The sequence below is a fragment of the Lactuca serriola genome, chromosome 7, assembly GCF_051521515.1.
Source record: "Lactuca serriola cultivar US96UC23 chromosome 7, Lser_US96UC23_V15, whole genome shotgun sequence".
In the NCBI taxonomy this organism is placed as follows: Eukaryota; Viridiplantae; Streptophyta; class Magnoliopsida; order Asterales; family Asteraceae; genus Lactuca; species Lactuca serriola.
Window position 1 is genome coordinate 73,157,638 of NC_136414.1, and position 72,089 is coordinate 73,229,726.

At 34.2% G+C, this 72,089-nt stretch overlaps 4 protein-coding genes and 1 long non-coding RNA gene across 5 annotated transcripts; 2 read left to right on the top strand and 3 right to left on the bottom strand.

Moving 5' to 3' along the window:
- Positions 1-26,236: 26,236 nt before the first annotated feature.
- Positions 26,237-27,027, bottom strand: LOC145062814 (uncharacterized). The gene is made up of 3 exons (XR_013687730.1): positions 26,937-27,027; positions 26,581-26,847; positions 26,237-26,506 (listed from the first exon to the last, which is right to left on the bottom strand). It is a non-coding gene; the product is annotated as an uncharacterized LOC145062814 (long non-coding RNA).
- A 324-nt stretch (positions 27,028-27,351) lies between these two features.
- Positions 27,352-27,910, bottom strand: LOC145064092 (uncharacterized). Its single transcript, XM_079011607.1, has 2 exons — positions 27,551-27,910; positions 27,352-27,468 (listed from the first exon to the last, which is right to left on the bottom strand). The coding sequence occupies exons 1-2, from the start codon at positions 27,893-27,895 to the stop codon at positions 27,352-27,354; spliced, it is 462 nt and encodes a 153-aa protein (XP_078867733.1). The 5' UTR covers positions 27,896-27,910.
- Positions 27,911-39,495: 11,585 nt separating this feature from the next.
- LOC145062567 (putative carboxylesterase 18) lies at positions 39,496-40,705 on the top strand. Its single transcript, XM_079010153.1, has 2 exons — positions 39,496-40,147; positions 40,236-40,705. Exons 1-2 carry the CDS (start codon positions 39,551-39,553, stop codon positions 40,665-40,667), a joined length of 1,029 nt encoding a protein of 342 aa, XP_078866279.1. The 5' UTR covers positions 39,496-39,550; the 3' UTR covers positions 40,668-40,705.
- An 11,181-nt stretch (positions 40,706-51,886) lies between these two features.
- On the bottom strand, positions 51,887-53,313 carry LOC145064849 (Ubiquitin-like superfamily protein). Its single transcript, XM_079012221.1, has 4 exons — positions 53,181-53,313; positions 52,404-52,589; positions 52,264-52,303; positions 51,887-52,096 (listed from the first exon to the last, which is right to left on the bottom strand). Exons 1-4 carry the CDS (start codon positions 53,181-53,183, stop codon positions 52,011-52,013), a joined length of 315 nt encoding a protein of 104 aa, XP_078868347.1. The 5' UTR covers positions 53,184-53,313; the 3' UTR covers positions 51,887-52,010.
- Positions 53,314-54,385: 1,072 nt separating this feature from the next.
- On the top strand, positions 54,386-56,540 carry LOC145064093 (uncharacterized). The gene is made up of 7 exons (XM_079011608.1): positions 54,386-54,796; positions 54,897-54,950; positions 55,017-55,149; positions 55,656-55,869; positions 55,947-56,013; positions 56,107-56,395; positions 56,461-56,540. Exons 1-7 carry the CDS (start codon positions 54,386-54,388, stop codon positions 56,538-56,540), a joined length of 1,248 nt encoding a protein of 415 aa, XP_078867734.1.
- The last annotated feature ends 15,549 nt before the right edge of the window (positions 56,541-72,089 follow it).

Genomic DNA, 72,089 nt, shown 5'->3' on the forward strand with positions numbered 1-72,089 from the left:
GGTCCAATGTGCTTTGCCAGGGTTCCCTTGATATCTGCTGACCATGCTCAAAGTGAAGGCCACATCAGGGCGAGTACAAGTCATAGCATACATGATCGAGCTAACAACGAAAGCGTAAGGTACTCGGCTCATCTCTGCTATCTCGACTTCGGTACTTGGGCTCTGAGTCTTACTCGACTTGTCATTACTTTGGATGGGTAACTCCCCTTTCTTGGAATTCTCCATACTAAAACGCTTTAGTACCTTGTCCAAGTAAGTATTTTTGACTAAGTCTTATTAGTCTTTTACTCCTGTTTCTCACTATCCTTATTCCTAGAATATAGGCAACTTCTCCGAGGTCCTTCATAGCGATGTCGTTTCCTATGAGTAGTATGTCATCGACATACAACACGAGGAAGCTAACTATACTCCCACTGGCTTTGACATATACACATGATTCATCCTCGCTCCGCATAAAACTAAACTCTTTGAATTTCTCATCGAAACAAAGATTCCATCTGCGAGATGCTTGTTTCAATCCATAAAATGGACTTCTCAAGCTTACACACTCTATTAGGGTGCTTCGCATCGACAAAACCCTCTGGCTGACTCATGTAAACATCCTCAGCCAACTTTCCATTAAGGAAAGCGGTTTTGACATCCATCTAGCATATTTCATAGTCATGAAATGCAGCAATGGATAGCATCACCCTAATAGACTTTATCTTCGCAACTGGTGAGAAGGTCTCATCATAGTCAACTCCGGGAGTTTGAGTAAAGCCCTTTGCAACCAATCACGCCTTGTAAGTGTGTACCTTCCCATCCATGTCAGTCTTCTTCTTGAAGATCCACTTGCACCCGACCATCTTACGACCTGGCACATTGTCAACCAAATTCCAAACTTGGTTGTCAAACATGGACTGAATCTCGCTGTCCATAGCCTCTTTCCATTTTGCAGGCTCCGGGCCTGCCATGGCTTCCTTGTAGCTATTAGGTTCATCCAAATTTATCAGTGTACTATCACTAATAAACGTATCACCTTTAATTTTTATATGAAAACCATACAACACAGGCGGAACGCTAACTCTACTAGGACGTCTAAGAGGCAGGGACTCGTCAATTGGTTCAACAGGAGTATCTTCCTCATGTTGAATGTCAGCGTTAGAGGTTCCTGCATCGCTCAATTCTTGAAGCTCTTCAAGATCGATTTGCCTCCCATTATCCCCTTGGCTTATGAGTTCTCTCTCTCTCTCTCTCTCTCTCTCTCTCTCTCTCTCTCTCGAAAAACTCCTCTCTTTGCAAGGAAGACAACATTGTCACTCGGTCTATAGAAGAGATATCCAAAGGACTTTTAAAGGACTTTTGCGGATAGCCGATGAAAATACACCGCTCACTATGAGGTTCGAGCTTTTCGTGGGTTTCTCGTCTTACGAAAGCCTCGCAACCCCAAACCTTGATATGTGCCAACGAGGGAGATTTCCCTGTCCACATCTCGTGAGGTGTTTTGGCAACCTTCTTTGTAGGGACTAAGTTAAGGATATGAGCGACAATCTCTAATACATACCCCTAGAATGAGATAGGTAGCGAAGCACGACTCATCATTGAACAAACCATGTCTAGCAAGGTTCGATTACGCCTCTCAGCCACACCATTCAACTGTGGTGTCCTAGGTGGCGTCAATTGCGAAACTATTCCGCATTCCTTGAGGTAGTCATGGAATTCAAGACTAAGGTACTCTCCTCCTCGATCGGATCGAAGCATCTTGATTTTCCTGCCCAACTGATTCTCCACTTCTTGTTTAAACTCTTTGAACTTTTCAATGTTTTTTGACTTGTGCTTAATTAAGTAAATATACCCATATCTGCTATAATCATCGGTGAAAGTCACATAGAAGCAGCTTGCATCCCTTGTGGTGGATCTAAAGGGCCCACACACATCGGTGTGTATAAGATCTGATAAACCCTCATCCCTTTCACAAGTGTTAGTGAAGGGTGACTTGGTCATCTTTCCAAGTAAACAAGATTCTCACGTGTCATCTTCCCTAAGGTCGAATGACTCCAACACTCCATCCTTTTGGAGTTGGGCTATGTTTTTCTTGTTGACATGTCCAAGAAGACAATGCCACAAGCATGCTTTGTCCAAACTATTGGAAGATTCGAAATGCAACACATCATTTCCTAAGTTGTCTACAACCATCACAGTTTCATATATTCCATTACAAGGCCATGCTTCAAAATAGAAAACACCATTAAGATAAGCATAAATAAAACCCTTTTCATTATCAAATGAATATCTAAATCCTTGTCTATACAAACCATGAAAAGAAATGATGTTTCTTGCCATTTCTGGCGAATAACAACAATTATTCAAATCTAGTCCTAATCCATTATTAAGCACTAAAGAGTAAACTCCAATCTTGGTGACAGGCGACGATCTTCTATTCCCCATGATCAAGTTTATCTTCCCCTGCTCCACATCCCTATTTCTTCTTAGGCCCTGCAAATAAGAACAAATGTGAAAACTACATCCTATATCAAGTATCCAAGAAATAGCATGTGATGAATCATTAGATTGAATAGTATAAATACCTGCGAAGGACAGCTTGATCTTTCCATCCTTGATGTCTTGCAGATATTTCGATCACCTTCGTTTCCAATGCCCCATGTCGTGGTAGTGATAGCACTCTGAATCCTTTGGGCTTGAGGTGGGTGCAGCGGGACCAGCCTTGGTTCCACTATAAGAGGTGCCATCACTGGACTTTCCCTTATGGTGGATATTAGAGGGAGCCTTCCTCTTCTTACCCTTTCCTAGCCCAATAGCCAAGATTGCGGCAACAGTAGGAGTAGGAGTTTGTACAATGGAGTTGTCCTTGAGGTTGCTCTCAGCAGTCCTCAACAGGCCTTGAAGCTTGCTCAACGTGACCTCCTCTTTGGTCATGTGGTAGGTCATGCGAAACTTGTTGAAGCAGGGTGGCAGTGAATGAAGAATGATGTCAATTGTCAACTCTTCATCGAAGTTAACATTTAACTTCAGCAGGCGGTCAACATACCTCTGCATCTTTTACAGATGAGCAGTGACAGACTCTCCGTCTCTCATCTTGGTCGTGTTCTTCGAAGTGATGATCTCGTACCACTCCTGCGTTGCACTTTGGTGGTACCTTTCAAGCAAGACCTTATGCATTTCGTATGGATAGAAGTCCTCGTAGGACTTTTGGAGTTCAGCGGTCATGGTCGCTAGCATGATGCAATGGGCTTTCGTGACATCACGCTCATGGGCCTCAAAGGTAGCGATCTCCTTGGGAGTGGCAGTGTTCACATCCACCTTTTTCAACTCTTTGTCGGGGACATACTCCTTGTCCTCGTAGCGGGTGACCATCCTTATGTTGCGGATCCAATCGTTAAAATTGTTTCAGTCGAAGATCACTCTCCTACACAAGTTCATGAGTGAGAATGAGCCAGAAGAGTTTGAGCTGGAAGCGTTGTTGTTCAAGTTCGACATCTAAAAAGGAAAAGAGACAAAGTTTGATTAGATAAGAATCCCTAATTAAACACCAAAATGAGAAATTAGGGCTAGGATCCAACAATATTATTTGCAATTTAGAAGAGGAATGTCATAATCTAAATAACAAATAATTTGAAGGTAAGTGAATGACGATTCACTAATTTCCACCATGAAAAACAAAAGGAAGTTAAGGTTTAAATGTATTGAAAACTTCTAGATCTTTTGAGATTCATTAAACTTTTCAATTGCATGTTTAAATCTCGATATGCCCCTCAAGTTTGTGATTGGGATGCCGAGGATCACAAACAGGGTATGAATAACCATGCAACTGTACATGGTGACCCCAATGTTACAGTCACCTAATCAATGTGCCGGTTAATCACACACGCTCCATTGATCTATGACAAACATCGAGTCACCCTTTGCCACCTTTTCTTAGAGCCAAATTAGTGTGCCAGTTAACCACACACGCTCCACTAACGTCTTAGCAAGAGTACAAAGTGAAATTTCATGGAATAACATCAAATTCACATTTTTCCTAAAGTAACTAAGATTGGGATTTTTTTTTATAAAAACATTTAGTTACTTTATAAATCATTATACTTTTAATGAGGAAAGAGTTGCCATATCCTACCCGTTCGGTTAATGACCCTCCACCAATCAAGGAAGGGGTGGGTGAGAGTAGACACCCATTAAACGACCTTTTTATAGGTCATAACCTTATACCCACCTTATAGATCGGCTTTGTGAATGAGGCCTACTAACGGTAAGACTAGCATTTGTCTTATACATATATAATAATTATTCTTATAATATTATAATAGTATAGGGTAAATTTGAAACTTGTAAAAGTCTAGGGTTTGGAATTTATTTATTTCAAAATTAAACTTTTAATCCGAAAAAATTAAATTCCAAAACTTGAGGGCAAGTTTTGAAACATTTCAAAACTACCTAGATCAAAATTCAAGTAATAATAATTAAACAATTAATTGGTGATTATCTAATTTTGACCTAATCCAATTTCATGCAAGATAATTGTTCAAATAATTCAAATAATTAAGGTTTATCAAATAAGGAAATAATTATCTAATTAAATGATAAAAAAAATCTTTTATTTTGACTAAGATAATTACATGGAATCAATAAAAATTGGATTTTATTAATTAAAAACAATCTTGGTAATTATCCCAAGTCAAAAATAAGCCAAAATTCCGAGATTTGCACTCTGACTCACCACCATGTCGTGGCAATCTATGCCACATTGTGGTCACCCGCCAGAAGCAAAAAACGAAAAAACCTTTTCTTTGAATGATTAATCTATGCATCAAATACAAAAGAAAACCAACCAAGGCTCTGATACCACTGATGGGCTTTGAGCAAAAGAACATCATATGTACACATGCAAAACCCTAAAGCTTTGGATCTAGGTTTCTCTATTGTACATGAAAATTTATCCAAAGCTTGAAACCCTATTCTAGCATACTATTAAAAATGAGATCTACAATAAAACTAGTTTAGATGATACCTTTCAATAGTTGCAAGAATCTTTGATCTTCAAGAAGCTTATTGTCACAACCTTTAATGGCTCACAAACACCACAAGCAAGAAGATTATCTATAAGAGAGATGGAGAAGCACAATTTCAACTATAGTAACTCTAGGGTTTCTTGGTGTAGCCGAAACTAAAGCCCTGGGGTCCCTTATATAGTTGAGCTGCTAGGGTTTCAGTAAAAACCAAATTGGATGACTTAGGCCCTAAGAGGCTAAAGAACCTTCTGGAATAAGGCCTCATTGGACGAAATTAGAGTGGGCTTCCACTCCTAATTTCGTCCCCCTTATGTCCATGAGGGTTCACAGCCCAAAATCAACTATCTTATAATTGACAGTTCCGGTCCCCCTTATTTAATTAATCTCTTTTAGCCACAGATTTAATTCTTAACTAATTCTTGACCAATATTAATTAAACTATATGATTTCTCTTTTAATATATTATTCATATAATATATTAATAAAGCATGATAACCTTTCTCTCTCTCTCTCTCTCTCTCTCTCTCTCTCCGTAAATCATCCTGTTAAGTTGCTTTGGTGAAGGCAACCCAAAAGGACCATGCACAATCGGGTCAAGTACATACCAAATATAGTTACGGGCTTAGACACTAATCCAACATATATGTCAAAGCCAGTGGGAGTATAGTTAGTTTTCTCATATTTTATGTGGACGACATACTGCTCATAGGAAACGATGTCCCAACCTTGCAGGAGGTTAAGTCCTTGCTTGGGAAGTGCTACGTTATGATGGACCTCAGTGAAGCTGCTTATATTCTTGGGATAAGGATTTTGAGAAATAGGAGTAAAATACTCATAGGACTTAGTCAAAGTACTTACTTGGATAAAGTGTTAAAACGTTTCAGCATGGAAAATTCCAAGAAGGGGGAGTTACCAATCCAAAGCAATACCAAGTTGAGTAAGACTCAAAGCCCAAGTACCGATGCCGAGATAGCAGAGATATGCAGAGTAACTTTTGCTTCCGCAGTTGGACCGCAGTAAAGAATATTCTTAAGTACCTTAAGATGACTAAGGAATGGTTTCTTATCCTCGGTGGGAATGATGACTTGAGAGTGCGAGGGTATAGTGAAGCTAGTTTTCAGACTGACCGGGATAATTTCCGCTCGCAGTCAGCCTGGGTCTTTACCCTAAACGGAGGAGTAGTGACTTGGAAAAGTTCCAAGCAGGAGACCGTAGCTAATTCAACGTGCGAATTAGAGTACATAGCAGCGAGCGAAGCGTCAAAGGAGACAATATGGCTAAAGAACTTCATCGAAGACCTTGGAGTTGTACCGGCCATAAAGGAGCCTATGGAGATTTTCTACGATAACGAAGGTGCGGTTGCCTTGACCAAGGAACGGAGGGATCATGGCAGATCTAGGCATATCGACAGAAAATATCGTTTTATTAGACATCAGGTTGAAGTGGGACTCCTCATAGTAAAGAGGGTATCGTCAAAAGAGAACCCAGCAGATCCCCTTACGAAGGGACTGAGTAGGGTTAAGCACTTGCAGCACGGTAGGAGCATTGGGCTGAAGGACGATATTAGTTTTAGTGATTAGATAGCCTTAGAAACTTGTAATAGATAAATTGTAATTGGCATTTTGATGATTAAATAAAGGTGTTTTATTTATAAGTAATGTTACTGTCTTATGTCAATTATTTACTATTGTTTCACTTTGCATGTTTTGACTTCCTAAATGATAAGATTATTTATACTATCCACAGTCGATCATACGTTGGAAGTAAGTATGAAAGAAGATTGTCATGAATTGGCTTGTAGATTGTCTAAGCGTTTAGACATATCAAAAGTTTGTTGCAACGTTCATGAGTACTTATGAAACATGATTTGAGTATTGGATTAAACCCACACTCACATGAATCACTTCATGGAATTCAATCACGAGTGATTGTGAGATGATAATATCATATAGTCTTTAAACCTAGATATATGAGTTGTTGTTTACGAGTTGGTTGTGCATTGATAATGCGTAAACACATCAGTAACTTGATGTTATAAAACGCATTGTTGTGTACGATTTGATGAGTAAATTTTACAAGAATATAAGTCGAAGTTTATCTGTTCCTTTTATCCTATGAGGCTAAAAGTGATATCTTGGGCCCCTCGATGATTTTGTTTTGACTTATGTGTCAGACCCAGTCATGACTGAATTGATGTGTTCAATTAAGTTCTATGTCAGACAAATCTGAGATCAAGAAACAAACAACTGGACAATATGTATGACTATGTTCCATGTAATCGTTCACATGATATCTTGAGAACGGAGGACTATACGATCCCTTATCCAAGGGACGTGTAAGAGTTCAACAACAGCTTTTGAGAGCTACGATTGCTAATCGGATTTTGAAGTCGTACTTGCATTTTAGTTATTAGACTTATCCAAGTTGGAGACTGTTGGATTAGGTGTCTAAGCCCATAACTATATTTGGTATGTACTTGACCCGGTTGTAGCATGGTCCTTTTGGGTTGGCTTCACCAGAGCAACTTGACTGGATAAATAATGGAAAAAGAGGTTATTATGGTTTATTAATATATTAGATGAATAATATACTAAAGGAGAAGTCATATTATTTAATTAACATTGGTCAAGAATTAATTTAGAATTAATTTTGTGGTCAAAAGAGGTTAATTGAATTAAGGGGACTGAAGTTGTAATTATAAGGTAATTGTATTTTGGGCTGAGGAACCCTATGGAAAGGGGTTGGATGAAATCTTATGGGAGCCCATAAGGATTTCGTCCAAGGGCTAGTTTATGGAAAATTCTTATGGGTTGCTTAGAGCCTAAGCAACCGGATGAGGTCTTTGACTGAAACCCTAATTCCTCACCTATATAAAGGGTCCCTAGGCTTCACAATTTCGGCTACCACTTGAACCGTAGAGATCATAGAGCCGATTTTAAGTTGTCCCCCTCTTTCTTTCCAAGATCATCCAATTTGCTTTGGTGTTTGTGATTCATTAGAGGCATCGCATTTGAGGTGCTAGGTTTACAAAAGCTCAAGATCATCAAGCTACAATCAAAGGTAACCTTCTTACTAGTTTATTTATGTTGATTTCGATTTTGATATGCTAGATCTAGGGTTTATGAGCTTTGGATAATTGTTGTATGTACAAATAGAAAAACCTAGATCCAAAGCTTTAGGGTTTGCATGTGTACCATAGAATTTATGTTTTGCTCATAACCCAACAATTTTTTCTATGTATCCTCCTACGAGTTTTAGATGATGACAAGTGGAATAAAATTTTATTAATTTTATTAAATATGACAAGTGTTATAATCTTAATTGTGTAGAAAAATAATAGAAAAAATAGGATGCTATTTGATTTCTATCCGTACATTTAGAATAACCAGTTTTGATATTTATAGATGTTGGAAATTTTATTTATCTTTTTGGCATTTATGATCGAGTATTTTATGAAAGTTCGAAAATAATTGGTATTCTTACTAAAATTTTGTCATAGAAATTGTAGAAAATTGAAATATGAAATGTTAAAAGATAGGGTAAGTGTCACTATAACCCAATCAACTATTGTCATTTATCCGATTTTGTCACTAAATGTTTTTTTTGTTGCGCAATAGGTCATTAAACTTACAACTTACTTGTCTATTAAATCACTTTTGTTAGTTTTTAACATATCCTCGGTTAATCGGTTATTACAAATTACACGAATGGTCCTTATGATTTCAATTTCTTTCGTGATTGGTCTCACACCAACACAGTTCATCACCAACATCACCACTGTTCAATTCCGGCAATCATCACCCCTTACCTCGGGCAACCCCTTTAACCATTATTCTAACATACGATCACTCGTAAAACAATCGATTTTAATTTTTATAAAAAAATAATTTCAGCAAGTTTCAATTTTAAAGAATGCATTATTTAAAAAAAAATGTTTAGAATCAACCTTGAATGAAAGTGTAACAATGTTTATTTGCTAAATAAGAAATTAATTACCAATAAGATATTTGTAATTTAACTTTTTCTTAAAGAGAATGCATTAATACTCCTTACCTTCACAAAGTATATATACATGACATGTTTATTTGAATTGGATTATCTGAAATTGTTACACCATGCAACACTAAATGCAGTTCACTAACTACCAACGTATACATTTTTATTTGCGATAAAAATCTCATATTAAAAACTAATCATTTTTTATGCAATTATTTCACTAAATAATATTAAATGCAGTTTGCAAACTTCTACGATTAGTGATCTAGCATATTTTTAGTCGATTTAAAGGGATTTAAGTGATTGAAATTTCTACCAAATGTATCATATTTTTACTTAAAATTGACTAGTAAACTAAACTCTAAATCAAAGATCATAGCGGTTACTCGAGATGAACGTTGGTGGGTGCCAAAAGTGAACGGTGGTGGTGTAGGTGATGAATGATGTTGGTAAAGGATCAACCACAAAAGAAATTGAAACCATAGGAACCATATATTCTTATTAATTTTAATAACCTGTTAACAAAGGATCTGTTAAAACCTAACGAAAGTGACTTAATAGACATGTAAATTATAAGTTTAATGACCTATTAAGCAAAAAAAATACTTTAATGACCAAATCGTATAAATAACAATAGTAGTTTGGACTATAGTGACATTTACTCTAAACAGATAAAAGATAATATAGGATAAAATACATTTGGAGGCTAAAATTTATAGAAAATGATTAATATTACAACTATTTTTATAAAAAATTTACAATTTATGAGATGTCAACTAAAAACAAAAAATAGTTGAGAGTTGTTTCATACTATTAAGTTATTCATAAAGTCTTCCACTACGAGAATTAAATGCATGAAGTCGTTATGGGTTCATCATAATTCGCCATAACCAATGCATGTTATGACCAAAGAAAAAAAATAATTTAAAAGCAATAGCAATAAATATGTTCAACCATCCTCCACCACCATAACCCCCACCGTCACCACCACTACCATCATCTCTGACACTATTCGACCCCATCACAGTCACCTCCGTTGCTTATACCACTGCCACCTCTTCTCCCACCAACTGTCATAATCATTTATGATTACTCAAACTATGAACAAACATATATGTATAATCATTTATGATTACGCATATATGTATAAATATGTATAATCCTATATGATTATATCTCTCTGCCTTATAATCATTTATGATTAGGTATACGTTGTTGCTGCCATTACACTGAAGCATTAGAGCGGCAAATGAGACATATGTGGTTGAGGTTGAATCTCAAGATCACTACTTTTTTTTAATCTCAAGTGAACCCCCTATATATATATATATATATATATATATATATATATATATATATATATAGGGTTAGGTTATTTTGTTTTCACTATTTATTGTGTGCATGTATGACTGATTCTGACCCAATCATTTTAGTTATTTTAAGAAAGTAATTAATGCATATTACATGTTGAAGATATAATGAATATTAATTACATCTTCAACATTTAATATGCATTAATTACTTTCTTAAAATAACTAAAATGATTGGTCCAGAATCAGTCATACATGCACACAATAGATAGTGAAAACATTTAAACCTAACTCTCTCTCTCTCTCTCTCTCTCTCTCTCTCTATATATATATATATATATATATATATATATATATATATATATATATATATATATATACACACACTAGGTGTGAGACTCATGTATTACATGAGTTTATTTAAAAAATAGAATATGAAATTTTAACAATTTGAAAATTTTGAATTTATAAGAAAAATGAGAAAATTTTTGAATTATTAAAATTAATGAGGGTTTAATGTATTGAATACATTATATATATAAACCCTTTCTAATAAATACCTTACATATATATTACCTTACATATTAAATGTGTAATTTTAATTTAATAAAATGAAAAATACAATAAAATAACAAGTGGAAAATATAAAATTCAAAAAAATCTAGAAATTGACATGTGTCCAAATGAAGGAGAAGATGACATATGACAAAAAGTTCTTTATTTATTAGAAGGAGATAGAGAGAGAGAGAGAGAGAGGTTCAAATGTTTCTATATCTATTGTATGTTAGAATGCACCAATAAGAATTTAATAAAAATTATATGTATATTAAATGATATCCATACTTATAATTCAATTTTTTGGAAATTAATTATATTCATCATTAATGTCAACAATAATATTCTTTCATAATGAATTTGTATCCACAAGAATGAGAGTGTATTCTAGCAGAATAAGAGAGTATTCTAGTTAAATACATTCTTGTTCTTCATATTCTATGCAACTTTATTGTATTTTAAGTGAGTGAGTAATTAAACAAAAAACAAAATCATACAAAAAAACATAGATGCGAATTCATTCTGAAAAATATTATTGCTAACATTAATGACGAATTTAATTAGTTTCCATAAAAAAAGAATTACAATTATAGATATCATTTAATATATATATATATATATATATATATATATATATATATATATATATATATATATATATTGTGACAACCCGAAGTTCATTCCGTTATCGTAACCCGGTTCCATTAATAAAGCCGTTACGTTCCAAAAATTTTCCGTTAACATTGTTTTAATTTAATTTATTTGCGACTTCTATTTAAATTTCATAAGTGTTGGGATACATTTTAATTCATTAAAATATTTTCTATTTTCATTTAGAAAATATTTAGTTTCATCTAAGTTGTAATTACGGTAAATTAATCGGGTGCGACCAAAAGCTTCTCTAGCGTCAGTATCGGGTAGAATTCCACCGTGTCCCAAACGTTGAACATATATAAAGTTGAGAGAGCCTCATTTGAAGCCTTTCCACTCTCTCTCTACTTTCTCTCTCTACTCTCTCTCTCTCTCTAAAACTCAAAATCAAGCCAAAATCATCCAAAACAAACTCCAAATCATCAAGGTAACTATCCTAGCTCCTAGTATAACACCTTTGGCCTTCAAATTCGTGAAAAATATGAGGAATAGGACCATCAACATGTGTTTACGGTCCTAGAACCTCCTTAGGCCGTGAACACATGTTATGGGGGGGGGGGGGGGGTTGAGCCTTAAAACCCTTCCAAACCTCATTTGGAGCCTAGATATGACCCAAGGACTTGTTTGCATGGACTTGGAACACCTTGAACTCATCATTTGGGACATAAGCATGAGTTTACGGCCCAAGCACATGCTTGGACCGTAAACACCTATTCTTGGGGAGTAAACTCAATTTAAGGTGTTAGTATGCCCCTAAAAACCTCCAACAAGCTTCCATGAGAGTATAGAACCCTATAATCCTTCAAGAAATGCACAAAAACTTACACAAATGGGACAATCTTGAGTTTACGGTCCAAGAACATTCTTAGATTGTAAACTCGTGTTTAAGGTAGTAAACTCGTGTTTAAGGTAGTAAACTTCCGAAGAACATCTTCATAGACCGTAAACTCTTATCCAAGGTCATTTAGAGTCCCAATCACTTCCTAAGCCATGGAATCAACCCTAGAACCTTCCTGTGTGCATTGTATGACCATTTGGCATCCAATAACCCACCACCCATGAGTTTACGGCCGTAAATTCATGGGGATATGGTCAATGGACCGTGAACTCCTCAAGGAATTTACTCTTGAAAAGTAAACTCCATATCTAGGTCCTACACATCCATAGATGCCACCCGGGTCACTCTGAACACTTGAATTGAAGTGTTTTTACGCCTCAAAGTGTATAATCATATCTAATTAGTGATTTAAAGTCTAATTAGATACATTTGTATCTCATTTCATATTTCATAGGAACCTCGCGCGTTATCAAGCCCCGATCTGACACTTAGCTTTCCAGACGACACGTTCCTCGACTGGTGAGTTCATACCCGTACGCTTTTTCTATGCTTTTCAATGTTTTCAGGGGGGGGGGGGGGGGGGGCGGGAATACAAGCAAACTATAAATGTTTTCAAAAACTAAAACTAATGTATTTCTATAAATATCTGGCTAACATTTAGATATTTTTACCTCTTATGTATTATGTTGAGCATAAGGGATGTTTTATCGATTATAACTACATGGATTTCAGTAAAGGAAATAATCAAATCAATCAAATTATTATGGGAATAATTTGGGATCTTTAGTTCTTGTTTAATGAGCTCATATTTATGTAAAGTTATTAGATAAACTATCTCTATTTTAGTTTATCTCTGTTTAATTTAGAGTATATTACCAGATAATTCTATTATACTTGACTGTTTTCACTGTATTATGTTTCAAAACGATTAGTATGTTTGATAACGTTTGAAAACACTGTGAATAATTCAATACTAGCTTGTGAGATTCGTCATTACCCTTTGGGTTATCAGTAAATCCTCCCCGGAAGTGTAACCACAGTCTCCTGGAGGGAGAGCGTGGAATTTGTGAATAGATCTATTCAGGACTGACAACCCCACACCTAAACTGCTAGCTACAGTTAGGCGGGCACGCCTGGGGTGACAAATTTTGGATATCGTCCGACATCTGAAGAACGTCAAAGAGGTCTCGGTGTCGCATCAGCATGGTTACCCGACTCACAATATGTATTAATATAAGTTTATTCACGGATTTGATTTTATATCTATCTTCTATCTATAGTTCTTGTATCTAGTACGGGATGATAGTCCCATGGTTTTGAATCTATATCTATTACGGGATTATAATCCCATGGTTTTCAATCTATATCTAGTACGGGATGATAGTCCCATGGTTTTTAATCTATATCTAGTACGGGATGGTAGTCCCATGGTTTTCAATCTATATCTATCTATAGTTTCGTGTATATCAAACTATCTTATATCTAGTACGGGATGGTAGTCCCATGGTTTTGATTTTATATCTAGTACGGGACGGTAATCCCATGACTTTTAACCTATAGTCTTTGTGTATCAAGGTTATCTTATATCTAGTACGGGATAGTAATCCCATGATTTACAATATATAGTTTTATGTATTAAACTATACACTGTGGTATTCAACTAAACTTTACTTTTAGGAAAATAAGGGTTTTTCTTGGGATAATTGAACTGTATTTAACTAGATCGTGTAACAAATGGATAACTAAACTATACTTATAAGAAAATATGGGATTTTCTTGGATATCAAACTTTTCGGAGAACCAAAGGAAACTTGTACATTTTTCAGAAAACAAACATCTTATGAACTCACCAGCTTTATGTTGATTTTCAAACTGCTTGTATTCTCAGGTCCACGTTAGACAGGTACCCAGCGATCCTTTTGGCGAAGACGGAGTACGTAGAAGACACGTCTGTACTTTTGTTCATATGATATATATGTATAACACTTGTAACACTTTGATTTCAAACAAATGTAATAATTCTATGTAATGTAATGCTTTGTGTTTACTATGCTTACTATGTACATTGGATTTGATACTCAACGTGGAGTCCGCCCCGGAAACGTTTCCGCCTTTGGTTTCGGGGTGTGACATATATATATATATATATATATATATATATATATATATATATATATATAATTATGAAAATCATTTAATATCTATCTTTATTTAATTAAATAATTATTTAATTTTACCAATCCCGTATCTGAATCTAATTTAAAAGGAAGCCAACCCCATATTTTCTTAATTTAATACTTAAGATTATTACTTTTTGGTATATTATTAAAATCAAGATTGATAGTTAACTAATCATTACTTATTTAATTTTAAATAATACTAATATTACTTTTACTTTCTATTAATGAGAGTAATTAACAAAAATCAACAACTTTCTTAATGATTTAGCCAAAAATTAGCGTTGTCATACACACACACACACAATAATTGGTCATCCACATTATAACCTAGCCCTATATATATATATATATATATATATATATATATATATATATATATATATATATATATATATATATATATATAAGGCTAGGTTATAATGTGGATGACCAATTATTGTGTGGACGTGTAGACAATGCTATTCTATGAGAATTACTAAAAGAATAAGTTGTTTACTAATGTAAATACGTTCAACCTCACTTAATTATTGTCATTTTCATGCATTCTCACTAATTGTTATTCGTTTTTGTTATCATGCATCGTTTTTCACTCATTTTCATTCTTAAAGAATACAAGTCAATAAAAATCCTGACAACATTATGACAAAATGAGAATAATAATAATAATAAATTATAATAACCTTATAGACGATTTAATTGGAGACAATGCGTGATAATGACAATAGTTATGTAAGATTGAACGTATTTACACTATCAAACAATATGTTTTCTTTGTCATTCTCACAGAATAACATTGTCCACACGTTCGCACAATAGATGTCAATCCACATTTGAACCTAGCTTTATATATATATATATATATATATATATATATATATATATATATATATATATATATATATCATAAATACTTATAAAGCTAGCATTTTTTCTTGAATCTCATGTATTTGATGCCCCCATTTTTTAACTTCCTCAAACCACATTCATTTGAAACCCTATTTTATAACTAATGCAACTCAAAAGTTTTCTTAATTATGATTTAACACTCAAAAGTTTTATAACCTATATTATGTTTAATTAACATTTAGTGAAAATTTTACTATAAAAAGATCAATCTTTTGGGAAGACATGTATACGAATCATATACAAATTTCAGAAAGAAAAAAACTTAAAGGTTTTTGTGTTGGGTTGAGATCTTATGACCACATTTGGAGATATGCTATTATATTATAGCTGTTAATTTGTAAGTTTGTTATACTAATTCGGTTTTATATTTTCTTCGTTTTTGGTTTATTGTAATACAGTCGTTGTATATTGTGGTTTAATCGTTAATATATTGATCATATGTTATATAGGGTGATGTCGAAAATATTTAATTAAATATTTTAAATATGTTCCATTCATGCACTATTTATCTGTATTGCCTTTACACCCACATTTTGTAAAAATGGTTGCCATGAAATTAAATTATATCATAATAACATTCTATGAGAACGCTTTTATATGACAAATGACAAATAATATTACAAATTTGGTAATTCTCACAAAATATAGGTTACATGTCAAAGAAAAGATCAAACAACAATATGAGGATCAAACAAACAATCAATTATAAACAAATAAAAACAACACATTTTTGTTCTTCATTTATTACATATCAAATGTAAATAGTTATTAATCAAATTAAACTTCATTTTTTTTCTTAAAAAATGTACTGTTACTTTAATTGTAAATGAAAATGTAAATAGTTATTAATCAAATTAAACTTCATTTTTTTTCTTAAAAAATGTACTGTTACTTTAATTGTAAATGAAGTGTTAACTTGTCAACCAAAAACAATGCCAAACAAACACAAATCACAATTGATAATTAACCTCTTAAGACTGATACATATATATTATATGTAATTAATATAATATGATAATAACTTAGTAGATACCAACAAAACAATACAACATAAAAAATTTGACGAACAATCAGAGACTACTTGAATCGCTCCACAAAGACCTTATCTCTAAATATTATTAATAGAGAACCCTTAATTCACCAATAAAGCAATTACGACTCTTGATTGTATTTCAATCATAGTTTTCCACCATTAGATCAAATTGATGACATCATCTTTCCCAAATAGAATTCAAACACAATTACATTTAATTATATAATCTTTAAATTTAACAATTATGTTATCAATTGAAACATATCATTCTATTTATATAGAATATATCAATTTCTATAATTAATATTGTTTCTAATTTAACTCCCTTATTTATAACTTTTGACTTCAAAATTTAAATCCGTTTTTTTAATAACTTTTTAAATAAACATATCATTAATTTGGTTATTAACCTATAAAATCTAATCTAATCACACTATATCTGCAAAATATTTGAGAGTCAAAATTAAAGTCACTATCATTCATAAATTATCTCACAGAATATCCCACATAAAATGAATCGATTTGAGATAATGATTTGAATTTTAAAACTCATAAAATAAACAAGTCAATTAATTTGTAAATTTGAATCAATATAACTAATTTCTTTCTTTTTTTTCTCTAGATTAATAGCCGGAAATCTCGAAGATGATATCTTATGATCCCATTTTTTATAGAAGATAATGATTTGATTATTCAAAAACACCTTATAAATACGATTACATTGAAGTTGTTATTCTTACGATTTTGGATTGAGTCATACAATTTACAGTGTTCTTCTTTAGCGATTTTCTTCTTCAAAACTTTTTTCTATGTTTTTTCTTTACTTTGTTCTCCTTCTCATTCTCTAATTTCTTGCATTTACTCTCTCTTCTTATTACATGTTATTACTGTATTCCTGTTGAGGGGCCATGAAAAAATTAATCAATCTACTTTAAACATATTAGTTTCATTTATATCTAAATATTATTACAAAAGAACCCTTAATTCGCCAATGAAGCAATCAGGACCCTTAATTGTATTTCAATCATATGTTTTCCACCCTTAGATCAAATTGTTGACATCATCTTCCCCAAATAAAAATCAAACACAATTACATTTAATTATAGAATCTTTAAATTTAGCAATTATGTTATCAATTGAAGCATATCATTTTATTTATATACGAGATATCAGATTTTATAATTAATATTGTTTCTAATTTAACTCCTTTATTTATAGTTTTGGCTTCAAAATTCAAACCAGTTTAGTTTTTTTTTTTTTTTTTTTTTTTGAAAAAACTCATTAAATAAGCATATCAATTCGGCTATTAACCCACAAAAGCTAATCTAATCCCATTAATCAGCAAAATATTTGTTAGTCAAAATTAAAGTCAGTATTATTCATAATTTACTTCCCAGTATATCCCACGTAAAATGAATCAATTTGAGATAACAGTTTGAATTTAAAAACTTATTAAATAAGCAAGTTAATTAATTTGAAATTTTGAATCAATATAACTGATATCTTTTTTTTAGATGAATAATCAAAATTTTCTAAATTGATATCTTAAGATCCCAATTTTTTGGAAGATAATGATTTTCTTATTCAAAAATACTATATATATATATATATATATATATATATATATATATATATATATATAGAGAGAGAGAGAGAGAGAGAGAGAGAGAGAAAGAGAGAGAATTATATTGAATTTTTTATTCTTAGGATTTTGGATTGAGTCGTACGATTTATAATGCTTTTTTTCAATGGTCTTCTTCTCCATTTCTTTTTTACAGGTTCTTTTTTTACTCTGTCTCCTTCTTCATCTCTAATTTCATGCATTTATTATGTTCTTATTACATGTTATTACTATATTCTTGTTGAGATGTCATAAAAGAATTAATCAATCTACTAGAGGAAAGATACATGTTAACATTTTGAATTTGTATTGTCCTCCAGAAACCAACCGTACGCGTAATCTCAAAGACCATTCCCACATATCTTAATTGGTCTTAGCATTCTCCTAAATTCAGCTACAAGAAGTCATGGTTACACTTATTGAATCAATCCTCTAAACTGAAATTCATTGTGACTAAAATGCAAGATTTGTGAAAGTTCATTATTATTTATTAGTATTAACTTTTGGCAAATTATGAAACTAATATTATATTTTTGTTAATAACAAGGCTTTTTTTTATAATAATTTTGTTGACCGGAAGATATGTATATCTGATTAGGTGTAGCCTGAAAAATCATATTTTAATTATTATAATGAAAAAATATTTTAGAAATTAACCAAATTACAATGTCTGAGTTTGATGTTTATGGCTATGGCAATGCACTTTAATTGTAATGTTTATCAAATTTCTTTACAAAATTTAACATTGCCGGTACATATAACAACTTATTGTTGTTTTTGATTTTACATGACCAATATGAAAAGTGTCATATGAGCCTTCATGCGGGTTTGTATACCGAACAAAGTAAATTCATAAAGCTACTACACAACTTGTTTTAATCAATGAGTCACATCATGTTGTGATAAAAAAATATTACGTAAATCATTTATGTTAAAAATTACTGTATTAAAACACCAAATTGCTCTAATATAAATATTAAATATTTTTATTTAATAAATTTGGTTCAAAAACTCTAAATGAATCTAACTAACATTTTTTTATTACAATTTCACCTAAAACAATACCATCTATCAATGTGATGTGTATTTAATTTATATTATCCGCGTTTAATGCGGGTCATAATCTAGTTTTATATTAAAGTGAAGGTTTATAAGATTAGCTTGACATTTAATACCATTATAATAAGAGAAAATGACAAAAATAGCCATTTACACTAATTGCATTACAAAAATAGCCAAAAAAAATCGAAATTACAAAAATAGCCACTAATTTCGCAGATGAGAAGGTCCCATCTGCGAAAGTACAAGCACCTATTGTGCTTTAGGTGCTTGTACTTTCGCAGATGAGAAGTTATTTTTTTTTTAATATTTTTGCTGTATATATAGGGGTAATTTCGCAGATGGAATAGATTCATCTGCGAAATACTCTCACTCTATTTGCGAAATGGTGTTTTTTTTTTTGTATTATTATTATTATTATTATTATTATTATTATTATTATTTAAGTTTGACTATGAAATGAATTGGTTTGACTACGAAATCATGTTGCTATATAAAAAGTTTTGTAGAAAAAATATCATTTTGGTTGTTATTTGTTTAGGAACTCTCTCTACAATTTGCTCAAAAAATGATTGAATATTTGGTTTGTCTTGTAACCGGTGGGAGATGGCAAGTTAATGGAACTAATCTGGAATACATATGTCCACAGGGAGGTATTTCTGCATTCGTTTTGATATTTTCTGAGTATATTAGTTATAGTGATTTTGTATCTTTGGTAAGAAGCAAAATTGGTTTGTTAGACAAATATAGAATTAGTCTTCGTTTCCACCATCCTGAATTAAATTATTATATAGCTATAGTTGAAGACATGGATGTTAGAATGTTGATAAACGTAATCAAATGTAGTGGAGGAAGGGCTGTGAAAGTGTTTGTGGTGGTTGATGAAGTTGAGGAGGTTAATGGGGGTGGTGAAATTGGAAACCAGCTTGTTGGTAATTTATGCAGTTATAAAGGGAGCAACGATCCGATAGGTACTTTCAATACTCCTAGTGTACCTCAGTTTCACAGTGTTGCTGAAAATGTTAATGTTAGTTATTCACCTATTCACTATGTGGATCCCGAGAATTACAAGTCTGTTGGTGATGATGATGTTGGTACATATCTTAATCATGTGGGTGGTCGTTATGATGATGTTGCCGAACAAGAAGTTAAACTTATGAATAGGCGTGTGGTAGATAAAACTAAAAAGAAAAAAAATTCAAGTCAAACAAATGAAAAAAATCATGTTTACGGGCATTATGTTGATGTTGGTGATGTATGTTTAGATATAACCGAGCTACAAAGCAATTACGATAGAGATGAGTTAGGTGATGAAGTTAAAGCTAAGTTTCCCGATAACCTTTTTCACGGTATGCCCCCTGTACCAGCATGGCCAGTTGATATTAATGAAGATATCCCAACACAGATGGTAGACATGAGTCTTCAAAAGATTCAATGTGAGAGTATATTTAAGAACAAAGAACTTTTAAAGCGGTGTATTGGTAAAAAATGTCTTCGAGAAGGTTTCCAGACGAGGACAAGTAGATCCACCAAATCAAGGTATGAAGTTGTGTGTGTTTCGAAAAATTGTTCTTGGTTACTAAGAGCAAAAGCAATTAAAAATTCTGATGGACTTTTCCAAGTGAATAAATTTGTTGATGTACACACATGTTCTTCAACATTGTTGCAACCTAATCATCGACAAGCAAACAAATATGTTTTGGGTGAATATGTTGTTGATGTTTTGGTTGAAGACTATAGTAGAGTTTATCGGGGAAAAGAAATTGTTAATGATATGGATGCTCAATTGAATATCAATATCTCATACCATCAGGCATGGCGTGCGAAGCAATATGCATTGTTGTCGTTAAGGGGTACGAAAGAGGATTCTTTTACCAAACTTCCGGCGTATTGTCACAACTTGGCCAAACATAATCCGGGTACTGTCACACATATTAAAACAGATGCTGATGATCGCTTTGAGTTTTTGTACGTCGCACTCGGTTGCTCGGTTAGTATTATCATATCCTAATTTAATTTTTTAATATTTATTTTGGTGTATTTGAATAGATATACAATGTATTGTAGGTACGAGCTTTTGTCAATTTTTGTAAGCCGACCCTAGTAGTAGATGGAGCTCACCTAAAGGGCGAATTCAAAGGTACCATGCTACTTGCAGTTACTAAGGACGGACAAAACCAAATATTACCGGTTGCATATGGTATATGCAAAAATGAGTGTACCGATTCTTGGACATGGTTTTTTCAAAAACTACATGATTGCATAGGAAATATGCAGGAGCTTACAATTATATCTGATAAGTCTCCATCTATAGCAACATCCGTTGCCAACATTTTTCCTCACGCTCATCATGGAATATGTGGTGTCCATTTGTATTTCAACATAGTATCTAGATTCGGCAAGAGTAAGATGGTTAAAGGAATTTTTTGGGAGGCGTGTAGGGCGTACATAGTTGATGCTTTTGATGCTATCATGGATGTTATGAAAAAGACAAAAGAACCAGTATGGGAGTACTTAAAAAGTATAAATCCAGAAACCTGGTCAAGGGCACATTTTAAAGGGAACCGATACAATCTTATGTCGTCCAACAGTGCGGAGTCTATAAATGCATTATCTAGACACGCACGTAAGGTGCCAATACTTATGTTGATTGATTTTTTTCGTGCTACTATGCAACAATGGTGGTTTCAAAGACGTAACTTTGCAGGTATTAAGTAAATTTGTAATATTAATGTTTTATTAGTTTTGATGTTATTGATCTTAACTTCTTCATTTTGGCTGTTTTTTTAGCGGAAGCAACAACAACACTTACCCCTTGGGCGGATGAAGTTGTAAAAGAAAACAAGAAAACTTTTACCAAATGGGATGTTCGCATGATCTCAAATACGAAATGCGAGGTCAAAAAGGGGGCACAAAATGTGATTGTTGATTTTCAACATATGACATGTACATGTAGGCATTGGCAACTTGATGGGATACCTTGTGGTCATGTCATAAGATGTTTAACAGTGAACAATTACCAAGACTGCTCGAGGTTTGCATTAAATGCTTACCTTACCGAAACACTGAGGAAAACATATGAGGAATCAATAAACCCTCTGCCGAAGCCATCCGAATGGGAGATCCCCGATGATTTGATGATTGTTAAGCCACCTATAATGGATAAACGTCAGCCAGGCAGGCCAAGAAACACAGACCGCATTCCATCCCAAGGCGAGGGTCCAATTATAAAAGAGTGTTCTACATGTGGTCAACTAGGACACACGAGAAATAATTGTACTGGAAGGGCGTCCGGTAGCAGAGCAGGTCACATAATTTCTACTGCAGAAATGGCATATAATATTGGTGGTTCAGCGGGTTGCTCACAAACCTATAACGCTGATTTTGATATAAAACAACCTTGAAATTAAGAGTAATGACGAGTTGTTAGCTTATTATGTATTGTAATATTTTTATTAACTCTTACAAGACATTGCTATGCTTTCATATTTTAGTTAAGTTTGTTGATTATAACAATGAATGAAGCCTTTATATTATAAAATATAGTTTGCTGATTTATTTTAACAGTTACAACATGTTATTTAAAAAAAACAACAAACGATCCTTTGGCAACCTAATCTGTTTCATGATAATATTACAACAACTTTGTAACTAATTTTTAAACTTAGGGAACTGCAACGGGTACTTCTCTTTCTCCATTGTTATATAGTCATCCCTAATTCTCATTTTGTCTTCGAAACGATCCTTTTTTACCATAATGTGTATCAACTGCTCATCCTTCTCAGCAAGCCGTTTATCAGTCCTTTTGATTGCCTTCTTACTCTTTTTTATCCAATCTTTATGCTCTTTGATTTTGTTTTTATTGAGGTCAATCCATTCTTGAGCTTGTTTGCATTCAGAATCTATATCATTAGCAAGTTGAGTGAGAAGTCGGGATGACTCTTTGTCCTCTTCTTGTTGTGCTTCAGCCTTCTTTAATTCTTCAAAATTTTCATGTGACATATATGGCCCGGCTGAAGAGGGTGTAAAAAAAGAGTCTACCGAATCACAGTAGTAACAATCTACTTCGTTGCATGAGAAAATTTCGAATTTGTGTGAGGAACTCATAATAAAGTCGATATTGTATTAAACTGGAGCAATAAGTGGTATTTATACATACTAGACAGTAATGAGAAGTCCAACTTTGAAATGACTAGACAATAATGACAAGTCACTGCAGTAACCTGCACATCCCAGTGGGACCCTTAAGTGACAAGAGATAAATGACAGTTTGACATGACAAAACACTGCATAAAGCTGAAAATCGTAGTCCAAATATAACCATTTCGTAGTCAAAGTATTAATTCATAGTCTATTTATTTATATAAATAGATGTTTAAGATCTATAAACCAAACACCCAAATCACCTAAACGAAACGAATTTCCATTATTAGAAATGTCGTCGAATGCAACAAGTTCTTCGAATGAAGTACATGGTTCCAATTCTGAAAGGCCATGGACGACAAACGAGGTGTTAGTTCTAACACGATGCTGGCTAAGTGTTAAGGATGGTGAATCGGTATATCGTCAAGCCAATAAATTGGACTCATAAGCAAGGTGCAGAAAGGTGGTTTCCTACATGTACTTTGCAACCTTTCCAAACACAAGTAAAAATCATCAACGCTATATGCATTGCATGACTTCCAAAACAACGATTCGACTTCCATATTGTTATGTCCGACAGACTCACGTATCTTTCGAGCTATATCTTTAGGACAATATCCATGATAGGAATCCGGGTAGGCACTCTGAACACCAAAGTCTATGTTATCACACAGGTTGCTTATGAAACCAATCTCTATGTCCTCACCTAAAAAATCTCTTAACCTCATCATGAACCATCTCCATGATTCTTCATACTGTAAGGTTCCCAAACCAATTGCTAAGAGTAGTGGTTCATGATTTCCATCTAAAGCCACTGTGAAGTACATTGTTGTCAGAAAGCTCCCAAGAAGGGGTAAATAACCCACATATATCAGCGGTATCATGCACCTAAGGAAGGTACGAATCTACATAAAAACGAACACATATTAGTGATAAGTAAAAACTAATCGAGATACATTACCATGAAATATTATATAACTCAATAAAAGAAGTTTGTTATACCACGCAACCTAAAGCCATAAAACAGAATTGAAAGTGGTTGGTATCGGTTTTCTTAATGGCTGTGAAGGTATTAGGATTTGTTCTTTGAAGGTTATGCAAGAAAATTGGTAGTTGAGAAAAGGTTCTTTCGCTGTAACTACTCATTTTCAATACCGATGATAGTGCTCTACAATCATCACACAAATGCAATATGAAACAAATGCAATTATAAATAGAAAATATTGTATCTCTACTGATCAAAATTCATAGTTTAACCTTTTAAATTCATAGTTCAACTTTTTGAATTCATAGTCAAACCAGTTCATTTCATAGTCAAATTTCACTGACCGACATGACAATACTACAGAATGTACTTGTCTGCATTTCATAGTTCAACTTTTTGAGTTCATAGTCAAACCAGTTCATTTCATAGTTAAATTTCACTGACCGACATGACAATACTACAGAATGTACTTGTCTGCATTTCATAGTTCAACTTTTTGAATTCATAGTCAAACCAGTTCATTTCATAGTCAAATTTCACTGACCGACATGACAATACTACAGAATGTACTTGTCTGCATTTCATAGTTCAACTTTTTGAATTCATAGTCAAACCAGTTCATTTCATAGTCAAATTTCACTGACCGACATGACAATACTACAGAATGTACTTGTCTGCATTTCATAGTTCAACTTTTTGAATTCATAGTCAAACCAGTTCATTTCATAGTCAAATTTCACTGACCGACATGACAATACTACAGAATGTACTTGTCTGCATTTCATAGTTCAACTTTTTGAATTCATAGTCAAACCAGTTCATTTCATAGTAAAAAAGAATTGTCTGTAATATGATTTCTTCTATAACTGGGTGTCACTCATTATGAAAAATTTAACTGAGAAAGTAACTCCGATTTAAAAGAAAAAGAAGGCTAATGGCATACTGCAATTGCGGAGGAGAACGTATCGTTAGGATTTCGGGTACAGCTAAAAACCCAGGAAGATTGTTTTACGCTTGCCCATATTTGGTATCATGTTGTAAACGTCATTCAAATTTAAACCCTCGTGTTTACATCACAAAAATTTATTTTCTTACTGTGAATATTAAATTTAACAGGGACCAAAATGCGGGTTTATCAGTTGGGTTGATGAAGAGAAGGACCAATCTTCTATGGTAATAGCTAAAGTAGCTAACTCTAATAAGCTCTTTCAATCAGAAAATAAGAAGTTAAAGATAGCGTTGGTTTGTAGTTGGGTGTTGTTCTTGGCAGTTCTTGTTTACAAGTTGTAAGCTTTTCAATATTGTTTTTATGGTTTTGAAGTTGTTAGGTCAATAAATTGTTGTATTTGTAACGTTAAAACAAATGTTGTAGTCGTTCTTATGTTGTATGTATTGATAAGTAATTAGTAGGTCATTAATTTGTTGTAATTGTCGTAACGTTATATTTTTTGCCATCTGTAGAGTAAACTGTAAAAATAAACTAATAATGAAATCCAACATTAATTTATATATACATTTATATAATCCAACTACATAGGACCAAGACTAGACCCCCAAATAATTTTTGCCATCTGTAGACGGAACTCTAAAGCTGCGTTCTTTGGGTCAATAAGAACACGTATTGGTTGACCTGAAACCAATTGCTCCATAAACATACAAACAAAACCACCGCAATCTCCCAAATGAGTACTTTGTTGGGGAACATTTTCTTCATAAATGAATTGCATATTCAATGGAATCCTTGGGATGTTCCTCTGGGCCCAATACTTAATCTTGTCCAAATAATTTGCCACCCGACGTTCAAATTTGGAAAAGATTCCTTCAGATTTGAATTTTTCATAAGCCCCTCTACCAAGACTGTCATAAATATGCACTTCCATTGACGCTAATCGTAGTTCCCCAAATAGTCAATGATTAGGGGATGAATGAATCAGTAATAAGACCTGTATAAGGATCAGAAAATAAAATTATGTTTATTTACATCACAATACAAAAACATAACAAAAAAACGATATTATTTTCAATATAAACTATTAAGTTTACCGTATCAACATTCCACCAAGCAACCATGAAGTTGGGGTACGTAGCAATACCAGCCATAAATGCCCTCCAGTCCTGTCCTTCTTCCAAAGCATGAGAAACAAAAAAATTTGGAGGCATTATTGTATGTCGGTCGCTCTCAAACCGTCTCTCCATCAATAGTCGGTACCAAATGGTTATATGCTGCACACATGATAGTTTTGTTATTGACTAAAAAACAATTAACTTTTAAAATAATTAATTAACAATTAATTTACCGCTGACTCCAACCATCCGTTGTGTGTATGCCCAAACAATGAGCTCCAAAAATCTCTATCTAACACGAAATTAAACAAACGATGCTGGACATCATATGAATGCAATACATAATTTTGGATGACAACCTCACCGCCTGCTACGTAAGGTTGCAGGCGCAACATGGAGAAGTCATGAGCAACACCAAAAACTGGAGGAGGAACGGGGCTTGTTGATTTGATATCAACCTTCTTTTTTGTTCTTCTTTTTTGCTTCGGTGTCGTGTGCAACTAAAAACAATATTCAAATGTTTAAATCTATATCTTTCAGATAATTCACATAAACATAAAATCATCAGTTTCTAAAAAAAAACGAATACCTCGGTGTAAGGAGGGCACAAATATTGTGATGGTTTTCGACTCCTCGGTTTATCGGGTGTAACTTCTTTGTCGTCATCGTCATCAAAATAATCTGCAATTCCCGTTATTATTAGTTCGTCTTCGTCCGGCACATCATCATCAAATTTGTTTCCCGCATTGTCATTCCTTTCCTCCCACTCCTACATTAAAAATAATACTTTATACTTAATAACGAAATACACATAATTTAATAAGCAATAATATCTAAATAAACAAAATATTTATATTAATGTAACTATAAGAACCTCTTTAACTTCACTATAATCATTTACATCAAACACATCATCATCAAATTTGTTCCCCGCATATTCATTCCTCTCCTCCAACACCTACATTAAAAATATAACTTTTTACTTAATAACGAAAGACACTTTATTAAAAAGTAATTATTAAAATCGTAAAGGTAACATCTATAACAACCTTGTCGTCTTGAATATCACCAAAAACATTTTCAGTTGTATTGTTTTTATTCATCACTTCATCTTGCACAACCTATATTTTCAAATATAAAATATGAACACAAGTATTCATATATGTTAATAAAATTTAATAAATAATGTAACGTGTAACTAACCTGTTCATCATAATTTCTTTGTGACACTGTCGGATCATCAAAAATAATGTCGTTCCAAAATTGATCATTATTCACTTCTTCAACAAAAACCTCTGTAGGTTGTCGGTTCATAAACACATGCTGCTCCAGTGCATGTAGCCGTTTCAACACCTCGTCTAGCTTGTGTTTCCCACTGCCCCGACCTCTAACATGAGAGCGACCACTGGACGACATACTAGACGAAGATTCGTCTTGTCTCCTAAAATGGTCTCGTACTGGGGATGGAACTGCTTTCCCTTCACCATATACATACTCTTGAAATGACATATAATAAGAAGATGTCATCTCACCATCACCCGGTAACATGTTTTGTCTTGGTGGTAGCCCTTCCTAAAAAATTAAACATATTAAAAATGCATATAAAAGTATAATAATCAAGTTTATTAATAATAAACGAAATATTTTTAAACCTGCATCTTCGACCAAATCTTGTTCACGTCAACCCATTTCAATTTTTTTGTTCCACTCCATCGTTTCATCCGAGGCAAGTCTTTATTTTTTCTCGATGCAAATCCACATGCACGAACAGTCGGAATCATCTCATATATCCATATCTACAATTTTTTACAATTACAGTAATAAAAGTTAAAATTAAAATAAAAAACATAACAATAAAACAATTTAAATATAAGAAAATTTTTATACCCTTATTGGAGCCGTAAATCCTGAGACGGAGTACTTTAAAGTTTGACCACGCTCAGAAAGTGATAAATAATTATGTATTTTGTTCCATGTATCCTCAAGGTCAACATAAGTAAAATCCCAGAGATAGCTACCCCAAGCGAAGCTAACAAAACAAAAAAAAAACAAAATTGATTATTATATAAATTATAACTTTAATAAAATAGAACTTTTAACGTAAACAAAATATACCTGTTCCAAAGATCCAAATTCTCAGCCAAAAAAAACCAATCTTGTGGCACCCGATCATTAACTTCTTTACCCAAAAAACTTTCACACAAAACGTATATCAAACATACTCTAACTGCATCAACGTCGTCAAGTGCTAGGAATGTTCGATTTAAAATTAAACGTTTCAAGTCGCCGATTTTCACCGAACTATTAGTATGGTCCGGAAATAGCCGTTCACGCAATAAACATCTTTTTTTACTGCTTATTAATTTTTCCGACCCTTTTCTCCCAATGTTTTTTGGATACTCCCCAAAATTGAAGCCGGTAATCAAACAAAACTCTTCCGGCCCATAAACCATTTTCGTATTGCCTACTCGAAATTATAAACGTTTTATTCCATCTGGAGATAAAACAGGGTCCGGCCGGATCTGATGAAGGAACATTTTATGAAACAATAATGCGTCCCCTTGTAAACGAGGGACATCAATAAAATAACCAAAGACGGTATCTCTGAAAATAGCACGTCGGACATCATCTAAAACTTCAAATATTTCCCATATGTTACCGCCAGAGCCTTTTAAGTTCGCAAAGGCTTTCGTATTCATTAAACTAAAATCATGCTGTAAAAAAAACACAAAAACAAATTAGATAACTAAAAAATATATTTTTTTAAAATATATGATTACGAACTGCAAATACAATTTCTTAATTACTAATATATATATTTCCGATAAAAAACAATAACATACACGTATATAAACAATTTTCCAAGTTATACAACAAATATATTTACGACAGAAAACAATATCATACATAATTATATAAACATTTTATTAAACAAATTTTCAACTTAAACGACAAATATATTAACGACAAATTTTCAACTTAAACGACAAATATATAAACAATTTTTATCTTTCTAATTAAAACTAACATTTTATAACCATATAAACAAAAAAATTTAAAAATAAAACGACAACCAAATTAACAATTTTGCAAGTTATACGACAACTTTATACAAATTTTCAACTTACACGACAAATACAAACAATTTCTAACAATATATATACGACAAATTTTCAACTTATACAAATGTTATACTTATACGACAAACACAAACAATTTCTAACAATATATATACGACAAATTTTCAACTTATACAAATGTTATACTTATACGACAAATATATATACAAACGACTATTTTGCACTTTATAAAAACAATTATACGATAAGAATATACAAGATTTCAGGTTATACAACAACTAAAAAAACAACAAAAATAACAAATTGTAAACATTATCTACGCAGTCTCTACTTGTCTCTACTTGCATTTAAACTTCAAGTATACTAAAAAAATATTAAAACTATCAAACACAACAAAATTACCCTTTTTTAACACTAAATAATACAACAAATGATAAAATAAAGAGATTGTTGACATTAAAAGAGTTAAAATCTAACCATATTTGCGAGATTGTTGACATAATCCTCCATTTTCTTCAAAAACTAGCCAAAATTCCGAGAGAAGCCCAAAGTTAGAGAGAGTTTTTGTGTAGAGAAGGGTGAAAAATGGAGAAAAAAAACGTTTTTATACTCAAAATCGAGGGCATTTCACAGATGGGAGCCATTTCGCAGATGAGAAGGTCATTTCGCAGATAGGACCTTCTCATCTGCGAAATTGATGGCTATTTTTGTAATTTCGATTTTTTTGGCTATTTTTGTAATGCAATTAGTGTAAATGGCTATTTTTGTCATTTTCTCTTATAATAATGCAAAATAAGGAACATTATCACCGTAACCAAAAATCCGACGAATACTTAATTTAAACTTCAAAATAGAGACTACACATATTAATGAAAACAAACATTTGAAGGATTTTGTTTACACTTAGAGAAATCGATGTGCATTAGGATTGGACACCATTAGAGTTAATGTATGTATTTTACGTATCTAAATTCCAGGTTCAATTGCTTATCTAGATTAAACAATTGCCCTCAAATTGGGGCAGAGATGTGGTTAAATGGAAAATGTAGTGAAAGGGGGGGGGGGGGGACTGAAATGGGTGGTGCTTGTTGTTATAAGGAGATCTTGATTGCCACACATTGTAGGTGTTCGATGTAGGGATGAAGATGATGCCAGAAGATTGATGATGGTCAACATGATCACGATGATTATCGTTGGCCTCGACTTTAGAGTTTTAATAGGTAAATAGAAAACGAATCCTAAAATATAGGGATATCAATGGGTAATTTTTTATATTAATTAATATATGTAATATTACTAATTTACCCTTATTAATTTAATTAATTGTAACACCTGTTTTCCAAAATAGATCAGTTGAGGACTCAAAGGGATCAAATGTAAGGTTTTTGGGAAAAAAATCTTGAGCCACAACGTGGAGAATGGAGTGCCACGACGTGGCATACCAATTTCAAGACCATGTGTTTTGGATGACCGTCACAATGTGGGAAGGGGAAGGCCACGACGTGGAAGCTGTTGCAGCGTAAACCCATTATCTTTTAGGGTTTCTTCCATATTTAAGCACTTAAACTCAAGGTTTAGGGTATTCTATTCAGCCACTAACCACTCTATACGAAACCCTACCCTCCATTCATGATTGAAGGCTTGATTTCTTGATTTAGAGCTTATTCGTTGGATTTTAGTGAATCTTTGGGAAATGAGAGGTTCATCTTGGTGCAAGGGAACAAGGAGTAAGCTTGGATCTAACATACTCTTCAGATTTTTGAGTTGTTGGAGGTATAAATCCATGATTTGGAACTTCTTCTTCTAGATTCAAGTTTGAGGTCATGTTTAGGTGGTTTTGGTCCCTTCCATGGATGCTCTTGGAGTTTGAGGAACTCTAGAGCTTGGTAGGGCTTCTTTATGTGTAACACCCATTTTTCCAGGATGGGTCAGATACGGGCTTTGAGGGATCAAAGGAAAGATTTTTTGGGAAAATCGATTTCCACGACGTGGTGAATGGAGCACCACGACATGGCGTGCCTAATGTAAGCATACGAGATTAAATTTTCACCATAACATGGCAAGAGGAAGGCTACAGGGTGGCAACTGATGCAGCCCAAGCCCATGATTTTTAGGATCTTCTCCATATTTAAACACCTAATCTAAAGGATTAGGGCATCCTCTTCAACCTCTAACCCCTCTTCCATGAAACCCTAGCCTCCATTCCTGATTGAAGGATTGAATTCTTGATTTAGAGCTTTTTCTTTGGACTTTATATGAAGCTTAAGGAAAGGAGAAGTTCATCTTGGTGTAAGGGGTCAAGGCATGAACTTGGATCCAATATCTTATTTAAATTTTTGAGTGATTGTAGGTATAAAGCTCTCATCTTGGCTTATGCTTTCTTGATGCAAGTTTGAGTCCATTTGTAAGATTTTTGGTCCCTTCCTTGGATGCTCTTGGAGTTTGAAGAACTCCAAAGCTTATGATAGCTTTTCTAGGTTATTAGACTTCTGTTGAATAAGAAAAAGGACCATGTTTGATGTATCTTTGGTTCATGCTCAAGTTTTGGCCCCATTAAGGACTTGATGGAGTTAGGTTTGTAGATCTTGCATTAGAATGGATTCCTAATGGATAAAGTCAGAAACTCAATCCATTAAGTCATTGAAAAGAAGTAGATCTGAATTTTTGGGCTTAAAACTGTAAGGATTAAGCACTTAATGAAGAATTTGGCATTCTACCAAATCCCATGACATGGCCAAGGGATTGCCACATCGTGGTGGTGCTCAGATGCTCGATTGTATTGTCCATAGCTGACCATGATGTGGCCAAGAGATGCCATGACGTGAAGGTTCTCTGCTTTGTGACTATTTTGTCCTGGTATTTCTATGACATGGTCAAGAGGTCCCCACATCATGGTGAGCATTGACTTTTTTACCGTCTACTTTTGTTGATCGTTGACCGTGACTTTTTACTATTTTGACTTTGGGATCAAACTTGGAGGATTTGGGTTTGTTGATTTAGTATTTATCTCTTTTGGTATTAGTCAATTCATGGGATCAAGCAATTCATGGTGCGAGGGTGTTGTTGTGTTTCTTTAGTTCTTTAGTTTAGGTGAGTTTCCCATTATATTATGTTTTACATTTTATATCCTTGTATGTTAGGATATAGGAGTAGTGATATGTTGGTTAGAGTACCAATAGGATGGTGATCGTCTAATGGAGTGCCCTAGGGGCTATATGTAGTCACGTAGGATAGCCTGAGAACTCTTGATCTAGGCTTTATTGCCTGATCCTTGTTTGGTTATGGCTCTAGAGTGGGATCACCTATTCGAATATCTATCTCGCCTCTTGTTACATATAGTTATGTATTCCTTGGAGACCTTCCGGTAGCAGCATTGTGTGTTGTATGAGGTCTGGTATGCGGTAGTGAGCCATTAGACAGGTAGGCTAGTGTAGATAGTTTCATGTGTTTATGTGTTTACTTGATTGCTTGTTTGTTACATATTTCAACATATTGCAGTGGGGTGGGTTGAGGTGGTCATGCTTTTGTTGTAGGCCAACATACTGAGGCGGGTCAACGTTGTGTTGTAGGACAGTGATGGGTCAGCTGTATGTTGAGAGAGTGAGAGAGAGAAAGAAAGAAAGAAATAGAGAGGGGTCCAAGTGAACGATAGGCCTTACAAGGTAGGCTAATCAGATTGAAGGCTCGTGTGTGTGCATGCATTATATGTATATTGTGGCATGTGGTATTTTGGGGGAACTTACTAAGCTTTGGCTTACAATTGCATATTAAATGTTTTTCAGGTACTAGTGGTGATCATGGGAAGGTGAAGGCGTGATTATACACATTCATCAGCAACCATGGGGATTCCGCATTGACTACATTTCTCTGATTTTCAAGAAAATGTATCTTGGACCAAATGGATTTCTTAACTTGGATTTTATAAACATGATGTTTTACCTTAATTAAAATGAAATTTTTTGTTGTGAAAATGGGACATTACAAGTTGGTATAACAACCCTGGTTTGAGGAATTTGGAGGAACACTGGTGTGATTCCAAACTCAAAATATGATCTGAGAATCTTTAAAAAACATTTTTGAAAAAAAGAAATTTTAATAAATAGGTTGGGTTAGAGATATGGGCTTGGTCTCTTGTCATGTTCTTCTTTGATTGTTGGCTTGGGATCATAAACATGGACCTCTGGCAAGGCCTCGGTTTTACAAGGAGATGTGATGTGTATTGTAACACTTGATTCCAAGTATGAAATTATTTCCGATTTGTGTATGAGTTCTTTTTGGGCACGGCGTGGTGAAGCCTCACCACGGCGTGACAATAAGCTTTTGGGCCGCATATTTTTATGGTCCACCACGACATGGTGGCGACTGATGGAGAAAACCCTAAAGTTTTAGGGTTGAGCCCTATTTAAAGATCATTAACCCCTCATAGCCTCCCTCACATCAGCCTCCATTCACCCAAATCGTTCCTTGCAAACCCTAATCACCTTCCACCATTTTTGAGCTAGTTTGGTACTCTTTTAAGCTAGAGAAGGAAGAAGGAAGAAGAAGGGAGCAAAGATCAAGAAAGCAAGTCCCCATTATTCATCTTGGCACTCTTCTGGACCTTTGTAAGTGTCCAAGACTCGATTTTTATCATTCCAGGTTGTTAGATCTTGAGTTTTTTCCATTTAGTTTCTTGTTCTTGAATGTTGGAATGGTTAGACCACATAAAGTTTTCAAATTTATGAATCTCCAGGTCAAGATGAGCTAGTAGTGTCTTAGATATGGATTATAATCAAGTTTTGATGTCATGATAGAGATTAGGTCATAAATCCTCATTTTGACCTAATATAGGTTCAAGACATTCATTGGACATGTATGTCTATAAGCACCAACCTTTGGGATGGTTTTGGTGTTAGAATCACTTCTGGAAAGGTTGGACTTCGAACTTTCAGGATTAGGTGCTTATTGGTTAAGCCCTTGCATTATTAAGCTTTATGGATTGGGTTTTGGACCTTTATGGGTAGTCTCAATGGATAAAGTTGGAAAATTTATCCTTCTAGATCATATTTTGGGCTAGATCTGATCTTTGGAGCTCTTGGAGTCGAAGAAAATAACTGAATGTATTAAGCTGTTGAAACTCAGGCAACCATGACGTGGTTGCAAGTCAACACGGCGTGTTGGCCGGGGTTTTCCCGACTGTTTGGATGATGGAGGAACACGTCGTGCCTAAGGGCAACATGGCATGTTGGGTCAACACGGACTATTGACTTTGACTTTTGACTTTGACTAAGTGTGAACTAAGGGGGTTATTCAAGGTATTTTGAGCTCTATCTAAGGATCTAGTTACTATTTGATGAATAGGTGACGGGTAGAGCTGATATTCGGAGTCGGGACCTATTTAGCTACTGTTCAGATTCAGAGGTAAGTTTCCTCATTGTGATTAGCGGGTCGAAGGCACCAATGTCGGCCCATGGTTTGATATTTTTGAGTATGCTAAGCTGGTTGTGTGACTCTTGCATGTGTTATATGTGTATGTTTACCGAGTGAGGCTCGATGTCGGGCTGGGCCTGATGACTATACTGTATGCTATTATCTTTATGATTATCGCATGTGTTTGTATGTTTATATGATTATATGTTTGTATGTATACCGGGTGGGACCTAATAACTGACCGATCTGTATATTGAGCGGGGCTCAATGTTAGGCGGGGTCCGATGCCGGGCGGGGTCCATTATGCGTTTATTTATGTATGTATGGTATGTGATATTTTGGGGAACTCACTAAGCTTTGTACTTACAGTTTTCAGTTTATGTTTTAGGTACTTCTGATTTTCAAGGGAAGAGCCCGAGATGATTGCAGAACACACATCACTCAATTCTGCATTTTGTGATTTACTATGATAACGATGATGTATTGATAAAATTTGATTACCTTGGTTTTATAACAATGAGATGCTTTATTGTTTTTATGAATGTAAAAATAAAAGATTTTCGGGTCTTATTTTGGGACGTTACATGTACAATCAGCCAGAGCCCGAACAGGAAAGTGATTTGTATGTTTGTTGTGTAAAGAATAGCTCTTGTACACACATGTTTCTATAATATTGTTCTAGTAACATTTACAGGTTTATATTAAGACAAACTTGGCACGATTTAAAGTTGTTTTAGCTTCCCATTTGTTAGATTCAAAATCTACACCATATGCAAGAGTTTTCCCATTTACTCATTCTTTTGGTTTTCAACAAAGTCAAAGATCATGTGGTCTTGGATCTAGTCAATGGTCAATTCAGTATCATGTTTACTTTTTCCCAACAATGAGTTACATGTGTTGACAGTTGAGCTGTTCAACATTGAAATCAGATAGTGAATGAGAGTGTGTGTATAATAGATGTGTGTGGTCAGTATATTATGCTTTGGGTGAGATTCCATCATCTTGTATAAAAGATGCAAGCAGTTTCTCCGATGGTCTAGAAAGAGAAAACAGAAGAAATAGTTGTGATTATGCTATATATTGAGATTATTAAGAGAGGAGAGCAAGGAAGACAGTGGAGGGTGGGTAGTGGGGTCTATCTAATTTATTTTTTAATTAAATTTTGACAAAAAAAATATATAAAATAACATCTAAAATAAATTAAAAAGAGCACAAATGTCATTTTATATGGGTCAAAGTTAGAATACCTTTTTTCTCACTCACATCTCCATCTCTATCATTTTTTCCTAAATCTTCATTTTCTAATAAAGAAAAATGTTTTTTTTTCTTCCCTTTCATCTCTATTATATCATTTCTATATGGATCTAACATGAATAACTTGTTTAAAAGTCATGAACAAGTTCATAACTCAACTCGAAAATATGAAGAACAAGTTCGAAATTTATGAAGAAATATTTTCGAACTATATCTAGATTTTTGGTCATCAGGGTTGATACTTCATAAATTATTATATTAATTTTGATTTTTTAAGAGTATTTTCCATTGTAAATGATTAAGATGTGTTTTAAAACAATAAAATTGATATTGATATGTCAATGGAGATCATCTTTGAAAAAATGTTGGTAATACACTAGAACATGAGTAATTACAAATGCTCACACGGCATAATTCAATAATTAGTAGTATTACATTGATTTTAATTACTTTACACCATCCACATAAAAAAAAAGTGGTTTTGTGGAGTGTATTTTTTTTTTAAATAAACTTAAAATAAAGGAAACTAATCTTCCTATTCTAATAAAAGAATAGTTTTATTCTCCTTTTGACATGTGTCATCTTATTAAACCTCTTAATTAATGCATGTTTTATTCTTCTTTTGCCATGTGTCACCATATTATGTCTACTAATTAATATTTGCCACATGTCAACCTATTGATTATTATTTTAAATTTTAAATTTTCCACTCTATCTACATTAAATTAATAGCATTAAAATAAAATTAGTACAAATTATAAAGTGATATAATTTCACATATTTATTTAAAATCAATAATTATAGTTTTATATAACTAAAAAATCTCCTAATTAATAATTTATTTAAAATAATTGATTAATAACTTTGAATTTTCACTAAAAAAGCTTAATTAATTTTGTAACCGTGGTTCCCACGGGTTATAAACTAGTTGTATATCAAGAACCGAAGAACTTTTTCAATTTGATTATTTATGGACTATAATAGTTTTGTTTTTACTGTATTATTAATTAGGTTAGAGACTAGTTTAATATATGGTTGAAGTTACACTTACAAGTAGAAAGGCAAACAGAAATCAAGTACCTAAACCTAAACACACCCGAAATGATGTTGAAATTTGAATGTTGTTAAAAAAAACCTAAATTTACTAGCAACACACATTCATTTCACCAAGTACAGTAAATATGAAAAGAAACATCATAACGACCTAAAACATTCCGTTTTCAACATCAATAGCACCGCACATGATAATTGATAAATCTAACGATCACCACTAGATTAGAGGGTTTGTGAACTTGTTTATGTAGCCCGAAGAGATCAACACCAAATTTAATTTATATTTCCCTTTTTTCCTTATGTCTTGCAGAGTACCCATGTACTCCTTACGAAAACCAATATTTAAGGGGTGTTTGGATAAATGATTTTTACCTTATTAGTTTATTCCTTATTTGATTATTGCGGTGGTAATAAACACTTTTTTAAAATGTGTTTGGATTAGCTTATTGCGGTGAGAATAAGCAATAAACAATAAGCATTTTAAGTGTTTGGCAACAAAACAGCTTATATGAGTAAAATGACCAATAAGCAATAAGAAATAAGCAATAAGCATTCCCCTCTTTCTTATTAAAATCAGCTTATTTAGCTTATTCCTACCGCAATAAGCTGATTTTTAAAGACTCCTATCCAAACACTTAAATTTACTTATAACGGTGGAATTAAGCAATAAGCAATAAATAACCTATTTTTTCTTATCCAAACAACCCGATAAACTTTTTTTGCCTTAACTCCAAGATCTATGCCTCAGATCCATTGAACTCTACTTCTACCAACATTTGGTCTTGTAATTTACCTATCGTCCCAAAATGCCAATATTATCACCATTATAATCTTCAAAAATTATATCTTAATATTTTGTAATTGCACGTGTTATCCCAAATGTCAATATTTTTATCTATTTATAATCTTAGAGCATTTTTAATGGATACTTATTTTTGAATTTTAATCTATTGATTCGTCATTTATTTTTATTTAATTCCATTATAATGGATTGTTTTAAACATTCAATCATTTCTACTTTTAACATATTTTATTTTTATCCCCTCAATTATATTTTAGTTTTAAATATTTTTCATTTATTTAACTACTTAATTAATTCTATCATGATTTTTCATTTATGAAATGTTTATATACTAATGTCTAATGTTAACTTTAATTTAATATATTTCGTATTTAAGTATGATATGTCTAAAGATGACTAATAAAATGTGGAGGTTTTATGAACATTTAGATAGACGTGGTTCAATAAATTAAATTCATTAAAAATATTGAAAAAACTTAACCATTGGATGACTCATTTAATTAGAGGTTAAAAATATTAAAATAATAAAATGACAAAAATATTAAATAATATAATAAGTTTAGGAGATCTTCTTAAAATAATTCTTTCTCCTCTTTTGTGTGTTTGTGGAGACAATGATCTAATACTCTTACAAAACGTTTAAGACAACTTACATCTTCTTTCTAAGAAATATAATAGGTTGAAATGATTATCTTATTAATAGTAACTATGAAATAATAATTGTTAAATTAAGTATTCAATAATCTCTATCCATCCACTGCATGTTAATAAAATTAAATAGAAATATTGAGTCTGTGTTACTTTTAACTATTAATTAATTTAAAATTTACTTATTTATTATTTTGTTAAAAAAAAATTGATCATTATAATTATTTGAAATATTAACATTAGTTTGTAAAGTTATGAAATTTCAAATAACTATCGATTCTGATTTATATTTAAATATTTAGCCCCTTTTTAGCTATTTTAAATATTTTTTGATAATTTTTAAATTCTATTTGGTATTTTGATTTAGGTTTTTGATTTACCATTATATTTTAATTAACAAATTAAATATATTATATTGATAATTCAAAAGGTTTATAATTAATATGATAATATTTTATTATCAATAACATATTTAAATTAATAACTTTTGATATATAATATAGAAAATTGAATGGGTAGAGGTTTCAATTGAATGTATTGAAATGCAAAAATATTTCCTTAATAATATAATATAAATAAATAAATAAATTTGTATAAATTGTTTATTTATAAGTGCTTACAAATATGCAAGTTTGTACAAATAAAACTTTGGTTTCAATACTCTCATCAAATAATTTTCTAGTTTGCAAGAGTTTTTTATTCTAAAAAATCTTACCCTGATATTGCAAAGTAAATTACTAATTTATTCTATATGAAATATCATAAATTATAAATTTTGAATTTACAGTAAGATCAACTTGTGAAACAGAAACACCCATAGGTACATAGATAGAGTCGACTGTGAACCTGGTCCCACGAATTTATAATAGATATTTATAATTCTTATAAATTTACACATTTGATCAAATACACTCATCACATACTATCCATTTCCATTTCCTTTCGATTCTACTGTAAATGGAGGCCACCGATAAATCTCCACAGCCGTCACTCTCCTTACCATTGCGAACACGCATTGCCCTTTCCGCCATCTCCACTTTCACCGACGCAGCTTGCCGGAAAAACGGCACCGTAAACCGTCGTATCATTACCTTAGTTGACTTCAAGAGCCAGGCGACATCAAAATCAACCAACGGCGTATCATCACACGATGTCGTTGTAGATGAGACTCGTAACCTCTGGTTCCGAGTCTACGTACCTACAGAACACGCCGGTGAAGATCTCCCGGTGATGGTGTTCATGCACGGCGGCGGATTTGTCTTCCTCTCCCCCGATGCTCTTCCTTACGATGCCGTGTGCCGGCGCTTCGCAAGAAAAGTCCCGGTCGTTGTTGTTTCTGTGAACTATCGCCTTGCGCCTGAGCATCGGTATCCGGCGCAACATGATGATTGCTTCGATGTGCTGAAGTTTATTGATGATGAAGAGAACAGGTCTAAATGTTTGCCGGAAAATGCGAATCTGTTGCGTTGCTTTCTCGCTGGAGATAGCGCCGGTGGAAACTTAGCTCATCATGTTGCTCAACGAGCATGTGAATACAACTTCCGACGACTCAAGGTATATATATTAATCTTGTTTTTCCCTACTCATATATTTCGATGAACCACATTTCAATTCTTCAGCTTAATCTTTATCATGTTTGCAGGTCATCGGAGTTGTAGCAATTCAACCATTCTTTGGCGGCGAGGAGCGAACGGGATCCGAGACCCGGCTCGCCGGAACACCATTAGTTTCAGTTAAACGAACAGATTGGATGTGGAATGCATTTTTGCCAGAAGGGGAAGGGTTCAATCGGGACCACCCAATCATCAACGTTAGCGGCCCACAGGCGGTGGACATATCGGAAATAAATTTGCCGCCGGTCATGGTGGTGGTGGCGGGGTTCGACGTCCTACGTGACTGGCAAAAAAGGTACTATGAGTGGCTGAAAAAGTCCGGGAAAGAAGTGTATTTGTTTGAGCACCCAAACATGTGCCATGCTTTCTATATCTTCCCGGAATTGCCTGAATCTGGACAACTTATTGACCAAGTGAAAGACTTCATTCATAAAGTATCGAGTAATGTTGCCACTTTGTAACAAATTAAAACCTTGGTTAATAATTCGTTTTATTACAATTTACATATGCATAAATAGTTGTATCAAAATCATTTTATATTGTATGATTTGAGGGGTCTGATTTTGGGTTCTAAGTAGTTTTAGACCATTCGAAGCTATTTTTCTTGTGGCACATATTTGGTCAAAAAAGACGGTTTATGCTGTTTTTGTGAAATGATGTTTTTTGAAGTTATTTTAAAAAAGATTTTTTTTTTCTCATAAAACATGATGTAAAAATGAAGATAAACAACAAAAGTGGATGCCTTACGTATGGGAAACTACTTGGGACCTGTTAGCATAATTTTTGCAGCCTTTTATAAATTTCGCATACCATTAACCAATTGGCAACTATTTGCAATTTTTCATCCACTAACTTTCATATAAACTAGTGAAGCACCCAAGGGTCACAAGAAACATTTTATCCACTCGGTTTTAACCAAATTATTGTTGTTTGGTCATTGTATATAGACAACTATTACTTTCTTGCCATACATTATCTCAAGATTTCATAACTAAACGTTAACACAAGTTCTTTTTTTTTTTTTTTTAAATTAATTAATTCCATTAAACTTTGGTAAAGTCAACTGCTATATGGAAATGGAATGGTTAAGCTATAAAAGTTGTAAAAATATAATTTTTTTGTTATTTTGCTCTATGTTATAATGTTATGTCTTTTTAGAAGATATAATAATAAATATTACTGAGTATAATGAATTTACACTACTAATTGTTATTAAAATAACTTGAATATATTGATCCTATAATATCCCATAAATAACATATTTATTTTTACATATTAAAATATAAAACTGCCTTACAAAAGTTTTTAAATACCATGTCTTTAATCCAACAAAATTCAAAGCCGAACGAAAATAACCTTTAAAGTTTTTATACAACATATTTTCATTCCTCCTATTCTCGAAACTTTATGCATGCTTGAATAAGCCGATAATCGCAATCGACAATAATCAAGAAAAGACAATATTGCCACTTGTTCTTATTTGTGCACCACACCAATTTTCCCCTACCTACCAAAGTAATGACAATTTATGTCACAGACAATAACCAAAAAAGACCATAATGCCCTTTATATCTAAATTTTTGCCAAAACTTCAAATTATTACATTAGTTCTTTCTTTTCCCTGCATGCTAAAATCACAAAAATTCAATCAAGCTTTATAACACTCAATCTCATTTGACAATGATTAGAGAAAGACCGTGTTGCCCTTTCATCTTGTTTTTTGCAAATACCATCAAAATCCATAAAAGGACCATAATACCCTTTTATAATCTTATCAAACCATTTCTTTATTTTGTAGTACCAACCATGTGGATGAAAGTGGAAAACCATATACGGTAACAAAATAAGAAAATGAAAATAAATTCACTTGGGCTCTTCACTTCCCGACTCTTCAAAACTATCTGAATTCTGCAATAACTTGGGATTGTAAGAGTTGATGATCTGAAGGAATTTCTAACCATTAAACCGCAATCATCATAAAGATCATAATAAGGACCAAGTTACAAAAAACATTTCAAGTAACAAACATGATAAGCACCAACTAAATCAGAATTCACAACTCCTAAACATATTACACAAAATAAAATGCCTTTTTGACATATGGAGGCTTTCTTAAGATAAATTAAACCAAATTAACACAAGTTGAATATGTTATGATAAATAATGTCAAAGTAATTTTAGAAACCTCACTTAAAGCATATCAGAAATTTTATTTCACTATAAAAAAATTAATCATATTGTTTATGTTTTGTGACTTTGTTTTGAGCAAATTCAAACAAAAAACAATAATTAAAGAAATTCTAACAGTAATAAAGTTCTTACATCAAATTTCTGATGGATTCAAAGTAGCTTCAAAAGTATTAATTGTTGGATTAGTGTTCAAGTCCGTAACTATTTTGGTATGTACTGGACCCGATTATGAGCATGGTCCTTTTGGGTTGCCTTCACCATAGCAATATGTAGGATGAATTAAGAAGAGAAAGGTTTAAATATGATTTATTAATATATTATGAGAATAATATATTAAAGGAGAAATCATATTGTTTAATTAATATTAGTTAAGAATTAATTGATAATTAATTTTGTGGCTAAAAGAGATTAATTAAACTTAGGGGACTGGAATTGTAATTATAAGATAATTGCAAGAGTGGGCTAATGGATTCCATAGAGTGGAGTGGACGAAATTTATGGGGAAGCCCATAAGATTTCGTCCATGACTCTAAAGAAAGGGATCCATGGGCTGCTTAGGGCCTAAGCAGTCGGATTAGGGTTTCCCAGTTGAAAACCCTAATAGCCTACATGTATATAAAGGACCCTTAAGCCCCAAAAACGTGGACAAGTCTTCCTCTAGGGTTTCTAGACGTTTTTGGGCAGCCTCTTCTCTTCTTCATCCAACTTGCTTAGTGGTGTTTGTGACTCAATTAGAGGTGCAACACTTGAGGCACTAAGCTTTCTAAAGCTAATGATTGATTGTTATTGATATATAACAATCTAAGGTCAGATCTAAACTTTATTTTATGTTAATATGATTAATTGTATGCTAGATATATGGTTTCTAGCTTTCGATATTCAATTGCATGTTCATTAGACAAACTAGATCCAAAAGCTATTAGGGTTTGCATTTACACCATAGGAATGATGTTTTGCTTAAAACCCATCAGTGGTATCAGAGCCTAGGGTTGTTTGCTAGTGAATTTGATGCTTAGTTGATCGAAATTTGACTGAAAATCGAAAATTTTTGGCTTCTGCATGCTTGACTTGCCGAGTCGGCTGTACTCGATGAATCCAAGACCAGACTCGACGAGTCAAAGGTTCTGGCAGCGTTTTTTGGCGATTTTCTTGCTGTTTTGGCTTGGGATACTTACCATAAACGTTTTTAATTAATAAAATCCGAATTTTTTTTTATTGATTTTGGGTGAATATCCTTACCAAAATAGTAAATAATTACCATTTAATCAAATATTTGTTACCATATAAGATAATGTTTAATTATTTGAGTTATTTGATGAATTATCCTGCAAGATTTACAATAATTGCCTTGTTTGAATAGTTTCAAATTGCACCATTTGGGTTTTATAGTTTAAATTTGAACTTAAAAGTTTTGTTTTTGAAATTTAAATAAGTTAAACCCTAATGTTTTGAAAAGTTTCAAAACTTGCCCACAAGTTTTGGAATGTAAAGGTTGATTAAAAGTTTGATTTTGAAATGTTAAATTCTAAATCCCTAGTAATTTGAAAAGTTCAAATCACACCCTTATGGTTTTATTAATTAATTAAAGTGTATAATTAAAGGTGATTTAATAGACCCATAAAGTTTTGGTTTACATTTAATTAAATTAGAAGTATAATTTACTAAATTGAATCACCTAGTATTTTTTTAAAGTGTAAAATACACCCTATATTATATATAATATTAAAAGTCTAATATTATATATATATATATATATATATATATATATATATATATATATATATGTATGAGTAAACACTCATTCACGAAGCTAGTCTATAAGGGGTGTTTAATCAAAAACTAGTTTCGAAAACATAATATTTAATATAACTACCAGGGGCTAGATCCTAGTCTTTCATATAACTACCAGGGGACAGATCCTGGTCTTTCATACAAATGTCAGGGGTCAGATCTTGGTCTTTCATATAATTTGTTGGGGTTTTAATCAAAAACTAGTTTCGAAAACATAATATTTAGGAACGGAAGACTTGATCATTTTTGAATAACATAAACAAGTTTAAACCCATAAAGGATCTTATTACAAAGTTTGGAAAGAAAACAAGCACCAAAGAAGAAGATGAAGAAAACTATAACCTTTGTAGTTATTTGGATCCTCTTGGGAGGCTTGGAAATTGATGAAGAATGCAAAACTTTAGAGACTCCAACAATGAATCAACTTGATGTAGAATGGTAGTTCCTTTGTATAAAATTCTTAAGCTTTATGTTCTTATCAAAATAAGAACATAAAAAGAGAATCAAGAAGCAAGTAATCTTCATGTGTGTTAACAAAACTAGAGAGTGTAACGTCCCGAAAACCACAAGGTAAAAATTTCATTTTTGACATAATCAAAACACCAATTCTCTTTTACTATCTAGAAGTATATCATAATAAAACAGTTATCAGAGTACAATCCCAAAAACACTAAGTTGCGGAAAACATGGGTGTATGTGTTGCGATCAAGCCGGGCCCTTCCCTTTTGAACTGGAAGTACCTAAAACCATAAGCAACAACTGTAAGCACAAAGCTTAGTGAGTTTCCCAAGATACCACATACCATACATATCTTACATATCATACATATAATAGAGTGTGCTATGTGCTAACCATAGTCTTGCCATTGTGCCAAGAGTCGTATCATGGTCTTTCCTTTCCAAGCCGGGGGCCAGTACCCTGGGTCTTATAGAAAAGTGCCAAGAGCCACCTCTTGGTCTTCCTTGCAAGCATCATAAAGACAACAAGCATACAATCTACAACTAAAAATCTACTTAACTGTAGGGTCAGAACCCTGGTCTTGCATATAGATTTTCCAGGAGCCACCTCTGGGTCATTCATTCAATGCCAAGGGCCACCCCTTGGTTTTTCAACAATACATAAGCCAATGGGTCGACATTGGTGCCTTTGACCCATAGATATAGTGAGGAGACTCACCACGAACCAAGATAATCGAACACTCGAATTGCTGCTACCAGAGACCTTGCACTGATATCATCAAATAACATTCCATCAATAATTGCGTACACCCGATACATGTATCATAAACCTTTTACCCCTTTCCTTATTTTTCCAAAAATCCAAGGACCAATCCACTAGCATCACAAGCCCAAATCCCTTAAATGGCACTGCAAGGCCCAATAAGGCCAAATATCCAAATCAGGCCCAAACCCATCATGGGCCTAACCTAAGAAGGCCCAATATCCTAATAGGCCCAAAATATCCAATGGTGAACCCTGGTCAAACTTCTGGTTAATGGTTCGAGGTCAAAAAGTCAACGAATCAAGAAAACCCAACAGACTGAGTACGCATCGCGTACTTAGTTGGTACACTCAACGTACTACAACTTGGCTCAATACGTGCCACGTACTAGGAGGTATGCCCCGCGTACCCACTCTGCCTACAACCAACTTTAAAAATGTCTTAATCCCTTAATCCAAAACGTCCAATGCCCAGATCTAGTTCCAAAACACGCATTAATCCATAAAGTTGTTAACTTTGAGCTTTTGCATGGCTCAATGGGTCCCAAATACAAGTTATTACTTTACCACTTCAACAAATAGGCTAATACACATGCATGGTTTGATATCAACTCTCAAGATCGCATTTTTATGCATTAAGGACACCTAAAACGTCCAGATCTAGTGTCCAAACTCTTGGGGAAAGCTCAATCTCATAAATACAAACCAAAAGGGACCAAAATGTGCCATAAACCACCCCAAACAAGATCTAACCAAAGAGATGCCAAGATGAGAGCTTTTTACCTTTAATAGGTTCAAAAAGATGAGAAAATTTTGGATCTACAAGCCCCAGTCCAAGTGATGATCCTTCAAACAACCTTCAATCTCTTCAAAATGTTAAGAAGACTCCAAAATCACTCACAAGAGCTTAAGAACTCCAAGATGGTGGCTAAGGGTCGAATATTAAGGTTGAGAAGGCATGTAGGATGATAAGGAACACGGCTCAAAAATAAATGAGGCTTAAATAGGGGTAAAACCCTATAATTAGGGTTTCTTGCTGATAAGAGTACGCCCGCATACCCCTTAGTACTCTCGACGTACTATAAAAGAACCCGCGATCTGGCCATGCACTACGCCCTGCGTACTCGATGAACCTTCACAAAACTTTAACTTACTTTGACCATAATTCCTTCATTCTAAGTCCGTTTTCGACGAACTTTATATCCACGGAAAGGAGACGAGAAGTCCTACACTTCTATAAACTCACCCTTGCATTAAAACTTCCCAAACAAAAACCCACAATTCATAAAGGCCCGAACTACCAAATTATGGTTATACCCTTGGGCTCTGGAACACAACTAAACTCTCGGATCACCTAATCTATAATACCCACATCCAAAAAGGGCTAATTTTCTTCTTCCCGAAGGCCCTATAAAAGAACCCGCGATCTGACCCTGAATAATGAAGCGATTCGAAAACAAGTGTTATAGAGAGAGTAAGATGAAGAGAACAAATTTTGAATTTTTTACATAGGTTAAGACAAGAGAATGAAAGTCTCACTTTATATAGAAAATCTTTGGTCCATAAGTTCTTAACACTTTAAGAACCCATTTCTCGAAAGCCTATGTGTTCCCATGCTTTAAGCCATGCTTTTCTTTTGAATAAATTAATCAAAAGACCATCACTCCTTATTTTTATCATATTGTTCATGCTTGTCTTTTTAGAGGAGTGTTCTTTTCATTAAACAAATGAAGAGTCCGTACTCTCTTTTGTCTAGCCATATTTTAAAATTATAAAGGAAAATGAAGACAAAATTCTTTTATATTTTATAAACCAAGTTTATAAAATATAGACTTTAACTTTTTGGTAAAAGACAAAAGAATTTATCTCGTCCAAAATTTCATGCATCACTTATTAATTCATACCATATGAATTATATAAAATGTTACTTGCTAATGAAAATTATAACTTCCTAGAAATAAATAAATTCCAAAATAATTATAAGAGTTCATTGAATATTTATTAAAATCAATTTCTAATAAATAATCAATTATATCAAGTTGTTGTTAGTGTGACCCTTTAGTATCATATGTTAATTAGAAATATCACTTTAATATGATTCTTGGGCATACTAGATCTTTCATAATTATCACAAGGCATCTAGCATTCTACACAACAAGCAATAGGCCGACATTGGTGCCTTCGACCCATGGATCTAGAGAGTAAACTCACCTCAAACCGCTAAAAATCAGATAAACGCTCGGACTGCTAATCCAGATAATCCCCGCACTAACCAATCAAATAAAACCCCAATTAATAATTGGGCCATAAATCATAACTAGGAACCTAATTCATTTGTACAACTCCCAAGGTAAAAGACCATTTTACCCTTTCCTCACTTGGCCTGATAACCAAGGCCTAACCTCATGGCACCAAAAGCCCAATATGACCTAAATTCCTTAAATGATACCCAAATCCCATCATGGGCCCAAATACAAGAAGGCTCAAATCCTAACAATTAAGCCCAAAGTCAGAAGGACTAGTGGCCCAACAAGGCCCAAAACCCTAGTAGTCCAAATATGGCCTAAAACCCAAAAGTCAATTAAAAATCCAATGGTTGCTGAGTTCGCCCGACGTACTCAGACTTACGCCCAACATACGCCTTCTTTGGCCAGTACGCGCAATGTACAAGTTGGGTACGCCTAGTATACTCCATAGCCAACCCAAATCACCATTAAGGGCTTAATCGGTTAAGCCACTATGTCCAATTCTCAAATGTGATCCTAAATGATGTTTTAAAACGCAAAGTTGGCAACTTTACTCCTTTGCATGTCTTATTGGGACGCAATACTCAATAAAATCCATAATAAGCACCCAAACTCATGCATTTTCCAATATAACTCATCAAGATTGCGTTTTTATGAACAAGGGACCTCAAAAATGCTAAGATCTATCATCCATATCTTCTGGAGTAGCTCATACTCCCATGCATGACTTCAAGGACCATAAGAAGCACAAAAATAAGCCCTAACTAGATCTAAGAAAATGAACCATCAAGTTAAGAGCTTTATACCTCAGAAAGCTTTCCAAATTGATGATGATTCTGGATCCACAAGCTCTAGCCAGGCCAATGCAACTTCCAAGAGTTCCTCTTCCTTCAAAATCACCAAAAACACCCTTAAAGCTCACTTCTAAGCTCAAAACATTAAAAGGGCAATTAGGGCTTCATTCTTAGGGTTTGGAGAGGTGGAGGTTGGTCATAGGAATGTCCAAGAGTGAATTAAGGTGTTTAAATAAGACACAAACCCTAAAAATTAGGGTTTGCCTCTGGTGACTGTACACCCTACATACTTCCATGTATGCCCAGCGTACGTGGGTTTCCTCCGCGACCAACTTCGACCCAGTACGCCCAACGTACTCGGCTAAGGACTAAAACCACCAATCTTTCGAAAGCCATAACTTCTTCGTTCTAAGACCGATTTCGACGTTCTTTATATCCACAGAAAGGTAATGAGAAGTTCTACAATTCTATCAACTCTACTTTGCCTTAAAACTTCCTGAGCTTAAATCCAAAATTCATAAAAGCCCAAACTATCACTTTATGGTTATACCCTTGGGCTCCAAAACACAAATCGAACTCTCGGATCACCTAATCTACATTACCCACATCCAAGGCGTCTAAATCTCTCCTTCCCTAAGGCTCATAGCTTTATGATAACTGATCTTCAGGTCACGACCCCGAATTAGGAAACGATTCGAAACATGGTGTTACAATTTCAAAGTATAATGCTTTATTACGAAAAAGATTAACATCTAAAATGTTATGTTGTTTAAATTCCCTCATTCCCTTATTTTTTATTTCTTAATTTTTTTTTCTTATTTAAGCATCGAACTTTGAATGGTTTTATAATATCTTAATCTTTAGTAATAACTATTTACTGTTTCCTTTATTCAACCCGTGTAATACATACATTTTTTAAATAATCGTATTTTTTAATAGAAGTAGAGATTATATATAGAAGTAATATTGAAAACCCATGTTTATTTAAAGAATAAATTTGATACCTTCAGACAAAAAGATTACCTTCACTTTCAAAGACAATTTCCATTATGTATGTTTTGTTATAATTAACTATGTATTTTTTATATTATCTTAGTTATTTTAATTTATTAACCATATAGGTTTTTAGCATAGTTTATGCTTTACAAAATTTCAACAAAAAACTAAAAGCAGGACAAATTTGTTTTGTAGATATTAAGTTATATCGGACTTAACCCTCAATTTCAAAGAAAGAGGACAACACTGATAGTGTTATATACAAACCCTTTAGGAGATATTTAGTTATTCATAACTAGACTTCCACTGTGAGAATTAAATTCATGAATGCGTATGGGCTCCTCATAAATCCCGTAACCAATGCACAGAGGGAGCCGACCAAATGAAAAATAAATAAATTAAAAGCAATACCAATAAATTTGTTACTATCTAAAAAAAGTTTGAAATTATGTATCTGCCCTTCACTATAAATACATGTTATAATATTGTTCAAGTCAAAGACGTAATGCGTGTATAGTCTACAATATTAAATACGGACTTTATGAAACTTTGGTCATATAGCTATAATTTCAGAGATGATATCTGCCAAATCATAAATAACATAAGAGAGACCCTTTTTACATATAGTATCTGTAAGTTCACAAATGTCATATGATAAACGAGATTTCGGAGACCAATTTCGCATATGGAAATTAGAGTATTTTCCATGTCATCTATGAAATTCTCACCTATAACTATAACTCCTTTCGTTTAACCCCCTTTATACTAAACATATTCTGGCAGATGACTTCATCATTTGGCAAATGGTCTTCCAGTTGTGTAGATGCAATTTGCAAAATTGATTTTTATTTTGGTGATTTGACTAATTCTTTACATTTCTCGAAAAGCAAAAAAAAAAAAAAAAAAAAAAAAAAAAAAAAAAAAAAAAAATTATACATATTTCTCCTTTATTTTTAAGGAAACATTTTTTGAAGTTTTTTCTTGTGTGGTAGGATCTTCGGTGACCATTTTAACGTTAAAAAGAGAGCTTCAGATTATGAAAAAGAAGTCTTGTAGACTTTATTTTTATAACATGAAGCTTCCTTTTACTATAAAACTGGTCGTTAAAGATGTACATCAATAATAATAATAATAATAATAATAATAATAATAATAATAAACTCTAAACAATGTTTTTTTTTTTGAAAAGTGAATCATGATTTTATAAAACTATGAACAATGTTACATAAGAAAGAGTAAATTCATAGGACTGTTGTTTCGTAGTAATACGTTTATTATTTTTAATTGGGACCATACAAAACGATGATGTATTATAAATTTAACATTGCTCTTCATCATATCGTTATGGGACATTATGAAATTGATGGTTATTAGTTCCGAGGCAATGATGTCAAGAAAACCACATTTCATCCTATGCCACATAGATGCCACATGGGCTCCATGTCAATTTTACTAAACTTTTGTGTGGTCTTTGCCACACTAGGGTGGTGCCATACTTTAAAAAAAAAAAAAAAAATTCAAATAATACTCCAAATTTCATTAATTTAATGAACAAATATAAGCCCAAAAATAATTCAATACTTATCATATTTTGTAATTCCCCTTTATTTGTTTCATTTGGTGTGTTTTTAGCCCAACAACAACCCAAATAAGAAACTGAACTCTTAACCTGAGAGCGCACTTCAAACCGTGCATACTAACTTTTAAGTTTGACATCTTATCATGCTACCCCAACGACATTCTCATTTTCAAACACTTTTATTAAGTCATGTGTTAAGCTATGCTATCAATAGCGCGCTATAGCGTTTTGCGGTAATACCGAACCGCTATTTTGAAATAGCGTTTACAAATAGCGGTGACGTTATTATCGGCGCGATTGACCGCTATTTTACCACGAATCCCATCAGCGCTATAGCGACGCTACACCCGCTTTTACAATTTCACACATTGGGCTACTTTTACAAAGAAAAAACCGATTGTGTACTATTTCAATATTAATCAGTATTTTTTAATTTGTCCACTACACTTTGGTTCTAATAAGTCCAAATAATAAATCTAATTAATTACAAACTACAAAGCAACAAATGACAACTTCTTTTTCTCGTCTCTTTCTATATTTAGAAACCACGAACAGCTGGAGTTGCAATGACATTTTGACACCTTTTAGTTTCCATATTACCATATTAGAATATTATATATATGGTTTAAGTGATGTTCTTATATGAATTTTTATAATATGAATTATATATAGTATTAATACTCTAATATATGCAAACTTTGTATAAATATATAATATAAATTACATATAATATTAAAAACCGCTATACCACCACTATATCACCGTGATAACCGCTATTGAAATTTCGACCGCGATAACTGCTTAGGTGTCTACCTTAGACGAAATATAAATCAACTTAAAAGAAAGGAATAAAGATTATGAAAATTAAAAACAATAAACTTCTTGTGGATCTTAATATAAACACAATCATATTACGAAGCTTACATATCGTTTACAATTCCATCGATTTGACATCATTTTCTTTTTAAAAGAAGCTTCTTTTTTACTTTTACCAATTGCTTGTAGTATCCGCATCACGTGACTGATAAAAATCATCCGGTTTCACAATGTTCACATCCTCAAATTCATTGTCATCTGAAAGTAATAAAAAACCGATTTATATTACAAACTGTTTTTTAAACAAAAAATGCAAACTATCTTTCATATTCACCAACTTAAGCAAACAATGATTCACACTTTATACATATGATAAAGATACAAAATAAACAAAGCACAAAGAAAAAAGAAATTAGAAACTAAACCTTTTCTCAACACAAGTGCCACAACAGCATCATTTTCGACCTTAAAAAACATGGAAGATAAAATGTCAAGAAAATGTATGAACAAATGACTTAGTAAATATCAAGATTTAAGATTTAAATTTGAAAACAAGTCTGAATACCTTTTGATCTGCTAAAGTCTTGGAATCATCTAAAACTTCTCCACTTGCTACTAAAATTAGGCGTTGATCATTAATTGGTTGATCAATTAAGTCATGCAGCTTTTGCTTAATGTCTAGAATTTTCTCAGTTGCATCACATTGAAGAAAGTAAGTTGTTTTATTGCGCTTAACACGAATGTACATAGCCTAAAAGAGCAAAAAACAAGTTTATCCTGTAAATCTAATCATATCAAAATTCAAAACAAATACAACAATTAAACTTCTACTGTAATTCTATATCCAATACCCATGAAGAAAACCTAGATTATGATCACCAAAACATTAAAAGATGAGAAGCCTCATGAACAATCTCTTGATCTAAGGTAAACTCTTTGCAATAAAAGGAAAACTCAAAAGTTTTGATCTTTGAATGAAAGTAAGTTCCTTTACATCAAGAAACTTCCGATTTGATAATGGAAAACAGATCGTTACGCTTCTTCGATCGCTTATTATAGAGATTGCCACAAGCCAATTGATATCGCACAAATTTACCCTAGAAACATCGCTTACGATAATCAAGCTTCAAAATTAAGAGCGTATTCGGAAACTAATGTAATTCAATTGTGTGGAAATGGAATTGTAGTAAACCGATACCAAAATTTTTAACAAATTGAACTTAAATCTGGTTATAGCCCTAAAGTTGAACGCACACGGTCGCAAGTAGTCATAACATTGAATATCTAAAAAAGTGGATCAAGGAACAAAGAACGCAGTTTAAATGAAGAGATGAATACGAACCATTTGAATGCTTTCAGAGTTCGCCGACGATCTGGAATGTTGGTAAAGTCGCCGGAGTCGATGAGTTTTACTTTTTCTCTCAATTCTAAAAAAAGATAAGCCCCGATTCTCAAAACTTCGTTTTTACCCCCCCAAAGAAAAAGTAATTTCATTTAACCCCTAAATCAAAAAAGATTTTGGGGGTAATGATTGTTAAACAAAGTTAAAGGCCCCAAAGTTAAAGGGCTTTTTTCAAAATAGACCTTATATTTACAGTTTTTTTCTATTTAAACCAAAAATTTTACTTTTTTCCTAAAAAGACCACATTTTTTAGAATCCTTGTTATTTTGAAGGGATAACCGGTTGACCAAGTCAATAGCCGGTATCATATGAAGTACGAACATATCCCTCCATAATACATGTGTTTCTTTTCTTCTACACTTGTTGCTAGGTTTCATTCGTTGCGCTTCAAGATACATAAGTCGATATGCAAAACTAGGGCTTTTTCTGAAATTGCACAACAAGAAAGCCATGGCATCCAACAATGATGCCAAGAAGAAAACTAAGAAACACAAGAAAAAATACGTTGATTATGAAGACCATGAAGATGAAATTCTCGTGTCAGACATGCTCATGGATTATGAGAGGGAAAAGGTAATAGCTGTTTCATTCCAATTTGTTAACGATCCTTTTCTTACCAAACTTTTTAAAGATGAATATGAGTTTTTTGGTGAATAAGATAAATATGTAGATGATTTAGTTCATCTAGAAGATGACGAGAATGACATTGGTGGTTCCAATTCTATCCATGATCCCACCATAGAGTGGAATCTCATGGAACCAAAGGTTGGAGAGAAATATCAAAAAATTTCTCAATTGAAAAATTGTCTTATTAACTACGTTGTGGCCCATGGGTACCCCCTAAGGTTTGAGAAACTTGAAAGTATTAGGTTAGTAGCTAGATGTGATAAAGATATAGACAAAAAATGTGATTTTCGTTTGTATGCACCATGGATGAACACAGAAAGAACAGTCCAAGTACAGTCAATGAAAAAGAAGCACTCATGTTCAAGAAAGTTTACTTTTGGACACCTTGTATCCCCTCAATGGATTGCTTCTCATCTTGTGAAGGAGATTGTTTTCAACCCATCTATTAAACTTAAAAAATTGAGGGAACTCAAGATCACCCTATTTATCAGTAAATGTAACAGGGCTAAACATAAGGCATGGTGATGATTGAAGGGAAGGCTAGTGATCATTATGCTAGAATTTTGGACTATGCTGCAGAAATACAAAGATCCAACCCTGGTAGTACTGTGCAAGTGGGTGTAAACCTTAATCTTGATGGAAAACATTACTTCTATAGATTCTATTTATGCTTTCATGCATTGAAAACAGGATGGATTGTTGGATGTAGAAGAGTGATAGGATTAGATGGGTGCTTTTTGAAAGCGCAAGTAAAGGGTCAACTCCTAACAACTATAGGAAAGGATGCCAATAACCAAGTATATCCTATATGTTGGGTTGTGGTAGACATTGAGAACACGCAAAACTGGAAATGTTTCTTGGAGCTTCTTAGTGAGGATGTTGGAGTACAAGAAGGTGGAGGTCTTACAGTTATATCATACCAACATAAGGTATATCGCTATTCTTGTCCCTTATGTCATAAATTTCAAAGTTTTTCTTGTCCATTTTTTCATAAAAAAAAGGTGTCAAATAACATTGTTATTCTTTTAGGGGCTACTTGAAGCAGTAAAGGAGGTCTTGCCAAATGTGGAGCATAGACAATGTGTTCGTCATATATACGCAAACTTTAAGAAGTCATATAAAGGAGATTAGTACAAAGATTTGTTTTAGGCTGCTGCTGGTTGCACCGTCGAACCTGAATTCATATCTGTGATGGAGAGATTGAAGGATATAGATGTGGGTGCATATGAATACTTAATGTCCCATAACCCGAGCTCATGGAGTCGTGCTTACTTTTGTCAAGGTAAGTATTACATTTTCCTTTTTTACTTAGATTTGTTCTTTATACTTTAATATAACACTTAACATTTGGTGTTTGCACTTAACATTTGTGGTTTGGACGTTTTTGCCCTTGTTGATGTGCTAGATTGAACAAAGGAATGAGCAATTCCAATGAAACCAAAGTGGATAAATTTGTAAATCAAAGTGGATAAGGTTGTTGTGATTTAAGTAAAGCTGAAAACAAAAATCTGAAAATTAGAAATCTAAAAATCAGAAATCTAAAAAACAGAAATCTGAAAAATAGAAATCTGAAAAACAAAAATCTGAAATCTGAAAAACAGAAATCTGAAAATATAAATCTGAAAACAGCAATTTGAAAATCTGAAAATAGCAATATGAAAATCTAAAAATCTGAAATCTGAAAACAGCAATATGAAAATATTAATCTGAAAACAACAATCTGAAAATCTAAAATCTGAAAACAGAATTTTGAAATCTGAAAAAACAGGTATGTTTATTTTTTAACAGATAGAGCATGTGAGGCTTTTGAGAATGGTGTTAGTGAAAGCTTAAATGCGATGATTGTTGATGTTAGAAAGAGGCCATTGTTAACAATGTTGGACATGATACGTTTAAGTGTCATGGAGAGAGTTTCTTTTATGTATAACCTACAACAAACATGGGAGGCTCCTATTTGCCCTGCAATCATTAAGAAATTGGAAACATTTTGTGAACCCTACAGGTTAGTGCATTGCTTGTATTTGGAAACATGTGTTGGCCTATTACAACTTCTAATAAGTACATTTAATGTATTTGTAGGTCATGGTCTGTCATACCAAGTGGCGGAGGGGTATTTGAGGCAAGGTCAACTTATGAGTCTTACTGTGTAAATTTGTAGTCCTGGTACTACTCATGTAGACTATGGGAATTATCAGGAATTCCTTGTGTTCATGTAATAGCTTCAATGTTTTACAATCAGCAAAATCCAAAGGATTTCATCAGTCCTTGGTTTTCAAGTGAAAGATTTAAGGAGAGTTATGCTACTTTTTTACAACCTATGAATGGTAGCAACCTATGGCCAACGATTCCTTATGAAAAACCTGTACATGCCAGTGAGAAAGGAGACAATGGATCTAGGAAAAGAACTGTTAAGTGTAACAATTGTCAAGAGTTTGGGCATAATAAAAAGTCATGTAAGAATCCTACAAAGGAGCCTGAGCCCAAACCAAAAAAGAAGATAGGAAGGCCAAGTATGGAGAAGATTGAAGGTACTTCAAAAAGACCAAGAAAATAAAAAAAAAAAACTAAAGTTCAAGTGCATATTCACAAGCAGTTGCTGATTTGAGGGAGTCTAGATACATTTCCCAAGAAATTAAGGAGCTAATGGGTACAATGGATGATGTTACCCAATAAACTATTACCCAAGAAACTATGCAGCTACCAACAATGGATGATGTCATTTTTGTCCCTGAAACTGTAGCGGTAACAACAATCGATGAAATGTTGCAACTTATTATTTGGCCTTTTTGTAAGTGTTAATGATGGTCAAGTTCACACCCACATGTTATTTAGAAACCGATCCACTTTGGATTAACATTCCCCTTTGTAAATTGTTGATGAAATGTTGTGTACTTTGTTTATGTTCTACATTCCTTTTTGTCTTTTTCTTATTAGGACATTCTGGTTTCAAATATCTATCAAATTATGTCATATTTGTTTATAATAAACCTATAAATGAAACTAATTCAACCAACTTTTAACTTAACAACCCCCATATTAATAGTTTTTTTTAACTTAACAACCCCCATACCATTTTCTGAGACAACATTTCTGTTTTTATATATAAAAAACTACAAAATGTAAGAATGAATGAATGTAAACTTTAAAAGGGTAAAATTGGAAACTGAAAATAACATATATAGAAAAGTACTTATATTCTCATACAAAACATAACCAACTATCTTGTCATAGAAAACATAACCCTAACATACCTTAATTCATCAAAAGTAACACAACCTTAAGATGACCAATGTCAAGACAATTACCAAGAATACCACAATATTAACATACTTTACTTTTCGTTCTTCACATTCCAAACATGCTTTTTTCTTCAACTTTAACTTTAATTCTTTGATCTCGTCTTCCATACCCTTCATATCATGGTGCATATTGAAGAGTAGATCCTTGTACCTTTGGATTGTAAGTTCATCATCAATCCACATGAAATACTTGCAATTCATACTTTCATCCTACAAAAGAAGCAACATTTACATATCATTACATGGTATAAGTTCAAGTTTATATTTGAACATCCAAAAAAAAGTTTACAAACATTTTACCTTGTAATTTGGACATCCATAAAATCTTCTACCAGGATTCTTTGCAGTCCATGATGTAAACATAAGAGCTTCTTCATTACACTTGCACAATTCAACTCTACCGTTCCTTACTATACTTCCACTTCTGATGCTCTTGATGCTTGAAGAAGATGACATTTTCGAGGACTAACAAGTTAGTGAATCAAGCAAAGAATGATCAATTCAGGTTTATATTCCATATATCAATTCAGTTTGATAAACCTGAATTAACATCAATAAACATCAATTCAGTTTCATATAATAAAGTTTTCAGCACATTACAGATATGTGCATACTAAAAAAACAGACTTTTTATTAGATTTGTGCATACTAAAAAAACTGAATTTGATAAAGTGATAGAAGTTTGGTTTTCTTTTCTTTGGTCGTTGTTTTCTATTAAATTTCATAAGGGTAGTTTGGTAAAATGATATAATTTGCCTAGATGATACATCCTCCATAATACTAACCACCTCAATACTTTGTTTCTAGCGCTAGGAACCTGATTTTGACATTCAAAATATATCGTAAGTGGTAATATAAATATAACTCATACGTAAGAAAAACTTGTTTAAGAATCGAAAACTTAATTCTTTCTGTAGTGTTATCTGTTTCAAGTAATTGTATTTAATGGAGTTTTGCAACAAACAAAACAATCTTGAAAGAAGTGTGGAATTAGCTTCGTTGGTTTAGATAAAATCCAAATCGTTGTTGATGGCGAAGATGTTGACACAGTTGTACTGACAATCTAAACCATTGGTGTTTTCCGGCAAAGTCCTTTACATGTGGAGGAGAAGAAACCCGCCCCACAAATCAGTTTTTTTTAGTATGCACAAATCTAGATTTTTAATTAAATTGATTTATAATCATGGGAATCTAAGCAATTAGAAGATAAGAAGTCAAACAAAATCGGAAGGTTATCGATCTGAACAAAACGTGAGATCGAGAAAAGAACTTACTTCAGTGATTCCTGGATGCCATAGCCTTCTTGTGCGATTTGTAGAACTGAGAATTGGATGCCATGGCTTTCTTGTTGTGCGGTTTCAGAAAAAGCCCTAGTTTTTCTTATCGACTTGTGTATCTTGAAGCGCAACGAATGAAACCTAGCGACAAGTGTAGAAGAATAAGAAATGCAGGTATAATGGAGGGATACATTCGTACTTCATATGATATCGGCTATTGACTTAGTCAACCGATTATCCCATCTAAATAACAAGGATTCTAAAAAATGTGGTCTTTTTAGGAAAAAAGTAAATTTTTTGGTTTAAATAGAAAAATAAACCTGTAAATATAAGGTCTATTTTGGAAAAAAAAACTCAAAGTTAAATGTATATATCTCTATTTCTCTATTCTAATCAAAGAATAAGTTTATTCTTCTTTTGACATATGTCATTTTATTATGTCTCATAATTAATATCATGTCACTTGTCAAACCTATTGATTCTCCATTTTAAATTTCTCACTCTAATTACATTAAATTAGTAACATTAGAATAAAAATTAAAATAAAGTTAATACAAATTATATGATAAAATAATTTCACGTATTTATTTAAATCAACGATTATAATCTTATATAACTAAAAACATATCTTAATTAATAATTTATATAAATTAATTGATTAATAATTTTGAGTTTTTAGTATGAAAATTTAATTAATTTTGTAACCGTATATATATATATATATATATATATATATATATATATATATATATATATATATATATATATGAATCTTGGTTCTTCAACCAAGTAATTCGGATCAAGAAATGAGTTTTGTAAGGTGATCAATTTTCACCCTTTCTTTTTATCTTTACTTGGAGGGCTTGCTGTGACAATATTATACAATAACAACAAAATATATAATTGAACCAAAAACGAAATAAAAATAAATATATTACAAAAATCTCAATTCAGAAAACATAATTTAATGTAGAATTACCTCAAAATACAATCACACAATTTGTAGAGATTGAAACATGCAAGCAGTGTCTTAATATAGAATTTTAAGGTATGGATCTGTCTTAAGGATACATCAATTTATTTTTTTTAAATGGAAAATAATTATTTTTTTCTCCTATGTCAGAGATTGAACCCATGACCACCTAATTAGTTGTTAGTTTAGAACCTCCATGTTAGCCAAAATAGGCTAGCCCCAACTAGTTACAACTATCCATTCAAGATCTAATCTTGAATATCCATGATCATGTAAGAAAAATGAGACATGGGAGACTATGAAAGATGTATCATTAGTTTCTCAAAATATGGAACATATGTGGTATTTATAGTTTTCCAAATTGACAGTTGGTAACTGCCAACCAAATTTAACTATAAAAACTATCAAATGGGATAACTGCCATATACATGTTCATAAAATGGTAAATAAAAAGTTTAATTAATGTGACATCCCCAAAATCTCGGCCAGAAAAGACCGATTTTCATTTATGCTTTTAAATATTTTCAGAGTAAATCCTTTTGATTTGAAAGAGTTGCGGAATTTGTTCCCAAAAACAAAACATGATAAAACATTGTTTACCGAAGCATTTCATAAGAGAAATGTATTTTCATTATAATCAAAACTCGGGGTGTCATGTTCCGATACAGACCAATAAGCATAAACGAATACATTACAAGTCATATAACAAATATAAACATATGCAGACTTGTAAACAAAACAACTTGATGGTTCATCCATCTCATGCCCTTCCGCCACTACCTGTAATACAATTTAAAACTGAGTGGGTCAGGCTTGGGAGCCTGGTGAGCATATAGGGTTTTCAACCCACAATAAATATCATATTTAATTTTCACCAACCAACAATAACCCAATTACCCATTCCCATTATTCTCACTTTAATGTCCCTAAAACAACTAACATAAGGGACCTAGTATAAGAATATTTCATCGGGGCGACAACACATGCTTCGGGGGTACCTCAGCAATATAAGTCAAATAAGGCAACCATGAGGGGGATGGAGTACAGCGAATGAACACCCAAGTTCATTAACACCTACAGGTGGCGAACCTGCTAATGTTTCCACAAGACTGTCTAGAATAGCCAGTGGTCGTCATCTAAACTCCGCTAGATGACTCAATCAAACAACAACGAGGCCTCTCATCTGTTTATTACACACCAACTGTCTACCCATGTTCTACCCAACATATTAGTAGATAAAAATATACATTTGTATACATAGTTTAAAGAAAACCTGTATAGCATGCTTTAATCAACACATATATCACATAACAGATGAGGCACACACACACATAACACATATCTCATAAAGAAATAAGCAGATCTATAAGATAGAAGAGAGTGAATACTCATTCACACATAACACAACCAAATATATACACATAACACGTATTTTATATATAATACTTCGTATTATTGTATTAGAAGAAATAACTACACACTCACACTTATAAACAACAATACTCTTAATACACTCGAACCAAACTCGTATTATTATTGTGTTTATGAAAGGTAGTATACACTCACTTGATTAGAAGATGATCGGACAGCACTACGGCTTATAAAAGTAGTAATCCACAGCAGATCTGGAAGATCTCTTCGAAAATCGAACTTCTCGCGGGCAGAGCTTCGACTCGGGAACCGCGCTTCTCGGGATCTTCGGGATCTCGGGACTTGCCTCGGGGCTAGAGTATGATACCGGGGCTTCGGGATAGCTTCGGCACGAAAAACGATGCAAAAGACTAGAGAGAAGAGAAGAAAATGAACAACAAAGAAGGCTGTCTTCGGATCCTTTATATAGAGGCTGGAGCCTCGGAGTACGCGGGGCGTACAGGCGTACGCAGCGCGTACGCGTCCGAAATCGTCATTGCATGCGTCATCCGAAGTGTCGACACTATGCTGAGTACGCGGTAGCGTAACCTCGTACGCGGGGCGTACTCCGGATCACACCGGTGACTCGGCTTCGGATAATGCTTCCGATTTTGAATTAAAAATAAATATAAAATGATTAATAAACTTCGGAAATTCATAACTTCTTCATACGAACTCCGTTTTCGACGTTCTTTATATCCACGCGAAGGTGAGACCATGCTCTACGACTTTCGTTTAGACTCCGTCGGCTAATTTTGACTTTATTTTTATTAATTATTTTTAATAGGCCGGGACAGAAACTTTCGTTATAAATTCATAACTTCTTCGTTTGACGTCCGTTCTCGCCTAACTTTTTATCGTTTCAATACCAACAATGAGATCTTCGATTCTCATTTAGATTGCTTCGGCTAACAACCGCTCGATCTCAAATCGAGTAAAACAGGCTGTATACCGCTAAGCCGGAACTTCGATAAATCATAACTTCCTCATACGAAGTCAGATTTGGGCGTTCTATATATATTCGGAAACCTCGTTTCAACTACTACAACATTAACCAAATATATTAAGTTTATTTTACACTTAAATTTTGACGCTTATTTTTATTCTTAATTAATCAAACCACATAATTAAGCACAAAACACATAATACTCAAATAATACAATCTTATTATTTCAAAACGGGTTACAGAGGTTAACCTAGACTATTACATTGCTACAAATGGCAAGCCCGAAACACAGGCGTTACAATTCTCTCCACCTTAGAATGATTCCGTCCCCGGAATCACACATCAACAAACAAATGCGGATAGCGACTCAACATGTCACTCTCCGTCTCCCAGGTGAGATTCGGCCCATTCGTGTGTTTCCATCGGACAAGCACTAACCCAACCATTTTGCGTCGCAACTTCTTAGTCTTTCGGTCAACAATTGCCTCTGGTTCTTCAATCAACCTTTTGTTCTCATCAATTCTCAATTCAGAAATTGGAATTATATCGGGAACTTCTCCCGTGAACTTCCTCAAATAACACACATGAAAGGTGTTGTGAATTCCATTCAGTTCTTCGGGTAATTCGAGCTTGTAAGCTTGATTCCCAACCCTCTGAAGGAGTCTAAACGGTCCAATAAACCTTGGACTCAACTTTCCCCTTTTTCCAAATCTTATAAGTCCCTTCCACGGCGAGACTTTAAGCAAAACCGAATCTCCAACCTCAAAAGTCATCGGTCTTCGCTTCTTGTCAGCATAGCTCTTTTGACGATCTTGAGCTGCTAACATTCTTTCCCTAATTATTTTCAACTTTTCAGCAGTTTGATGAACCAACTCCGGTCCCATAAACTGCTTTTCCTCAGCCTCAAGCCAACAAGACGGCGTACGACACTTCTGTCCATACAAAGCTTGATAAGGTGCCATCTTAATGCTCGAGTGAAAACTATTATTATAGGAAAATTCTACCAACGGTAAATGTTCATCCCAATTACCTAGGAATTCCAAGGTACATGCTCTCAGCATATCTTCAAGTGTTTGTATTGTTCTTTCACTCTGACCATCAGTCTGCGGATGGTAAGCTGTGCTTAAACATAACTTGGTACCCATTTCCTCTTGTAGACTTTTCCAAAACCTTGAGGTGAAACGGCTATCACGATCCGATACAATCGTTAACGGAACACCGTGAAGCCTCACAATTTCCCTTACGTAAGAATTCGCAAGCTTCTCCATAGACCATTTCTCCCTGGCCGCTATGAAATGCGCACTCTTAGTGAATCGATCAACGACCACCCAAATCATGTCGTGACCATTCTTTGTTCTGGGCAGTTTAGTGACAAAATCCATAGTAATGTCTTCCCACTTACCCATAGGCACAGGCAATGGTTCTAAACTCCCGTAAGGTTTCTGATGTTGTGTCTTGACTCTCGCACAAGTCACACACTCGGCCACATACTTTGCAACATCAAGCTTCATCGTCGGCCACCAGTAGTAGGGTTTCAGGTCCCTATACATTTTAGTGCTACCCGGATGAATCGAGTACATGGTCTTGTGAGCTTCTTCCATCAGAAGATCCCTAATTCCTCCTGACTTAGGTACCCAAATACGATCTTGGAATACCTTCAGTCCATGACCGTTAGTACCAAACACCAACGTTTTACCCAAACGTTCCTCCTTTCGGTCATTTTTCTCAGAAGCTTCCTCTTGAGCTTTCTTTATACCTTCCACAATAGTCGAGACAACTTCAATTTTCAACGCTCTTGGCCTCTTCCTTTCAAGATTGACTTTCCGACTGAGAGCATCAGCAACAACATTAGCTTTACCGGGGTGGTAAAGTATCTCGCAGTCGTAGTCTTTAAGTAATTCTAGCCAGCGTCGTTGCCTCATATTCAATTCTTTCTGATTAAAGAGGTATTGGAGACTCTTATGATCAGTGAAAAGTTTGCACTTCGTGCCATAGAGGTAATGCCTCCATATTTTCAGAGCGAAAACTACCGCTGCCAACTCCAAATCATGAGTCGGGTAATTCTTTTCATGCTCTTTCAACTGTCGAGACGCATATGCTATCACCTTTTCTCTTTGGGTCAAAACACAACCCAATCCAACACCAGACGCATCGCTATAAACAGCGAAGTCTTCGACTCCATCGGGTAGAGAAAGTATCGGTGCCTCGCATAGCTTCTTCTTTAACTTCTCGAATGCTTCTTTATGCTTCTCACTCCAAGCATAAGTAGCTCCTTTGTGGGTCAAAGCTGTTAATGGAGTAGCAATCGAAGAAAAGCCTTGGATAAACCTTCGGTAATATCCGGCTAATCCTAAAAAGCTTCGAATCTCCGTGGGACTTTTCGGTTGTTCCCACTTCGTCACAGCTTCAATCTTCGCTGGATCAACCATTATCCCTTCTTGGTTGACCACGTGACCCAAGAATTGGACCTCACGAATCCAAAAATCACATTTGGAGAACTTCGCATAAAGCTTCTCCTTCTTCAAAACTTCTAACACTTCTCGCAAGTGTCTGCCATGCTCCTCCTGGCTTTTCGAGTAGACCAGAATGTCGTCTATGAACACTATCACGGATTTATCAAGGAAAGGATTACAAACCCTATTCATCAAATCCATGAACGCTGCTGGAGCATTGGTTAGTCCAAACGACATAACCAAGAACTCGTAGTGTCCATATCTAGTTCTGAATGCAGTCTTCTCGATATCTTGCTCTCTTACTTTCAGCTGATGATATCCTGACCTAAGATCGATCTTCGAGAAATAGCTCGAACCTTGCAATTGATCAAACAGGTCATCAATCCTCGGCAACGGATATCTATTCTTTATTGTTGCCTTGTTCAGCTCTCTGTAATCGATGCACATTCTCATACTTCCATCTTTCTTCTTTACAAATAACACCGGAGCTCCCCAGGGCGATGAACTAGGTCTAATGAAACCTTTGTCCAATAACTCCTGAAGTTGCATCATCAGCTCCTTCATCTCCGTCGGTGCTAATCGATAAGGTGCTTTTGCAATTGGCGTGGTTCCTGGTAACAAGTCTATTCTGAACTCCACTTGTCTATCAGGTGGTAATCCAGGAAGATCCTCGGGAAATACTTCCGGATAATCACACACCACTGGAATGCTCTGCATCACCTTCTTTTCCTTCTTAGCATCAATCACGAATGCTAAATATGATGTACATCCCTTGGTCAAACACTTTCTGGCTTTCATTAGAGAAATGATTCCAGAATTCACTCTGCGTTTGTCCCCATACACCATAAACGAATCTTTCCCAGGCGGGTTTACCTTAACTATCTTCTTCTTGCACAAAATTTCGGCATCATTGGCGCTAAGCCAATCCATTCCCAAGACGATGTCGAAACCATTTAGTTCGATAGGCAATAATTCCTCGAGAAACTTATTCCCATTTAGGTCGATCAAGACGTTTTTCATACGATGGCTAACAGGTACAAACTTGCCACTAGCTACTTCGACTAATAAAGCATTATTTAGTCTATCAACAGGCAAAGCTAGCTTTCTACCAAACTCATGCGAAATAAAGGAGTAGTTGGCTCCAGAATCAAACAATATATGAGCAGGTAATTCGTTTACGAGAAAGGTACCTGAAGCGACATCAGCTTCATCTTTCGCAGCCTCAAGTGTCATCTGGAAGGCTCTCGCCTTCGGCTTTGGTGGAATGTTGGGCCTAGCTGCCTCCTTCTTCTTCGGACAGTCTTTCAAAATATGCCCCTCTTCATTACACCCAAAACACATCCTTTTGTTGTTCGGACATTCATTGGCAAAATGTCCAACCTTTCCACACTTGTAGCAGGTTACATCCTCGCTACATTTCCCAAAGTGCTTTTTCCTACACTTATCACACCACTTCGCTTCGCCTCCTTTTCCTCCAAACTTTTTCGAATCAAATTTCGAAAATTTACTCTTCTTACTGGAACCAGATGTTCCTTCAAACTTCCTTTTCTCACCAACCTCAACCTTGTCGGTGGTTCTTCCCTTTATCATGTTCTCCACAGACTTGGCAGCCCAGATAGCTGCCTCTAGAGTAAGTGCCTGACGTACTGGCACCTCGTACTCCCATGGAAGTCCCTTCGCATACCGATCCACCTTTGTCAACTCGTCTGGGACGATACGCAAGGCAAACTCCATCTTATCGGTGAAGTTATTGGTGTATTCATCTACTGACATGCTACCCTTCGCCAATGTCAGAAACTTGTTCTCCAACTCCAACAGATTTTGAGCCGAGCAGAACTTGCGCTTAAACTGCACCAAGAACTCTGCCCATGACAATTGCAGTGGCTCGCTAGGGCTTAAGGTCTTCCCTAGAGTGTTCCACCAACGAACGGCTCCACCTCGGAATTGTCGCACGGCATAGATAGTCTGCAACTTGCCTCTACAGCCACATGTCATAAAGGCTAACTCCATTTCGGAGATCCAATCCATAACCCCAATCGGATCCTCCTTTCCATTGAAGGTCGATGGTTTACAAGTCAAAAAGTCCTTGTACTTGCATCCCATTCCATCATTCCTTCCTTCACGGTTATCTTGCCTAACTATCGGTGGGTTGGCTGGACCAACAGACCCACTGAAGTTTCCACCTTCCGAGTGCCCTTCATTCAGTTCAGGCTCTTCCACACGAATCGACAGTTCTTCACGATTTTGTTGAAGCAACCGTCTAGTTTCATCCATCTGACGATCCAACATCGTCTGAATCATCAATTGCACACCAGCCATGGTTATTGGCTCAGGTGCTGCTGCTACGACAGGTATTGGCTCAATCATTGGTGGTTGATTCCTGTTTTCGTCAGCATTTCCAACTCCACTTCTTGTTCTCACCATTTTGATCTACACACCGAATAAGGTGAAATTAGATCCTCAATCATGATAGATATTCAAATCATCCTTATCACTCCAAAACGTTTACATGCTAGTTCTAATATCGTAGACGTACGCTTAGAATCCTACACACATAAGGTTTCTAGATCCGGTCGGCAACAGACCATAGATCCGAACAAATAATATCATATATGGCAACATATAACATTTAGCACATAAAGCATTTTAGGCAACTTTCCTAAAATAAACTAGTGCTCGTGTCTAAATCACAACAGACACACATCTCAAAACTTCACTTAGCATTCTAAGTTTAAGTCTAGAAATCCAACAAATTCCTAGTTCGCTTAAACTAATGCTCTGATACCAACTGTGACATCCCCAAAATCTCGGCCAGAAAAGACCGATTTTCATTTATGCTTTTAAATATTTTCAGAGTAAATCCTTTTGATTTGAAAGAGTTGCGGAATTTGTTCCCAAAAACAAAACATGATAAAACATTGTTTACCGAAGCATTTCATAAGAGAAATGTATTTTCATTATAATCAAAACTCGGGGTGTCATGTTCCGATACAGACCAATAAGCATAAACGAATACATTACAAGTCATATAACAAATATAAACATATGCAGACTTGTAAACAAAACAACTTGATGGTTCATCCATCTCATGCCCTTCCGCCACTACCTGTAATACAATTTAAAACTGAGTGGGTCAGGCTTGGGAGCCTGGTGAGCATATAGGGTTTTCAACCCACAATAAATATCATATTTAATTTTCACCAACCAACAATAACCCAATTACCCATTCCCGTTATTCTCACTTTAATGTCCCTAAAACAACTAACATAAGGGACCTAGTCTAAGAATATTTCATCGGGGCGACAACACATGCTTCGGGGGTACCTCAGCAATATAAGTCAAATAAGGCAACCATGAGGGGGATGGAGTACAGCGAATGAACACCCAAGTTCATTAACACCTACAGGTGGCGAACCTGCTAATGTTTCCACAAGACTGTCTAGAATAGCCAGTGGTCGTCATCTAAACTCCGCTAGATGACTCAATCAAACAACAACGAGGCCTCTCATCTGTTTATTACACACCAACTGTCTACCCATGTTCTACCCAACATATTAGTAGATAAAAATATACATTTGTATACATAGTTTAAAGAAAACCTGTATAGCATGCTTTAATCAACACATATATCACATAACAGATGAGGCACACACACACATAACACATATCTCATAAAGAAATAAGCAGATCTATAAGATAGAAGAGAGTGAATACTCATTCACACATAACACAACCAAATATATACACATAACACGTATTTTATATATAATACTTCGTATTATTGTATTAGAAGAAATAACTACACACTCACACTTATAAACAACAATACTCTTAATACACTCGAACCAAACTCGTATTATTATTGTGTTTATGAAAGGTAGTATACACTCACTTGATTAGAAGATGATCGGACAGCACTACGGCTTATAAAAGTAGTAATCCACAGCAGATCTGGAAGATCTCTTCGAAAATCGAACTTCTCGCGGGCAGAGCTTCGACTCGGGAACCGCGCTTCTCGGGATCTTCGGGATCTCGGGACTTGCCTCGGGGCTAGAGTATGATACCGGGGCTTCGGGATAGCTTCGGCACGAAAAACGATGCAAAAGACTAGAGAGAAGAGAAGAAAATGAACAACAAAGAAGGCTGTCTTCGGATCCTTTATATAGAGGCTGGAGCCTCGGAGTACGCGGGGCGTACAGGCGTACGCAGCGCGTACGCGTCCGAAATCGTCATTGCATGCGTCATCCGAAGTGTCGACACTATGCTGAGTACGCGGTAGCGTAACCTCGTACGCGGGGCGTACTCCGGATCACACCGGTGACTCGGCTTCGGATAATGCTTCCGATTTTGAATTAAAAATAAATATAAAATGATTAATAAACTTCGGAAATTCATAACTTCTTCATACGAACTCCGTTTTCGACGTTCTTTATATCCACGCGAAGGTGAGACCATGCTCTACGACTTTCGTTTAGACTCCGTCGGCTAATTTTGACTTTATTTTTATTAATTATTTTTAATAGGCCGGGACAGAAACTTTCGTTATAAATTCATAACTTCTTCGTTTGACGTCCGTTCTCGCCTAACTTTTTATCGTTTCAATACCAACAATGAGATCTTCGATTCTCATTTAGATTGCTTCGGCTAACAACCGCTCGATCTCAAATCGAGTAAAACAGGCTGTATACCGCTAAGCCGGAACTTCGATAAATCATAACTTCCTCATACGAAGTCAGATTTGGGCGTTCTATATATATTCGGAAACCTCGTTTCAACTACTACAACATTAACCAAATATATTAAGTTTATTTTACACTTAAATTTTGACGCTTATTTTTATTCTTAATTAATCAAACCACATAATTAAGCACAAAACACATAATACTCAAATAATACAATCTTATTATTTCAAAACGGGTTACAGAGGTTAACCTAGACTATTACATTGCTACAAATGGCAAGCCCGAAACACAGGCGTTACAATTAAATTACATTTAATATATATATATATATATATATATATATATATATATATATATATATATATATATATATAATTTATTCTCTTATCACTAGCCCAATACTACACATTTAGCCCAAGAAACTTTATCCAACACTTTGAACCAACTTGTTAGATATGGTATATAAAGCCTTTTAAGGCTCTTTAAGCTTTGTTCTCCTTCCTATGTAGGACAAGTTTGACATTGTCATTTCCTTACTAACAAAGTTCCAACGATATCCCATATTTCTAGTCTAACTTCCAATAATACCTCACATTTGAATAGAAAATAAGAGAACTTTGATATTTAAATCAGGAAGGTAAGAGATGACATGCATCTGAAAAGGTGTTTAGAAACTTGAACCTTTCATAGTGAATGCTACTTGGATATACTTTTGTAGGTAGCGAACTAGATTCTTGAACTAAACACTTTTCATAGTATAATCAAAACAAGAAGTATCACACATATCATATCTAAACATTGATTGATTCTTACCGTTGTGTTCATTTCATTCGTCGATAATCCTTTCTTCGTGAGACTCTTGGAGAATTTAGCCATGTCAGCTCCCAAAAATGCAACCTCACATCTATCTAACAAAAGTAATGTTAATCTGGAACAATGCGTACTATTCCACTATAAAAGCTATCAATATTATTAAGAACAAAGATTCATCCATATATCATCAACGAGAAACACTAAATAAATATCATAGGAGTGAGCATACATTTGTGTTTGTGCTACTTTGAGTCTTCCCCAACTAGTTGTCACGTTGAACCTAAACCATAGGATCTCCAATGTTGTTGGGTTAGGTTTCCGCAAGGTGGTAACTAATTGTGATAGCTTTAAGCACATTCCCCTCGATGTGAAGATGACTTGCTCTCTACTAAGGCCTTTTGTTAAAGGATCAAGCTCGATTACACTTTGACAACATACAGAGAGAAAAATAGAGAGAATAAGCCGAAGACTCCAAGAACTAATATAACTATAGTACCCATCCCATATTTATAGGGATAACAAAAGCATACTAAAAATATAAGGGCCTTATAATAAACACACAAACATGCTTCGACACTAATACAGACTCAGACAGACTTCGACACCTCACAACAACTTTCGACCTCAACAAAGCCACCTACGCTGTCTCATGTTCAGGTTCGACTTATCCATAAGATATCACAAACTCTTGTGATCCGTGTACATAGTACATTGGACCCCATACAAGTAGTGTCGCCAAATCTTAAGAGAAAACACTACTACCCCTAACTCTAGAACATAAGTAGGATATCGTGCCTCATGCAGCTCCAGCTGCTGAGAAGCATACGCAATCACTTGCCCCCTCTGCATAAGAACCACCCCCAAACCTGTGATGGATGCATCAAAAAATACAATGAAATCCTCGACACCCTGCAGAAGGGTCAACATTGGGGCCTTGCATAACCTCTATCGTAGTGTCTTAAATGACGTATGTTGCTCAGGACCCCAACGGAAATCCACGCCCTTCCTCATCAGACGAGTGATGGGTACAACGATCTTGGAGAAATCCTGAATAAATCTTTGATAATATCCTACTAAACCCAAGAAACTCTTGATCTCTGAGAGGGACTCCAGAACCTCCCACTACATCATAGCCTTAATCTTGGCTGGATTGACCAAAATCCTGTTTTGGTTAATGAGATGCCCTAGGAACTAGAACTCTGATAACCAAAACTCACAGTTTGAGAACTTGGCATACAACCATTCTCTCCTCAACACTCCTAAAAGCTCTCAAAGGTGCTCCTTGTGCTACTTTCTGGTCTTGAAATACACAAAGATATCATCAATAAAAACAATAACTGATCGATCAAGCATCGGTCTGCATACCCGATTCATCAAGTTGATAAACATCGCAGGCGCATTGGTGAACTCAAATGTCATCACCACGAACTCATAATGTCACACCCCCAAACCAAGGATGGCCCGAGGGTGGAGGACTTCATGTATAGTATCATAACAACAATTGCCATAGTGATTAAAGTAAACACAACCAACATATATATAATTGAAAGAGTTACATCATTGTATGAATTACATGTTTCCAAATCAATTACAATATGTTGACAAAAATGTAAAATGTTTGACGCCTTAACGTCCCATCCTCAAAAGCACTTGGTTACCTGTTTAGTGATTTCCTGAGAATACAAGTTGTTTGAAAAAGGTGTTAACACAAAGGTTGGTGAGTTCATAAGTTTTTGTATGTAATTATGAAAACCTTTTCTTGTAAAAGTGGTGTCCGTTCCAGAAAATCCAATATTTTCCTTAATGTGTAAATGTAGTCTTAAAACCCAAAGACCAGAATGTACAAATAATTTGTCATATTTATAGTGAAACAATGCAAGTTTAAATCGACACAACTCGTTTGATTTCAATGAAATCCCCGTAAATTCTATGTTTGTTAATACTTAATGTGAGTTATTATAACGATGCTATGACCTAGTTGGTCTGAACGACGTTCTTCAGGCATCGAAAATGTTATGACATTTGTCACCTCAGACCTGCCGGTCTAGCTGTTGCATGCAGCTCAGGTGTAGGTTTGTCAATCCCAATATAGATCTATATACAACTATCACGCTCTCCTTCCAGTAGACTCTGGTTACAATACATGACTTATTGGTAATGTGAAGCGAATGTCTCACAAACGTCATTAACGAATTTACGTGTAATGTAATGCAAATCCCTTTTGTTTATATGTACCCTTTTTGTATGAGTGTGTTATGTAATGTATCATAAACTATACCTAACATAGTTTATTCAAATGTTTGTATGTAATGGATGGATGTACTTTGATTATAACAATTTGTTATCTTCTATGTTCTATATATCAAAAT

What these genes read in the sequence shown, in the direction of transcription:
- LOC145064092 (XM_079011607.1), bottom strand. Translation starts at nt 27,895, where the DNA reads ATGTTACCGGGTGATGGTGAGATGACATCTTCTTATTATATGTCATTT. An exon ending in AAAGAAATTATGATGAACAG is followed by an intron (nt 27,469 to 27,550) that starts GTTAGTTACACG and finishes TTGAAAATATAG; the next exon opens with GTTGTGCAAGATGAAGTGAT.
- LOC145064849 (XM_079012221.1), bottom strand. An exon ending in AGACTTTAGCAGATCAAAAG is followed by an intron (nt 52,304 to 52,403) that starts GTATTCAGACTT and finishes ATGTTTTTTAAG; the next exon opens with GTCGAAAATGATGCTGTTGT. An exon ending in GGCACTTGTGTTGAGAAAAG is followed by an intron (nt 52,097 to 52,263) that starts GTTTAGTTTCTA and finishes TATTACTTTCAG; the next exon opens with ATGACAATGAATTTGAGGAT.
- LOC145064093 (XM_079011608.1), top strand. Translation starts at nt 54,386, where the DNA reads ATGGTGATGATTGAAGGGAAGGCTAGTGATCATTATGCTAGAATTTTG. An exon ending in ATGTGGAGCATAGACAATGT is followed by an intron (nt 54,951 to 55,016) that starts GTTCGTCATATA and finishes GATTTGTTTTAG; the next exon opens with GCTGCTGCTGGTTGCACCGT. An exon ending in TCGTGCTTACTTTTGTCAAG is followed by an intron (nt 55,150 to 55,655) that starts GTAAGTATTACA and finishes ATTTTTTAACAG; the next exon opens with ATAGAGCATGTGAGGCTTTT.
- LOC145062567 (XM_079010153.1), top strand. Translation starts at nt 39,551, where the DNA reads ATGGAGGCCACCGATAAATCTCCACAGCCGTCACTCTCCTTACCATTG. An exon ending in ACAACTTCCGACGACTCAAG is followed by an intron (nt 40,148 to 40,235) that starts GTATATATATTA and finishes TCATGTTTGCAG; the next exon opens with GTCATCGGAGTTGTAGCAAT.